Source organism: Syngnathoides biaculeatus, chromosome 20 (genome assembly GCF_019802595.1).
Source record: "Syngnathoides biaculeatus isolate LvHL_M chromosome 20, ASM1980259v1, whole genome shotgun sequence".
In the NCBI taxonomy this organism is placed as follows: domain Eukaryota; kingdom Metazoa; phylum Chordata; class Actinopteri; order Syngnathiformes; family Syngnathidae; genus Syngnathoides; species Syngnathoides biaculeatus.
The window spans coordinates 634,048-685,982 of record NC_084659.1 but is presented as its reverse complement, the minus strand read 5'-3'; the positions used below and the strand labels follow the sequence as shown (position 1 = coordinate 685,982).

The 51,935-nt window shown below is 43.8% G+C and overlaps 1 protein-coding gene and 3 non-coding genes across 6 annotated transcripts; 1 reads left to right on the top strand and 3 right to left on the bottom strand.

Moving 5' to 3' along the window:
- Positions 1–15,566: 15,566 nt before the first annotated feature.
- LOC133494005 (U1 spliceosomal RNA) lies at positions 15,567–15,730 on the bottom strand. Its single transcript, XR_009793235.1, has one exon. It is a non-coding gene; the product is annotated as a U1 spliceosomal RNA (small nuclear RNA).
- A 2,771-nt stretch (positions 15,731–18,501) lies between these two features.
- LOC133494020 (U5 spliceosomal RNA) lies at positions 18,502–18,613 on the bottom strand. Its single transcript, XR_009793249.1, has one exon. It is a non-coding gene; the product is annotated as a U5 spliceosomal RNA (small nuclear RNA).
- A 1,132-nt stretch (positions 18,614–19,745) lies between these two features.
- Positions 19,746–19,906, bottom strand: LOC133494006 (U1 spliceosomal RNA). Its single transcript, XR_009793236.1, has one exon. It is a non-coding gene; the product is annotated as a U1 spliceosomal RNA (small nuclear RNA).
- Positions 19,907–24,286: 4,380 nt separating this feature from the next.
- Positions 24,287–47,520, top strand: LOC133493827 (gastrula zinc finger protein XlCGF8.2DB-like). 3 transcript variants are annotated; one of them, XR_009793161.1, is made up of 5 exons: positions 24,305–24,786; positions 25,904–25,986; positions 36,845–37,006; positions 37,922–37,968; positions 44,177–47,520. XR_009793161.1 is itself a non-coding variant. In XM_061807725.1 (4 exons), exons 3-4 carry the CDS (start codon positions 36,874–36,876, stop codon positions 45,121–45,123), a joined length of 1,080 nt encoding a protein of 359 aa, XP_061663709.1. In that variant the 5' UTR covers positions 24,287–24,786; positions 25,904–25,990; positions 36,845–36,873; the 3' UTR covers positions 45,124–47,520. The 3 variants fall into 3 exon arrangements, 2 of the variants coding, with proteins under 2 accessions (XP_061663709.1, XP_061663708.1); XM_061807725.1 differs by lacking the exon at positions 37,922–37,968 and having other exon boundaries at positions 24,287–24,786; positions 25,904–25,990; XM_061807724.1 differs by lacking the exon at positions 37,922–37,968 and having other exon boundaries at positions 24,292–24,786.
- Positions 47,521–51,935: the final 4,415 nt, after the last annotated feature.

The following is a 51,935-nucleotide window of genomic DNA, read 5'->3' as shown; positions in this document are numbered from 1 at the left end:
CCCACATGCCAAGTTTGCATGTTTTCTTTCTCTCTTTCTTGGTCCTCTTGCACCTGAGAGAGTCTGGCTGCAAACCTCACCTCTTAGGGCCCCCACCTCACATCTCAAGTCCCATCCTGCAGACCTCAACCGCCACCGTCAGGTTGGCAAAGAAATAAATTAATTTTCTGTATTATTTCTCCTTCCACAGAAACCATATTAAAACCAAAAAAATATTCTTCTCCCCCATCTATTTCCAATTTCAACCATTTTTGAAAAAGCTCCAGCGAGCCACTAGGGCAGCGCTAAAAAAGCTCAAGAAACGTGGGTTGCCCCCTCCTGGTCTTGTGGAATGATATGAGTGTCAACAGTCACCTACTGTGGCTCGTTGGTCTTGGGGTATGATTCTCGCTTAGGGTGCAAGTGGGCTCTGGTGCAAATCCCAGACAAGCCCCCATAAAACATTGAAAATTTAGAAGGTGATAATAAATGAAGGTATATGGAAAAATGAGAGACGCTTGGCATAGAGGACCCATATTTAATGCCGGAGTTGATGTTTTAAGAAATTGGACTGTTAATTCGCTTCCGCTTGTCTTGGACAACTGGATCTACACATGTATCGGGTGAGTAAGTCATTGAGACTGACACAGAAAAGTTTGAAAGCGTATGAAAGTCTGGACGCATACAAATACTTCGTTGCTGGATCTGTTCTCAATCAAGAATAAATCCCACATAGTGATGGATCCTTTCAGATTTTTATCAGTACAAATACCAATATTTAAACTCGTATTCATTTACTATGATTGGAAAAAAAATGAGGGCAGGGATTCCTCTGCTCCGTACACGGAAGCATATATGTTGCCACATGTTAATGTCCGTAAACCTCTCTGTGATAGACATTTTTTTTAAAATACGCATTGTTCTCAAATGAGTCAATTTGGGATGATAAATACTTCTTGATAATTTAAGGTTGAGAAGAATAATTCCAACCTGAAATGAATTGATTGTGACACAGGCATGTGTATTTCATTGGGCTCCATCCATCCTGTTTAATTGCCATTGATCTTTTCTCGTCTTTTCAGCTGGTATTCCATAGAATGATATTTTTGAAGAACTGTCTCATCTATTGTGACAACCAACAGCACAACAGGTTTCGAGCAATTTGAAAAATCTGCTCCGATTCAACGACTGCCACGCCGCAGAGAAGCTAGGTTTGACCGGCAATATGGCGCCGTGCAAACTGTTATGTCATGTGCACAAGCTCTATTCAAAAAGCCTCCTGTGGGCTTCTTCTTTTCCTATCAGCTTGTCCCGTTAGGGGTTGCCACAGCACGTCATCTTTTTTCATCCAAGCCCATCTCATGCATCTTCTTTAACACCCACTCTCCTCATGTCCTCCCTCACAACATCCATCAACCTTTTCTTTAGTCTTCCTCTCGCACTTTTGCCTGGCAGCTCCATCCTCAGCACCTTTCTACCAATATACTCGCTTTCTCATCTCTGAACATGTCCAAACCATCGAAGTCTGCTCTCTCTAACCTTGTCTCCAAAACATCCAACTTTGGCTGTCCCTCTAATGAGCTCATCTCGAATCCTGTCCAACCTGTTCACTCCAAGCGAGAACCTTAGCATCTTCATTTCTGCTACCTCCAGTTTTATAAACTTTGCCCTTCATCCTAGCGGAGACTCTTCTGTCCCATACAACACCAGACACCTTGCGCCAACTGTTCCACCCCACTTGGACCTGTTTCTACACTTCTTTACCACACTTTCCATTGCTCGGTATTGTTGACCCCAAGTATTTGAAGTCATCTACCTTTGCTATCTCTTCTCCCTGGGGCTTCACTCCTCCTCCTCCGCCCCTCACATTCATGCACATATATTCTGTTTTACTTCGGCTAATCTTCATTATTTCTCCTTTCTAGTGTGTGACTCCATCTTTCTAATTTTTCCTCCGCCTGCTCCCTGCTTTCACTGCAGATCACAATATCATCTGCGAACATCATGGTCCAAGGGGATTCCAGTCTAACCTCATCTGCCAGGCTATCCATTTAAACCGCAAACAGGAAGGGGCTCAGCGCGGAACCCTGATGCAGTCCCGCCTCCACCTTAAATTCTTCTGACACACTAATGATACACCTCACCGCTGTTCTGCTGCCCTCATACATGTCCTGTACATAACATAACATATTTCTCCGCCACACCAGACCTGTGCACAGTTCCTCTCTTGGTACTCTGTCACAGGCTTTCTCTAGGTCTACAAAGACACAATGTAGCTCCTTCTGACCTTCTCTGTACCTTTCCATGAGCATCCTTAAGGCAAATAGTGCATCTGTAGTACTCTTACTTGGCATGAAACCATGTTGCTCACAGATACTTACTTCTGTCCTTAGTCTAGCCTCCACTACTCTTTCCCAAAACTTCATTGTGTGGCTCATCATCTTTATTCCACTATAGTTTCCACAGCTCTGAACATTGCCTTTGTTCTTAAAAATGTCAACTACCACACTTCTCTGCCATTCTTCTAGCATCTTCTCTCCTGCTATTCTTCTCTTAAATAAGTTGGTCAAAAGCTCCACAGCCACCTCACCAAATTGCTTCCATGCCACCACTGGTATGTCATCAGGACCAACTGCCTTTCCATTTTTCATTCTGTTCATTGCATTTCTAACTTCCCCTTAGTAATCATTGCAACTTCCTGGTCATTCACGCTTGCCTCTTTAACTCTACCATCACTCCCATTCCCTTCATTCATTAACTTCTAAAAGTACTCTTTCCATCTATTTAGCACACTACTGGCACCAGTCAAAATATTTCCATGGCTATCCTTAATCGCCTTAACTTGCTGCACATCCTTCCCATCTTTATCACTCAGTCTGGCCAACCTGTAGAGATCCTTTTCTCCAACCTGGTATACATGTCGTCATATGCCTCTTTTTTAGACTTCGCCACCTCTACCTTTGTCTTATGACACATCTCAATGTATTCCTTACCCCTCTCCTCAGTCCTCTCCGTGTCCCACTTCTTCTTCGCTAATCTCTTTCCTTGGATGACTTCCTGTATTTTGGGGTTCCACCACCAAGTCTCCTTTTCCCCTTTCATACCAGAAGTCACCCCAAGTACTCTCCTGCCTGCCTCTTTGAGTACCTTGGCAGTAGTATTCCAGTATTCCAGGAGCTCTTCTTGCCCATCTAGAGCCTGTCTCACCTCTTTCTGGAAGGCTGCATGGCATTCTTCCTTCCTCAACTTCCACCACCTGATTCTCTGCTCTACCTTTTGTCTTCTTAATCTTTCTACCCGCTACCAGTCATCCTACACACCATCATCCTATGCTGTCGAGCTACACGCTCTCCCACTACAACCTTACAATCGGTAACCTCCTTCAGATTGCATCGTCTGCACAAAATATAATACACCTGCGTGCTCCTACCTCTGCTCTTGTAGGTCACAATATGTTCCTCCCTCTTCTGGAAATAAGTGTTCACTACAGCCATCTCCATCCTTTTTGCAAAGTCCACCACCATCTGACCCACAAAGTTCCTTTGCTGAATGCCGTACTTACCCTTTACTTCTTCATCACCCCTGTTTCCTGCGCCAACTTGTCCATTGAAATCTGCACTAATCACATCTCTCTCTCTCTCTGGGATGCTCAGAACTACTTCGTCAGGTTCCTTCCATAATTTCTCTTTCAACTCGAGGTCACATTCTACCTGTGGTGCATAGCCGCTAATCACATTATACAGAACACTATTTAAAATTTCAACCTCATCAGTCAATCTGATACCCTTTGCACCTCCAAGACATTCTTAGCCAGCACTTCCTTTAAAATAACCCCTCCTCCATTTCTCTTCCCATCTACTCGGTGGTAAAGAATTTAAACCCTTCTCCTAAACTTCTAGCCTTACTCTCTTTCCACTTGCTCTCTGGGATGCACAATACATCAACCTTTCTCCTAATCATCATGTCAACTAACTCCTGAGCTTTTTCCTGTCATAGTCCCAACATTCAAAGTCTCTACACACAGTTGTAGGGACTGTGCATGCCTCTTCTTCTTCTGCTGACTAAGCCTACAGAATGCACAGGAATTGTGCACCCCTTCGGGCTGCAGAAAGACAAAAACAAGCAATCAAACAAAGCACAAAGCACATAAGATACACAATTCACACACTACCTAGTCTATGTTTAGGTTTAGATAAAAGGTAGTTAGATAAAAACAATCATATATACAACGTCAACACATAAAACGCACAATTTACATACTACTTAATCTATGTTAAAGTCAGATAAAAGACATCAAATAAACACAGTCAGCACATAAGGTACACACATCACATATTACCTGTGTGAAAATATCATGGATGTGACAATTCAAAGGATATGTGTATGTAAGGGATTAGGTAAGGTTGTTAGTGCGCTAGGCTAAACTTGGGCAGAGCAGCTACTACACGAACAATACGGCCCATATTTTGGAACTAATGTAAGACTTTTTAAATTTCCTATAAGTCCTCACAACCCTAGTTGTACCCGTTGTTTTGGTCATACACGTTATGAAGTTAATCATGTTCGATGCTTCTTTAACAGCACTACTCGTTATTAGCCAGCTAAACTAAGGTTGTCTGAGGCTCTTGGCATGTTTAAATTGGTATGAGTACGTAAGTAAGTAAGCACTAAGTACTCACGGTCCTTGTTGTAAATGAAACATAGGTTTTGCAGGTCGTGTAAGTACTCACTATTTAATGTTTACCTCCTCAGCAAATATTTGATTACATACATTGCTTGATGTTCCCGAGCTAGGCTACGCTAGGCACGAACGCATACGGCTCCAATTTGGGTACCGAAATTATACAGATGATGATATGAATCCACGGAAGTCGTCACCAGGGGCGTTCCCGGTCGAGTACTCACAACATTCGGTCCAAATTCAGCTGGATTTAGTCATTGAGTTATTGTCGTGCAGGTCGGAGCCTCTTCGATTTGTTGTCATCAGTTTTGAAACCGGAAGGCAAGTCAAAAAGCAAATTTTTAAAATAGCGCTGGTCCCAAAATACACAAAGTTACGCATGCCTTGTTTCCCAAAAATTTTATGTCCATATGAAATGATTGATTGAACTAGACTGCAAAGAAGCCTTGACTTTTTGTGTGAAACAAAAGGGGGAAGCTGACCAAACCCTTCTCAGCGATTGGAAATTTGGGGAAAAGGGTTTTTCTGGGACTTGAAAACCGGACTTCTCAAGGTCACAGGGAATTGAGAAACATACCACAAGAACAAGGCCTGCAGAAATAAAAACACAATCGCTTGTCAAACTGGCCACTGTGTGACGATGGCAAAGGATTCCTGGCTGTTGACATTTCTAAAGAGAGTTTGTCGGGAATTTCAACCCCGGGACATCTTTCAGTGCTGCTCTCCTTGAGAAGTGTTCCCCAAAAACAACAAGCAACACAGAAGAGCTGATGACTTCATAAATCATCAGCAACAATGAAGAACATAACCACATAACTCAATGATCATTTGGCTGCCACCCGAAACAAGAATGAACCCTTGACTTGTTATACAGGCCACCTTAAAAAAGACAGCAAGGTAAAACATTACAAAATGCTGAGCCAACACAGATGGCTTAGTAGGGGTCATCCAGGAGTTGAACCCGGGACGTTTCAAACCCGAAGCGAGAATCATACCGCCAGACCAACAAGCCACATGTAGTGCTGTGTGCGTCCAGCCACTCCCATCTCCGAAAAGCTTCACGGCTCGAGAGGGCCAGGTCATCTCCTCTGTCACGCACAAAACACTGCAGATCCCGCTCTTCATCTCCGGGAATCACCGTGAAACCATATCAGTCTTTGTCCCCTGAGGTTCTTGGTATTCCTTGGCTTCAAATTACAAGACCACAATAGATGGAACTGATTTAACTATCAATGGATGGAGTCCTCCCAGTCATTCCCACTGCCGTCTTTCTGCTGCTCCAAAGACGCTCCACCTGTAGCTCACCCCCCCAAACCACCAGAAGACATCTCTCAAGTTCCACAAGAATATATTGACCTCTCACCAATATTCAGGAAGGATCGAGCAATCGCTCTCATGAGTACGCTCACTGCAGAGTATGTTTTTTCCTCTTGGAAACTAATTACTCATTGTAATAGTACTAGTACAAGTACAAGTACATCATGACTCAGTTCACTGAAGTTTCTCCTCTTCAGGACATAAAGGAGGGTTGATGCCATTTTCCAAAGTTGACACATTCCACAAGCTTCGATAATGGTCCATCTCAATAATTATAATGATGCCAAAGGTTTTATTTCAATTCAAAAAGGTAAACTCAAAGAAATGCACTGCGCACAATTTTTTTTTTATACATGTATAGTTTTGATGATTATAGCTTACAGCAAATTACAACTCCAAATGCACCACCTCTAGAAACAAAAATGTAACCTCAACCAGGGACTTTTCTACCCCAAGATCTACTTTTCAAGCATAAAGCATCTCACCATCAACCGGGTAGGGTAGTGGGGTGGCACGTCTTTTTTTTTTTTTACAATGACCAATGATGAAATAGAATGACCAAGGCTCAAAGGTCTACCCACTACAAAAATGCAAAACATATTTATTTATATATTTCTTTGTATATTGAGGATTCTTTATCTGTAAAAGTATGTTTCTGTGCCTTGTATAACTGTATGAGCCAAGATTACACAACATAATTAACTAAAAACATTTTTTCTAACTATCTGAGTTCATGTGGTGGCATGGTGGATCAGCCGGTGAAGTGTTGGCCTCACAGTTCTGAGGTCATCCCTGTGAACATTCTAAAGTAGATATTGTGGTGAGAAATACATATAACATTATTCACTTCAATGTCTATACGGAAAAAAAAGTGAGCTGGCGAAAGCATCATCCATGCACAAAGTTGCGCAATTGAGTGTCCCTCGACATCCAAGTGGTCGCCATATTAGTCGCGTCCTCTGTCCTTGACATTATCGTCACTTCCGCCGTTGAAAACGCGCAGTGCCTGCTACTACGGAAGCCGAACAACAGAGATATTCGCATTTTTCCGACGCCCCTTCTGACACCGAACCTCTTTTCGAAAAGGACAACACCACACAACCGAGTGAAGTTACCGGGGCAATATTACACTGTTGTTTCGAGCCCTCAGGGCAATATTACACTATTGTTTCGAGCCATATTCAGATGATATCCGATCACGGCCAAACCGCATCCCGTCCGATCCACTCCCGCGGCGGAGATGAACCATCGCGGCTCATCGCAGCCGACCGGTGTGGCTTATGACAGAGCCAAGCGGTGCTGCTTTAGGGGGGTGCTCACAGACGAGCCGGGGCGCTTTATGCGCGCACGCGACTGAGTAATGCATTCTCGGCTGGGTTCTTCAGAGCCCCCCCAACAACCCCCCCCTCCCCCCCGTCGCAAAGCCTGTCGCGCAGCCTTCGCAGAAGCTGTGACCGCCGAACGCGCCTCAGCCGAAGTGGCTGAGTCCTGTGGTGGCATATAAGGAGGAGGTGGAGCCTAGCTATGTTGCTTTTAGGGGTATGTTCAAAGTCGCCGCAGTACTCAATGAACACTATCGAGATATTGTTGGCTGGGCGACGTGCACATCGACACGTTTCATACGCGGATCTTTTGTTACGTTATGAGAGAGACTGATTACGGGGTCCCCCCCAAACTATTAATTTTTTTAGTAGCTGTATGTGCACATCAACACATTTTATACACAGATCTTTTGCTACGTTATGAGAGAGACCGATTACGTGGTCTGCCCCAAACTATTTTTTTTTTTTTTTGTTTGGAGCTGTAGACACACCTACCTGTTATTTGGAACCCACGAAGCTCTCGTCCTTTGCACCCGTGCAATCCCTTTTTCACAACGAACAAATTCTTTCAAATTTATGAAGGAGAAATTCATTCTCCCGAGTGTTGAAGCAATTTCCAGCAATGCAATGAGCCGGCATTTTGGCTAACACGAAGGAACAACGAGCTACCTTCCCGGAGGTAAAACTAATGGAAACAAACGAGTCCACTAGGGGGGGCCTCTGTCTTGTATGTCACTTCCTGCATCTTTTCGAAAACAAATCCCTCAAGAGGATTTTCATGGCGTGAGCTACAAAAAGCCATATATGTCAAAATCCTGTTTTGTGGTGAAAAAACGCATGGGACTCTGTCTTGTATTTCACTTCCTGCATCTTTTCGAAAACAAATCCCTCAAGAGGATTTTCATGGCGTGAGCTACAAAAAGCCATATATGTCAAAATCCTGTTTTGTGGTGAAAAAACGCATGGGACCATATTGGCTGTGTGTTTTTCATTAATAATATACTAAAAACCTTCCGTTTGACGACACTTGACCTTTAAGTCCCTCCTATTCAGGGCACTATTGAGGGTTGATGCCATTTTCCACAAGCTTCCATCATGGTGCGTCTCAATAAATGATAATGATGTCAAAAGTTGCATTTCAATTCAAAAAGTCAAACTCATCGAGATGCACCATTTTTTTGATACATGTGTAATTTTGATGATTATAGCTTACAGCAAATTACAGGAGCGTATTACTGCTACACCAAAAAAAAAAAAAAAAAAAAAGGTCACGGATGTGAAACAATAATTATGTGAAATGATCCACAGTATTATGTGAATCACTCAGATCGTCCCAAGGTGGCATAGAGAAAGACAGGTAGAAGTGGACTCTCATTGAATGTTGCACAAAACATGGATTTGGTGAGCTTTTTACGGGGTCGTAGTGTACCTGAAGATTGTTTCTTACGCATGGAGCAAGAACATGTAAGTTTATTCTTGGCATCATATAGTTTTGTGCTCTTTTATGCTAGCTCACAAACATATGTTAACAAAAGTAAGACCAGGGAAACTCCGGATGCTAGCTAGCAACACATGTTAACACAAGACCAGGGAATATCCGGTGAGAAATTATTTGCATGATGTTTGCAAATTCATGCCGTATTAGGAATCCTCGAGTCCAGGGCATGGTTTCCCAACTGGTGGGCGGGCCAAGAACCAAAAGTGGGTAAACTCGCAGTGAGCTCCAATGAATGGAGTCCGCAAGTTTACAACAGTGCCTAACGACGCTCAATGAATTAGTTTGCATACAAATACACTAGATCGTGACGTGGCACAATAACACTGCTGTTTTTTGTTTGATTTTTATGACCAGAAGTATTGTTAGTCAAAATATGTACTGTAATTACTTTATTACTGGGTGTGAGTGATTAAAGTTACATCGCCGTACTTGTACAGTACAGTAAGATATTTTAACGCGCATCCCAGGTTGGGAAAACATTACAAATGCGTCAGAAACGCACTGACTGTATTGCGGTAATGGAATTGTATTGAGTTTTTTTTTTTTTTTAACTGATCAGAGGCGTATACTGGCAAACTTATTTGAAACAGCGTCTTGGGAATGTGAATATCATCACACTATGAAAGAAATATTTGAAAAATGTAACGTGTAATCGGTGGCTATTTTTGTAAAAGTAGGATTCCAGACTACAACATGAGGGAAATGTGGGTCCCTGGGTAAAAATGGAGGACCACTTACAGGTCAGTTGTGGGAGGGGAATCAATTCAGGATCACACCCAGCAGATGTGTGACAGTAATGTGTAAATCAAAGAGTCATATTATTGTATAATATCAACATATAATGTATGTAGTCTACATCTATCTACATATAATGATATACTAACAGATTGCTGTTACTCCTCTGTTGAGTAAAGAAAAACAAATTAGATGATAAATTAAAATACAAATGATATACCGCAAAATATAAAAATAGTATAGCAATGTGAGCATGTCAAAATAATCAAATTGTGACTCTAGTATCATCACAGAATTGTATCATCGGGCAACTGCTTATCCTCCCTCCAGATGTCCCCCAGTATTTAATTTAACTTGTAACATTTTCAGATTGCAACAAAACAATCCCAAAAACATTCACTGCTTAAAAAGCTAAAGAAAAAGTTGGGTGTTGGGAATGAGGATAATGAAAGTGACCATGAGGAGACTCTAATTGGAAAGTGTAAAAGAACCTACAAGAAAAACAGCAAATGGACTGAAAAGGCAATCAGGAAAGTTGAGTTGGGGTGGATTCATCAGGGTAAACAAATAAGGAGACGCAAGGGAGGGGGAACAAGGACACTTGATGTGTCCAAAGAGTCCAAAAAAGCTGGCATATTACAGTATGCCAAATACATTTTCTTTCCAAATGGAAAGAATAGATTTGGAAGATGTGAAGCATTTAGTTGTGACATATTGGACTATCAAGAGGAAGCTGTACTTAATGATGATATCACAATTGGAGACTTTTATAAATTGCTGAAATTGGGAGTGGTAAGATTTTATCTCTGCACTCATAAAATGATGGACTCTGTTGGCGAAAGCTCCGATTCAAACAACCTATAAGTGAGAGACCCACATGAAGATGATCTTAAACCATTGTCACCCAGTCAGATAATTAGAAGGCGTTAAGATCCAGATGCAACTTCTGAGACATCACAAGTGTTGATTGGGCCTTTCCTCGGAGAACCTCTGGCAAGCCAGCTGGATGATACTTTGATACATCATCCCATCTAGCATTTTGAAGTAGATGAGCTGGCCATCCCATCAGTCACTGTTATCGCATTAAGTACAGCAACATTCAACATTCTAGACACAGGTGATCAAGCAAGTGATTCTATAGCTACATTCGATCTTCAATGAATATTCACCATAAAACGTCACAGAGTCCATATTGTGGAGGAGATGATTAACCAGTTTAAGGATGTAGCACTGCTCAAACACCAATTGAAGTACACCTACATTGATGAAAAAGGAGCTGATGCAGATGGTGTTTCAAGGGATGTCTATGCTGTATTTTGGACAGAGTTTATGAACCACACAGCAGAGGGGGAGAACGTTAGAGTTTCATCACTGTCTCGGAGATGGCAGGAAGAAGAGTGGAAATCCATTGGCCGAATTCTGCTGAAAGGATATGGAGACCATGGATAATTCCCTTGTCCCATTGCCCCTGTTTTCATGGTGGCACTTATTTTTGGTAAGAATAATGTGTCAGATGATAAGCTCTTTGAAAGTTTCCTCCTGTACATGAATCAGTCAGATAGAGATCTGACAACCACTGCCTTAATAGATATGGTTAAGAGGTGTAGTCACCGACTTTGTAATAGTGACGACAGGTATCCTGAAAGGCTAGTTGGTGGAGTTCAATTTATACCCTTTCCAAAACGTGTACGAAAAATGTCTTCAATGGATCAAACTTTGTGGAAGACCGCATGATCAACTGAATCCATCAACCGGAACAGATATGTTTGCGCGAAGGTAAGCCCTATAGATTTGATTTTCAATACATGTCTCATATAAATGAATTAGCAGTTCTTCGCTTGCATAACATAGCTAAGTGAATGATTGACACACTTGATCTGTGTTGAGCGATATTTTGCGATGATCTCACTGCACAAACGTGTCCCTTTGTTCGGGCCTAATGAGCTAAGCTAAACCGGACTAGCAGTCCTAAAAGCCTTCTACGTGCACCGAGACACCAAGACTAAAGGAAGGATCTTTGAGGACACTAAAGTAGTGATTGTCGTACTCGGTTGGGACTTACGTAGGTTCGGCACTAATTCAAGAATAATTATTGAGGGGAGCGCGTGACGTTACACAAAGAAAACGAGAGAAACAACTCGTAAATCAAGCCTCGCCTTCTTTTTTTTCATACGGCGGTTCACAAACGGCTATACAGATACACATACAGACTCTGCACACAAGTGTGATATGTAACACGAAAATAGGAATCTGTCAATGACTAATTCGTCTTTGGCTTATATTAAGATCTATTAACGTACGGTTAATTGTTTTCCACAAATGTATAATATGCAAAATATAACAAATGCACTCACCCTGCTTGACATGTACAGTGAGCTTCAGATATCCTTGTAGGACTCAACTGCAGATGCAATATATGTGGCTTCTCGGTCTTCCTCTGACTCCGGAAAGATCTCGCGCTAATATCAATGGTTTCTCCGTCGATATGCATGGACATACCATTGAAATACCCCTCGCTGAAATACTTGAAGCCCTGCTGTCTGATCTTCAACGATATTTCACTGTTAGCTAAGAATGCGAGTGAGAAATCAGCCGGTAAATCAGACAGTTTCGCTCTATTCTTTTCTTGCTGCGCCGCCCTTTTTGCTGATTGTTTGTCTGACGTAGGGGCACGTGGCGTGACGTCACTTCAGGAGGCATGGTTAAGTGCCCTGTATGGAGGGGTCAATTCTCTTTACATCTTATCCTCACTCGGGTCACAGCTCTGTTGATGCCCATCGAAGCTAACTTCAGGTGAGAGGTAGAGTACACCCCAAACTGGTTGCCATCCAATCACAGCCTGTGGTATCATTATAAATATATATAATTGACAATTGGGTGCCCATTCTCAATAAGTACAAGTCTTGTAAACATGATCTCAACAACACAGTGGCACATTTTTAAATACCTTGATATGTTGGATTTCTGTTCATCCTTCATTTTCATATAATACACTTTAATACACCTGTGGCTCCAATCAGATAAATTCCTTACAGCAAATAAATCTCTCTGTGAAACCTCTCAGCCTTTCAATCCAGAGCTATTATAATTTCAGAAAAAATTATTTGTCCATCTGTGCGTTACTATTGGCTCGCGACCAGTTTAGTGTGTAACCCACCTCTTGCTCAGTCAGCTGGGATAGGCTGCAGCAGGCATGGGACCCTGGTGAGCGTAACCCCTACAGAAAATGGATGGATAGAGGATTTGTCAGACATCCAATAATTGAAAATGTGTGAACGTGAATTCATTTGGGATCATACCATCATCATACCACAACAATAAAGTGGACAGTGTACAACTGAAAAATAAATGTCACCATTTGATATACTGTAGCGGACAAAATCATTCTTAACATAGTCCTTCTTCCCAGACAAACAGGAACCAAACAGGGCGCTGGTCTTTGTGTTTTATTTCTTCTTGGTGGATCAGTAGGCTCAGACTTCTGGGAGTCGAAGACCTCTTGTGTTTATGAGAAGGGTGCATGGGGTAGCACTGTATAATTGCCATGCTGGATTAATTGTTGATTTTAGGGGCCTGGTAGATGTAGCAGCATTTTTGTGAAGCTGAAGTGAGAGAGAGAACAGAGGACTAAGGAAACGAGGTAAAAATGAACAGGAAAAAAAACAATTGTTGCGATTAACATAAAAATATTCATTTATACGTTTTTAAGTATGTCTGCTCTCAGGAAAAGATACAGCACAATGGCCTCATCCGATGTGGTGGGCGAGTGTAAGAAATTTTCTGTCATTATAAGGCAGCACAAGTTGAATCCAGTCTCATCACAAGGATATGGTCTTCTCTTTTGGCTTATCTTAACTTATCTTGCCCTCCAAAGAGATGAGGGATAGTGTACAACAACATTGGACGCCCACTTGGAGCTATTGCATTTCTGATGTTGCGGATAATGTGGGTATTCCACAAATGAGCAATTTGCTGCAGTTCTTCCTGCAGAAGAAAAAAAATACATTACCAGTGAAAACAACAAATAATAAATGCTTTCTATTCTGAATCAATGTGATACATGATACTGTTAACTGTACTGTCGTTTTGATAGTGAAGGAGGCAGGAGTGTCGAGAAGGCAAGGAAGACAGGAAGGAGAGATTGACTGACTTACATTTAAAAATAGAGCATTTAATGTAAAAGAAAAAAAAGTAACTTTTTTTTGGTGTCACCACAGCGTGCCATCTCAGATGAATGCACATATATGTTTGGCACAATTTTTACACCGGATGTACTTCCTGACACAAGCCTTCTGAGGGAGTGGAGCACCCAGTGGGATACGAACCCAAAACCCCTGGTTTACCAAATCAGTGCTCTAACCACTGAGCTATGGGGCCTCCTTAATGTAAAAGAAAAAAATATGGTCTAATGAGCCAGAGGATACAAAACAGCTCAAAAGAAAGACAAACAGAATTGGAAGGTAAAAATGAGCTAAAGGACAGAACAGGGAATGTACCTACCCAATCTACATGATTATTTACATTTTTCAAAAGGGAAAGAGGATATAAAAAGAGCAGGCAGAGTGAGAGAGAGAGAGAGGAGAGAGAGAGAGAGAGAGAGAGAGAGAGAGAGAGAGAGAGAGAGAAAGAGAGAGAGAGAGAGAGAAACATGGAGCAACTAGATAGATGGATAATTATTTAACTTATTTATGTCATGCCTCCCTCAATGACGTTCAGGCAAGTAAACAATACAAGTTGTTTGTGCAGGAAGTTTCCCAAAAAACGGTCATTGTCTTTGAGTTCCTGATGACGGTTCATCCAGAATAGGGCATGATGCTTTCACAAAAAGGCCCACCAGCTTTCGATCCTCTGATTGTGATTACTCGACCCAGAAATGACGCAGTTCCCAACGTGGCGGTCCATATCCCTACTCCAGTGTAGGAATCGCTGCATTTCTGCCATTGTGACGTTTTCTGTCCCCAAATTTGTGCGAATTTTGGCAGGTGTCCCCATCCTTTTCTCAACTTCAGATATAAAATAACCAGCAATGATTCTGGGGTTGCTGTTTGTTGAATAGATATGGAGGCAAACAATGAGCCTTGAATAGCCATCATTGGCTCCATTGATGCAAAGACCATAAGGCTTTAGTTTCTCGTACGAGTCGACATGCAACAAAAAATTGGGTCCGGGGTTGACGTACGTACGTCGGGTCAAGTGATTTCTCCACCTTTGCGCAACACCTCGGGGGTCTAAAACCTTAAGCAGATGTCTCACGGTGCTCTGGGTCACAACATATCCGGCTTGGATGCAGTGGAGATGATGTAGTTTGCATCTGTGGAGCCTTCCATGGCCCTCCAGTTCATCGATTAGAAATAACGCAACCTCCAGTGGGTTGCACTGATTAATCCTCCTGAACAGTCCCATGCATTTTAAATGACATCTGAGAGTATGCATACTTAGTTAATCAAACATTTTAAATAAGCCAAACTATCCATCCTGCAGAAACTCCGTTTCGAAGCAATCACTTCCGGTTCAGGTCCCTGGCAGAGCCAATTCGGAGAAGCCCAATGAACGTGCATCTTCTTTTTCGATCTTACGTCATTTTTTAGTAAAGATGGAGTGTTATTGAAGATCTGGGTAGATATATAGGAGTGTATATGTTTGATATTTAACGCTAAAAGGTCTCTACCCACCCGAACCGGAAGTCTTTTGGGGTAACGTTTCACATAATTCTGTGAAACATTTCACAGAATTATGTGAGGTGTTTCACAGAATTATGTGAAATGTTACTATGTGATATTTACACATAATTATGTGAAACGCGACCTTTTTTTTTTTTGGTGTAGCAGTAATACGCTTCCGTAAGGCGGTACTTGAATGGTTTTGTGAAATTTTAAAGGGCGAAGAAAGCTTTTAGACGAACTGAATCAGACAATTCAGTGTACTCAAAAGAACTGACCGAGCGATAAGTGAGAACTTTGAATAAATTCACATGCAAACTGCGTTCACAAATTGCTGTAAGTATGGTTAGTCAACATTATTTTTCGCCAATGATCAGGGGAAAGCACAAACGCAGTCCCCCACTATCAGAATTTATGCAATCGAGATTCTGACATTTGGGGTATTCGCAGGGGTCACCTCAACCGGAGAGCAAAGGCAGAGTCTCACCCTAGGTGAACCACCTTCATGATCAGGGTATCTTCCCTGCCTGATAAGTATGTCCTGTACCGGCAAGAGCACGCGACCCATACAGGCGCAAGCTGTGTCAAGCGACGGTGTCATCATGAGGACGTGAACAACCGCAATCACGATGGGTGAGCATGAACGGACATGAGAGTAAAAGATACTCTTTGCAAATACATGACGAAATATGCTTTCTATATGAACATTTCAGTTTGAATTGAGGCAGTAAATGGAGACCCACAATCCATTGTGGCATCAGGAGACGTGAATTGAGCTCGTGCACGTGACGTCAGTGTTTGCACGGTGCCCTATTGCCGGTCAAACCCGGCTGCTCTGCACTGCGGGAGCCGTTGAACCAGAGCAGATTTTTCAAATTGCCCGAGACATGTTGTGTTGTTTGTTGGCACAACAGACGACACAGATATTCAAAGAGATCATTCTATGGAATACCAGCTGAAAAGACCAGAAAAGATTGATGGATTTCAGTAATTAAACATGATGGATGGTGCCCAACCAAAATACATACACGCCTGTGTAGCGATCGCTTCATTTCAGGGAGGAATTATTCTCCTCAATCTCAAATTATATTGAGTTGTCCAAGACAAGCGGAAGCGGATTAACAGTCCAATTTCTGACCAGCGAAAACATCGACTTTGGCATTAAATACGGGTCCTCTATGCCAAGTGTCTCTAATATTTCCACATACCTTTGTTGATTATCAACTTCTACATGTTGAAGGGTATCAGACAAAACTGTGAGCGTCGTGCTATAAGACGAATTTTCGTGTCGTCTCCAACCGACTTAGCGTTGAAGAATGGTTTGTTTGACTGCCTGTGACATGATTTGACAAGGAAGGTCCACAAGCTCTATACTTAAACGAGCCGGCATTCTGACTAACACGAAGGAACAAAGAGCAACCTTCCAACAGGTAAAACGTGGACAAACACACGAGCCTGCCTGAGTGCCCTGCTGCTGTTAACGTCACCTGCTTCTTCTCAAAAACAAATCCCTCGAGAGGATTTTCATGGTGAGAGTTACAAAAGCCATATACGTCAAAATCCTGTTTTGTGGTGAAAAAAAAAAGGATGGGTCCATTCCGGCTGCCTTTTTTCCCATTAATAACATACTAAAAATCATGCATTTCATGACCGGGGAGCTTTAAGAAAAGGAAGAGTTGTTTCTCTATGCTCAGAAAAAGGTAATTTAATAAATAAGGATTGAGGGAGGGTAAATGTTCAAGTAAAATAAAAATACATTTTGCAAAAAGAAACTATGTGTTAAATCTCTACTCACTCACAACTGAGACAGAACGTTCCCAAAGAAAAGCTCTTTGAGCAGGGCCACATTGTAGTTCCAGTTTCCCTCAGATGGCCGTTCTGACTGGGAAACCATAAAAATCTCATCTTATTTACACATGAAATTTATGAAGTAGTTTTAGAATCGGAAATCAAGGGTAATGGATTTTTCAACTTCTGTTGACGTTTGGTAACAGAAAGATGTTTCCAATATCTCAAAGCTATCCTTTATTATTTGACAATTTGAAATTTTGGTCCAGGTTTGAACACGCATCATGGAAGTTGACTCACATGATTTGCCTTCGCGGGCCACATAAAATTATGTGGTGGGCCAGATCTGGGCCCTGGCCCTTAAGTTGGACACCTGTGTCTTGGAAAGTTGCAAGAGCTGGTGAGAAATCATGTACTGGTCAGATTGTCCCTTCTTGAGCTGCCTAATCCTCCTGCGTCATACACAGATACATATGAGACTAAGCCAGGGGTCGGCAACCTGCGGTTCCGGAGCTGCATGCGGCTCTTTCATCCTTATGTTGCGGCTCTCGTGTCTTGGGAAAATAAATTACAAGTGTCTGATTGAAGTGTATGCTATTTGTCTCAAAAACGTGTATCATGTCTTCTTATGAAGTCAAAGTTTTTAACTTCTTTCTTCAACCCTTGTGCAATTTCGGTGATCACCAGGTGCCTTCTTTAGAGACGTTTGATAGCATATTTGACCGTCAGTGGGCAGATTTGACGCGCGGAAAGTCCAGCGACACCAAAACTGCACGATATCTTAAAGAATTTTATTTGTATGTGTTCCTTTGTATGGTTGACCCCTGTGCTCTTAAAGGGGTACACACATAATTACAGATCATACATTACATCCATTTTCTTAGCCGCTTATCCTCATGAGGGTCACAAGAGTCCTGGAGTCTATCCCAGCTGTCTTCTGATACTAAAGCTTCCTCCCACATTCCCATAAACATACATGATTGCTTCATTGAAGACTAAATTGTCTGTAGGTGTTAGCATGAATGCTTCTACTCATGTAGAACTCATTTAGAAAGCAACTGAATTCAAGGAATACCTTAAACTGCTTTTTATGGATTAAACATGTTAAAGTACAACTGCTTCATAGATGTGGGTTTGAATATCAGCTCTGACCTTCCTGAGTGGAGCATGCATGGGTTTTCTTCACATATTCTAGCTTCCTCTGATGCAGTTCGGGGTGTACCCCACCACTTGCCCAAGGATGGCTGGGATAGGCTCCAGCTCTCCCCTGACCCTTGTGAGCATATTCGGCTCTTTGAAGCCTAAATAGTCACAGTACAGGATTTTGAAATGTGTTTTTAATTTAAAACAAATGTTTCATCTTACTCTAAGATATTCTAAAACTGTAACTGGCTACCTTTACCCACAAATATGTCTATTAAATGCACACTCAGAACTGAACTTTCACCAATGTGACTTCACTTGTTTCTTTCAATGAGGTTTTAGCGATGTTGGATATTAACATTTCACAGAAATAAGATTACCCCGCATTCACAGAGGATCAAAAATTGAGATAGACCCTTGTTATTGCACCCCACGGAAATCTTTAGTAAAAGGTGAAAGATTTATACAATATGAAGAGAAACAAGAGTAAACTACCATTGATGGCCTGAAGCGGGTTATTTGACTACCCCGCATACACTTTTGAAAACGGTATTCAACTCAAAAGTGGCACTATTTCATAATAGTTCAACTGATAATCCATCAACTACAGTTAATGCAGTCCAACGGTCTCTTCTTTAAACGCAAAAGGACAATCTAAAGGAGGAAAGAGGCTCAGGCTTTTCGTTCTTTATCTAGTTTGTCAAGCGGTTTTGCCACAAAGGCTTGTAGGGATAAGGCGCATGAGCTCAGAGCCAATCAATGCAGTTATATCTGCCTGCATTGTGCAGCCTCTCCGTGCCAGTTGGGCTCGATGTGACAATAAAGCATAGTCTATGTTGCACTTGAATGATTTTGTGAAATTTTAAATGGTGAAGAAAGCTTTTGGACATACTGAATTAGACAACTCAGTGTACTCAAAAGAATTGACCGACGCGATAAGTGCTAACTTTAAAGCCCGGGTGTCATCCCTATAAACATTCTAAAATAGATGTTGTAATGAAAAATACATATAACATTTTTCACTTCAATGTCTATACGAAAAAATAAATGTGAGGTATGTATGTTCAAAGCCGCCGCAGTACTTGTTGAGCCAGGGCGCATTACTGCCTCCCTGTTATTTGGAACCCATGAAGCTCTCGTCCTCTGCACCTGTGCAATCCATTTTTCACAACGAGCCGGGTCTCTTTCAAACTTATGAAGGGTAATTCCATTCTCCCAAGTGTTCAAGCAATGTCCAGCAATGCAATGAGACGGCATTTTGGCTAACATGAAGGAACAACGAGCTACCTTCCCGAAGGTAAAACTAATGGAAACAAACGAGTCCACTTGAGGGTGCTTCGGTCCTTTTCATCACTTCCTGCTTCTTCTCGAAAACAAATCCCTCGAGAGGATTTTCATGGCGGGAGTTACAAAAAGCTGTATATGTCAAAATCATGTTTTGTAGTGAAAAAACACATGGGACCATATTGGCTGTGGGTTTTTCAAAAATTCATAAAATATCAAAAATCATCCATTTCATGACACTTGACCTTTAGGTAAACTCACATGTAAAATGTGTTTACAAACTGCTCAAAAAATTGTTAGCAGCATTCAATTAGTCAACATTATTTTTCACCAATGACCACGGGAAAGCACGAACGCAGCCCCCCATTACCAGAAATTATGCATTTGAGACTCCCACACACCGGGAATTCGCAGGAGTCAACACAACCGGAGTACAGTGGCTGAGTGTTACCCTGGGGGAACCACCATGATCATGGTATCGCCCCTGCCAGGTAAGTATGAATTGTGCCAGCAAGAGTACGCAAGCCATACACGCACACGCTATGTCAAGCGACGGTGATCGATCAGTGAGACTCAAACGTCTAACATGGCCAAGACCAAAGAGCTGTCCAAAGACACCAGAGACAAAATTGTACAACTCCATAAGGCTGGAAAGGGCTCCGGAAAATTGCCAAGCAGCTTGGGGAAAAAAGGTCCACTGTTGTCACTCATTACAAAATGGAAGAAGCTAAACATGACGGTCAATCTCAATTGGAGTTGAACCCCACCAAGATACCACCTCGTTGGGTCTCAATGATCCTTAGAAAGATGAGGAATCAGCCCAGGACTACACGACAGGGCTTGGACAGTGCCCTGGAAAGATCTGGGACCACTGTTTCCAAGGTGACCGTTGTTAATACATTAAGACGTCATTTGTTTGAAATCATGCATGGCACGCAAGGTTCCCCTGCTTAAACCAGCACATGTCAAGGCCTGTCTTAAGTTTGCCAATGACCATTTGGATGATACAGAGGAGTCATGGGAGAAAGTTTTGTGTGAGCTGAAACTCTGTGTTTCTCAGCGACAGACCAGAAACCTGTCTGATCTAGAGAAGATCTGTGTGGAGGAGTGGGCCTAAATCCCTCCTGCAGTGGGTGCAAACTTGGTGAATAAATACAGGAAATGTTTGACCTCAGTAATTGCAAACGAAGGCTACTGTACCAAATATTAACATTGTTTTGTTTGGGTGTTCAAATACTTATTTGCAGCTGTATCACACAAATAAATAATTAAAAACTCATTCATTCTGATTTCTGGATTTTTCTTTTTCGATTATCTCTCTCACAGTGGACATGCACCTACGAAGAAAATTCCAGACCCTCCCATGATTTCTCAGTGGGAGAATTTGCAATATAGCTTGGTGTTCAATTACTTATTTTCTTCACTGTATATAGTAATAGTTTTCAGTGGCTCCGCTGGTAGAGCATTGGTCTCAGAGTTCTGAGGTCTGGGTTCAATCCCAGACTTGCCTGTTTCCTTTCACCACACCCACTGTGACTCAATTTATTTCTTAAAACAAATTTTCAGTGATAATGGCAATCAACACTCCACAGCACTAAAATAGCTCGAGTTTTCACAAGCATCAAAAAAAATTATATAGACTCTTGTTTTTCCTCCCCACAGAAATCTCTATGCGATTTGATAAGAAACAAGAGTGAGCTACCCTAAACACGCTGAAACGGGGTATTTGACTGCCCCGCATACACTTTTAACAAATGGTATTCAACTCAAAAGTGCCACTATTTAAGAATAGTTCAACTAATAATCCAGCAACTATAGTGAAGGAATTCCAATGGTCTTTTCTTTAAACGCGAAAGGACAATTTAAAGGTGGAAAGAGGCCCAGGCTTCTTGTTCTTTATCTAGTTTGTGAAGTGGTTTTGCCGCAAAGGATTGTAGGGATAAGCGCATGAGGTCGGAGCCAACCAACGCAGTTATATCTGCCTGCATTGTGCAGCCTCTCCGTGCCAGTTGGGCTCGATGTGACAATAAAGCATAGTCTACGTTGCACTTGAATGATTTTGTGATCTGCCTGCATTGAATGCAGCCCTATTGCAGGGCAGACCATGTAATCTGAAGATTACTAACTGTAAAGTAGTGGGAGGGGAGAGTGTAGCTTGACAGCATAGATGGTGGTGTGTAAGATGACTCTGGTGGTGGGTAGGAAGATTAAGAAGACAAAAGTATAGCAGAGAACCGTGTGATGGAAGCTGAGAAAGGAAGAATATTGTGTGGCCTTTCGGAAAGAGTTGAGACAGGCTCTCGATGGACAGCAGAAGCTCCCGGAAGACTGGACTACGACAGCCAAAGTAATCAGAGAGACAGGCAGGAGAGTACTTGGTGTGTCTTCTAGTAGGAAAGGGGAGAAGGAGACTTGGTGGTGGAACCCCAAAATACAAGGAGTCATACAAGGAAAGAGATTAGCGAAGAAGAAGTGGGATACTGAGAGGACTGAGGAGAGGCGAAAGGAGTACATCGAGATGCGACGTAGGGCAAAGGTAGAGGTGGCAAAGGCTAAACATGAGGCATATGAAGACATGTACACTAGGTTGGACACGAAAGAAGGAGAAAAGGATATCTACAGGTTGGCCAGACAGAGGGATAGAGATGTGAAGGATGTGCAGCAGGTAAGGGTGATTAAGGATAGAGATGGAAATGTGTTGACTGGTGGCGGTAGTGTGCTAAATAGATGGAAAGAATACTTTGAGAAGTTGATGAATGAAGAAAATGAGAGAGAAGGAAGAGTTGAAGAGGCAAGTGTGAAGGACCAGGAAGTGGCAATGATTAACAAGGGGGAAGTCAGAAAGGCACTCCAAAGGATGAAAAATGGGAAGGCAGTTGGTCCTGATGACATACCGGTAGAGGTATGGAAGCAATTTGGAGAGATGGCTGTGGAGTTTTTGACCAACTTATTCAACAGAATACTAGCGGGCGAAAAGATGCCTGAAGAATGGAGGAAAAGTGTTCTAGTTCCCATTTTTAAAAACAAAGGGGATGTTCAGAGTTGTGGGAACGATCGAGGAATAAAGTTGATGAGCCACACAATGAAGTTATGGGAAAGAGTAGTGGAGGCTAGACTCAGGACAGAAGTAAGTATCTGCGAGCAACAGTATGGTTTCATGCCTAGGAAGAGTACCACAGATGCATTATTTGCCTTGAGGATGCTAGTGGAAAAGTACAGAGAAGGTCAGAAGGAGCTACATTGTGTCTTTGTGGATCTAGAGAAGGCCTATGACAGAGTACCAAGAGAGGAACTGTGGTACTGCATGCTTAAGTCTGGTGTGGCAGAGAAGTATGTTAAAATAGTACAGGACATGTATGATGGCAGCAGAACAATGGTGAGGTGTGCCTTAGGTGTGACAGAGGAATTTAAGGTGGAGGTGGGACTGCATCAGGGATCAGCTCTGAGCCCCTTCCTGTTTGCAGTGGTAATGGATAGGCTGACAGATGAGGTTAGACTGGAATCCCCTTGGACCATGATGTTCGCAGATGATATTGTGATATGCAGTGAAAGCAGAGAGCATGCAGAGGAACAATTAGAAATATGGATACATGCACTGGAAAGGAGAGGAATGAAGATTAGCCGAAGTAAAAACGAATATATGTGCGTGAATGAGAAAGGTGGAGGGGGAAGAGTGAGGCTCCAGGGAGAAGAGATAGCGAGTGTGGAGGACTTCAAATATTTCAGGACAACAATCCAGAGCAATGGTGAGTGTGGTAAGGAAGTGAAGAAACAGGTCCAAGCAGGTTGGAACAGCTGACGGAAGGTGTCTGGTGTGTTATGTGACAGAAGAGTCTCTGCTTGGATGAAGGGCAAAGTTAACAAAACATGATGTACGGATTAGAGACGGTGGCACTGAAGAAACAACAGGAAGCAGAACTGGAGGTAGCAGAAATGAAGATGTTGAGGTTCTCGCTCAGAGTGAGCAGGTTGGATATGATTAGAAATGAGCTCATTAGAGGGACAGCCAAAGTTGGATGTTTTGGAGACAAGATTCGAGAGAGCAGACTTCGATGGTTTGGGCATGTTCAGAGGCGAGAGAGTGAGTATATTGGTGGAAGGGTGCTGAGGATGGAGCTGCCATGCAAAAGAGCGAGAGGAAGACCAAAGAGAAGGTTTATCGATGTGGTGAGGGAAGACATGAGGGCAGTTGGGGCTAGAGAGGAAGATGCAGGAGATAGGCTAAGATGGAAAAAGATGACACGCTGTGGTGACCCCTAACGGGACAAGCCGAAAGGAAAAGAAGATTGTGCAGCCTCTCCGTCCCAGTTGGGCTGAATGTAACAATAACGCATAGTCTACGTTATAGAACGGCGGATCGGTAACAACGAATGATTTTGCGATATTTTTCACGGTAGACCCTAACTTGAACGAGCGTTGCTGCGGAAACAAAGGGCACAAACCAGTATGCGAAGTCGAAAGCAGCAAAAACGTAAAATAAAAACAGGAATGCGCACAGACCCCTTTCAGGTGGTAATTCGGCTTCAACTTCCGGTCAGAGCACGACATTGGTTTGGGTACGTGAAAGTAAAATATAATAACTGCGAATTTAATTGGAATACGTTAGGCTTAGCTTTATTTGTGTCTATATGATTAATTCTTATTACGCTGTCAGCTGTCAAAACTGTGCAGGCGGTCGCAAAGAAGTAATTAAGAAGGCCGATGTATTTTTCAAACCTTCCTGAGAATACTGTAAATGTTTAGGTTATATTAATGTCTCTAGAGATCCTAAACATCACAAGTATGTTGACGTATTGCAAAGTTTTCCACAACAACGTGTATTGTTTACCATACTTTTTGCCCTGACCGGAAGTTTCAGCCTGTTGACGATGGGGGAACCAATGTTGGATGCAGTGCGCGGTCTAGTTTTTATTCCACGTCATTGGTCGAAAGCTTGTGGCTGCAGCAAGAACGGGTGCTGAGCCACGACCGACCCGTTTAAGGACAGTCTGGATTAGTCCCTGGTGGTCTTGTGGTTAGGGTACCTAGTGCTGTTCAACTTTGTTCCTCGATTGGGGAGCTTGTCGCTTTAAATAGTTTGGCCGTAAAGGATCATGGGTAATACAGCTTTCATTTCTCTCTTTGCGGGAGAAGAGACGATCGTTCTTCAGCAAGTCGTCCTGAATTTGGGCCGAATGTGAATCCCGACATCGGACTTCCCTGAGCAGTACATTAGTGGACTAAAACCTCATTCGTGTTGTCTTCGTGTCCGGTTGGAGTTGTCTCCTCCACGTTGAATCTTCTCGGCGTATTTTATCTCATCTTATCTTTGCTTATCTTGCTAACCAAGAGAGAGACGTTTTGTGATCAACACTTCGCTGAGCAGAGCTCAACATTGAGGTAAAGTCTGCTTCTTTCCGCCACAAAACTATAAATAATGAAACATGCTTCGTGAAAAAATGAATAAACAGGGATGACAAATTTCCGCCGATCGGCGGATTTCCGACTTTTTCCAGACCAAAATGACCCTTCTCGCGATAAGCGCAAATCCATTGAAACAATTTCAGGGAGGTATCGTGCGCCTGCCTCTCGGTGGTGGGCTCCGAGCTGCAAGTTCAGCTTAGTGCTAGCACAAGCACGACTATCATAAGCCGTTCGAATTTGCTCGGTAGTGTAAATATTTGCATTTTGCGACATAAACATTGAAAATTGTTTGGCGGCAGATTATTCGATTAGACAACAGAGTTATACAGTATAACGATCCAATCGTGTTAGTGTTTAATCGCGTTTCACCATTGCCATGTACATGTGTTCTCGGTTCTCAGAAATCGCCCTGTAACTTGTTAGTTAGCCAAGTAATGGCGCGTGGGACTTAAATAGCGCGAACTGAGCGACGGTGTGTTCAAAGTTTTACGACGGCGAAAGTGTTAGGAAAAAAGGATGAAGCTTGAGGGAGGGCAATTGACAAGGATGCTGGAATCAAAAACTGTTTCAGACGGGCATGGCTTGAAAAAGTGTAATCGTACAGATAGGACCGAAAACGGTATCAACATGTCTAACCGAACACCTACAAAAAGTGGACATTCCCGGCAAAGTGCTGTGCACTCTGTGTTCCGATAGGAGCAAAAAATATCCAGGAGGAAACTCTAATAACCGACAGACATTTTCAGCGTTTTTCCAAATTGGTCATTATCATCCCTGATAAAAAACAAAACAAAACACCAACCGCTCCATTCTAGCATCGTAATTTGTCTGAAATTATGAAATAATCCTTTAACAATTATATTCTGAATTGTCATGTAAGTCAATGTGAATGCTTCTTTGTTTCTATGGACCCTGCGATTGGCTGTCGACGAGTTCGAGGTTTGCCCCTTGTGTGGATACGCTGCTCATAAAATTATTATGGCTTTAATCTATATTCTGAATCTTTTTTTTTTTGAAGATTGCTTGTCATGTTTCAGTGTTCATTTGCTTTTCTCATCCCTCCACAATGAACGTCGTGTGAAAATGTGTGCAGGAGGAGTACGAGAAGGAATTTCGGGGCCCAAAACAAGAGGAGGAGCCACAACGTCAACTCTTGGACGCAGCTCCGAATACAGAGTTGGTTCGCTTGTTTTTCACTTGTTGCATGCATTATAAATATAAGGATATTGCTGTGTGGTTTTTTTTATTTGTTATTTGATGATACATTTAGAGATTATAGATTATAAAATGATACATATTGGATAACACTCTTTTCATCACCGAGTGCTTCACTTTCTTTTAATCTAATAAATACTTAACTTATTAATAAAATGAGAAATTGTGGGAGATACAGATTTTTTTTATCCACCCATCCGTTTTCTGACCCGCTTATCCTCACACGGGAGTGCTGGAGCCTATCCCAGCTATCATTGGGTGAGAGGCGGGTTACACCCTGAAATGGTTGCCAGCCGATCAGAGGGCACGAATAAACAACCATTCACTCTCACATCTACACGATGGGGCAATTTACAGTCCTCAATCAACCCACCCTTTGTGTTTTTGGGATGTGGGAGGAAATCAGAGTGCCTGTAAAAACCCACCTAGGCACAGAGAGAACATGCAAACTCCACACCAGATGTACTCGGCATTCGGCCACCGTGCTGCCCACTCCGGATCTTCTTTATTCCAAATTAGGAAGGCTGCAATAAAGGCTCAGCAATTCATCACTGCCATACTAAAACACATTTAATAAAATTTTATGAGTCACACACAATAAGAGACATTTGGTCGCCGGATTATTGCTTCCAGTAACACATACAAAATGGCAGCGTGAAATATATATTTTATAACAACTGTTAGTACCCGTAATTATTGGGTGCCTGTCATGGTCCTGCCGGTCCAGCCCTGGCTGCGCGGGTGCCTGTGCGGCCGTGCTGATTGGGAGGCGCACACCTGCGCCTCATCCTGGCTGATTGCCCCCGGTGTATATAGGACCATGGGGACGACTGGTCGGGCGCCAGATCGTTGCGGTTCATGCTCCGTTCCAGCACTCCCGCATCTCCGATCGTTTTCCCGTGTGTACCGACCTCCGCCTGTTCTCCGACTGACCCCGTAAGCCTGACTCCTTTGATATTCCTGCCTGCTTGGATCGATCTCCCATGTACCGACTCCTGCCTGCCCGCAGACCTGCTCTCCACGCCCGATGTCCTGACTACCGCTGCTGCACCTGACTGCCTTCCCGATCCCGACCATGGAATAATAAACGTTTTTCCCGAATTACGCCTGCGTCCCCCGACTCCTGCATTTGAGTCCTATCTCCGTCTCAATGGGTCGTGACAGAACGATCTGGCCAAAACAGGACCCAGCAGGAAAGACCCGGCGTCACCGGGACTGACGCAAGGTAGACCAACTGCCGGAGGACCACTTCTCTCCGATCCGGGTAGGCTCCATGACGTTCTCTGTTTCCGTGTCACATGCTCCGCTGTCATGCTATGAATACGTCCTGACCACGACCCGTCCGCCACCTCACATTCTTTTGGACTCAGATTTTTCGGACTACAAGGAGGACCGTGATTTATATGACCGGCTACCTGACTATGACTCAGATTATTTTGACTATGAATCTCTTCGCCCGATCTTTAACCCCAGTCAGTTTGTTTCACGTCCCTGCGTTTCCAGCCCGAGCGTTGTCACCCGGTAGGTCCGAGTCCTCCAATCCGTTTGAGGGAACTCGCTTGGCCATGTATCCGGGTCCTCTGCGTGGCGGCCAAAGGAGGCGTCCAGGCCCCCCCGTGTGCCTCCCGCTGCGCGGCAACAAAGACGTCGTCCTCGTCCACCCACTCCTCACCGGCAACAGTTAAACCAGCAAACCCGGAGGTGGTGGCGAAGCTTCCAGCCCAGAGGGAGGAGGGACCGCCAAATCACAAGGTGTTCTACCGCGAAATGCGAGATAGAGCGGCAGAGCACCGAACTGGCGGTCCTCATGGCCCAGGTCCGGCAAGGATTAGAGAACAGCTGAGCTACTGTGACGTTGCGACTGCTACTGACTCGCAGCAGTGGCTTCGGATCCGCTACCAAGCAAGGCTCATGTCGCCGTCGCAACAGATCTGCTGCCGAGACACGCCCACGTTGCAGTTTCAACGGCCTCGTTACTGACTTTTGCTCACCCGGCAGTGGCAACTGATCCACTACCAGGCCAAGCGCACGTTGCAGTGGGAACAGATCCGCCGCCACGCCCACGTCACAGTTTTGGCTGTTTCACTGCAGGCTCATGCGGCGGTGGCCACTGATTCGCTGCCGAGCAGAGCTCACGTGGCAGTGGAGACTGATCCGCCGCCGCCTCACGTTGCTGCCCAGGAGGTGGCGACGTCTCCGCAGCCGCTTCTCGTCCGTATCCAGGAGTACCGGTAGCGACCGGTCGGCGGCGCTCCACGCTCCTGCTTCATCGGCGACCGGTCTGTGGTCGCTCCCCCCGCTCCTGCTTCGACGGCGACTGGCACACCCACACGTTCCCGTCCAGGAGGTGGTGATGATGGCTCAGCCGCCGCCTCACATTCCCGTCCAGGAGGTGGCGATGGTTGCGCAGCGTCCTCACGTTGCTGCCCTGGAGTTGGTAATGCCGCCTCACGTTTCCGTCCGGGAGGTGGTGATGGCGCCGCCGCCTCACGTTCCCGTCCAGGAGGTGGTGATGGTGCCGCCGCCTCACGTTCCCGTCCAGGAGGGTGTTATGGCTCAGCCTCCGCCTCACGTTTCCGTCCAGGAGGAGGTGGCGATGGCGCTGCTGCCTTCTCACGTTGCTGTCCAAGAGATGGCGACGTCTCTGCAGCGGCTTCTCGTCCGTGTCCAGGAGGTGGCGACAGTTCCACAGCTGCCTCATGTTGCTGTCCAGGAGGTGGCGATGGCTCGGCCGCCGCCTCACGTTCCCGTCCAGGAGTACCGGCAACGACTGGCACGCGGTCATTCCACGCCCCTGTCTCAACGGCAACAGAGGATGGCGACAGCTCATTGGCATCCTCACGTTCCTATCCAGCAGACGGCGACGGAACCACAGTCGTCTTCGTTCCAGTCCCGGCGGCGACCGATCCACGGCCGTCCCACACCCCTGTCTCGACGACGGCAGGAGCTGGAAAGGCTTCGGGATGGCTGTGATGGTGGTGGTGGTGGTGGTGGTCATGGCTTTGGTCCTCTCTGTCATCCTCTTCGCTCCTGATGGCTCCCAGCCGCTTCATGACCCGGCCTCGTTGGTGACCAGTCCACAGCTGCCTCCTGGCCAAGCCTCGGCGGCGACCAATCCCTGGTCGTCTCGCAAACACACCGTGGGAGGTCCTCGTACGGAGCAGTTGCCTGCCTTGGTCTGGTTCCTGCTTTGCCCTTGGGTTCCTCACAGAGGTCGTCCACCCAAATCGCCCCGTGGGGATCCTGGTGCTTGGCGTCCGGGTCGTCCTCCTGACCTGTCCACCCGGACGCCTCGCGTTTGGTGGCCTGGATGGCTGGGGTTAACCCATGTTAATATTTGGTACAGTAGCCTTTGTTTGCAATCACAGAAGTCAAACGTTTCCTGTAGTTGTTCACTAGGTTTGCAAACACTGCAGGAGGGATTTTGGTCCACTCCTCCACACAGATCTTCTCTAGATCAGACAAGTTTCTGGGCTGTCGCTGAGAAACGGAGTTTCAGCTCCCTCCAAAGGTTTTCTGTTGGGTTTAGGTCTGGAGACTGGCTAGGCCACCCCAGAACATTGATATGCTTCTTACGGAGGCACTCCTTGGTTTTCCTGGCTGTGTGCTTCGGGTCATTGTCATGTTGAAAGACCCAGCCATGACCCATCTTCAATGCTCTGACTGAGGGAAAGAGGTTGTTCCCCAAAATCTCACAATACATGGTAGCAGTCATCCTCTCCTTAATACAGTGCAGTCGTCCTGTCCTATGTGCATAAAAACACCCCCAAAGGATGACGCTACCACCTCCATGCTTCACAGTAGGGATGGTGTTCTTGGGATGGAACTCATCATTCGACTTCCCGCAAACATGGTTAGTGGAATTATGAAAGTTCCATTTTGGTCTCATCTGACCACAAAACCTTCTCCCATGACTCCTCTGATTCATCCAAATGATCATTGACAAACTTCAGACGGGCCTTGACATGTGCTAATTTAAGCAGGGGAACATTCTGTATCATGCATGATTTCAAACCTTGACGTCTCAGTGTATTACCAACAGTCACCTTGGAAACGGTTGTCTCAGCTCTTTTCATGTCATTGACCAAGTACTGTCGTGTAGTCCTGGGCTGATTCCTCACCTTTCTCATGATCATTGAGACCCCACGAGGTGATATCTTCCATGGGGCTCCACTCTGATTGAGATTAACCATCATGTTTAGCTTCTTCCATTTTCTAATGATTGCGCCAACAATGGAACTTTTTTCACCAAGCTGCTTGGCAATTTGTCTGTAGCCCTTTCCAGCCATGTGGAGTTGTACAATTTTGTCTCTGGTGTCTTTGGACAGCTCTTTGGTCTTGGCAAGTTTACAAGTTTGAGTCTTACTGATTGTATGGGGTGGACAGGTGTCTTTATGCAGCTAACGACTTCACACAGGTGCATCTGATTCAGGATAATACGTACATTGGGAGTGGAGGTGGACTTTTCAAGGCAGACTAAGAGGTCTTAGAGGGTCAAAATTCTAGCTGATAGGTGTTCAAATACTTATTTGCAGCTGTATCACACAAATAAATCGCTAAAAAATCATGCATTGTGATTTCTGGATTTTTTTTATATTATCTTTCTCACAGTGGACATGCACCTACGAAGAAAATTTCAGACCCCTCCATGATTTCTAAGTAGGCAAACTAGCAATATAGCAGGGTGTTCAAATACTTACTTTCTTCACTGTATAATCATAGCACTTATATCCATGTCCCGTTTTGGGGTCCCGGTTTTTGAATTCTATAAATACTTCAAAACAGTCAATTATGCTGGTGGAGTTCGGGTGGGATTGTTTGCATACAGTTAGCATATTGCTTTGTAAGTAATCCTTCTCTGGCCACTTAATTAAAAAAAAAAAAAATCTGCCAATTTTGGATGTCCTTGATTTGGATCGTCTGAAATAGTTGAAGAGAGATGTTTGATCTTTGTGACACAAATAGATGCCATTTGGTGTTGTTACTTTACATGTTGTCAACACACAACAAGAGAAGGAAAACAACTACACGTCTGAAGCTTTAGAAGGTAACCCAGTCTAAAATTGCAGCTCTTGGGCACTTGAGGTCATCTTTTAAAATGCAGACTCCTTTCAGCTAGGATGTAAAATCTACGTGTTTTTTTTTTTTTTTTAATATAACGTTCATCCTGAACTTGCTGGTTTTCAACTTTCACTTCTATTTATCCATGGAAAGATTGTGACAGTTGATGTCTGCATTGTTTTCCTTTGTAAAAGTTTTAGCACAGTGTAGCATATTTGGGTTGGATGAAAACATAATTTATTGGGTAAATAAATTCGGCAAGTTGAACGCTTGTGTCTCACTTCCAGGTTAGCGTTAGTATCGAAAAAAGGGCAGCATGTTCCGTTTTCAGATGAGTTACATTCAGGAAAGAGGAAGGAAAAACCTTTTGTTAATCAGTCTGAAAAACTGCAAGGTTGCTACACTTCCATTTTCGCAAGTCACATGACCTACGTGTGCGGATGTGATGTGTCGTGCTGCAACAAAGGCTTGATTGCATGGGCCACCATTTATGCCCAGCACTCATTTCTCGGATTTATCCTCATCTGATGAAGAAATAGCAGTATCAGTTGATCGGGAAGATGGAGTAATACTTCCATACACAGCCGTGAGCAGCTCTGCCGCTTGGCCACTTGGTTGATCGGGAAGATGGAGGAATACTTCTATTCACAGCCGTGAGCAGCTCGGTTGATCTGGAAGGCGGAGGAATACCTCCATACACAGCCGTGAGCGGCTCAGCTTTTCGATTGATCGGGAAGACGGAGGAATACTTCCATACAGATGTGAACCTGGTGCTGTAAATTATGCCGCCAAGCAGCGGAGCCGTGAGCTTGCACCCTGGCCGAGTGAGCTCCTGGCTCGGTAGGAAGCGAGCTCACGGCTACGCTGCTCGACGGACGGAGCTCCCCGGCCAAGCAAGCTCACGGCTTCGGCGCTCTGTATGGAAGTATTCCTCCATCTTCCCAATCAACCGATACTGCTATTTCTTCATCAGATGAGGATAAATCAGAGAAATCACCGCTGGGCATAATGTAATTGAGCGTTTGGAACAGCACGTAACACGTCAGATACGCCCACATAGGTCATGTGACTCACGAAAATGGCAGCGCCCCTGAAAACTTCTCAAAACAACATTAAATGACAGATGATTTAGCATCACATTGTCAAGATAGAGTACATATTACATGACCCTATTGGATACATTATTATTGCAAACCACTGGATTTCCCCTTTAAATATTTCTGACGCAGGGGATCCTAGGTAATATATCTCACTTTTCTTTTTCTTCTTCTCACCCTGCGGTAGGAGATTTGATCAGCTTCAGTAAATCTTCCTGAACTTGGACCAAATGTTGCAAATCCTCGACGCAGGACGTCCCTGATCAGGACTTTAGTGGACTAAAACGTCATTTGTGGAATCATCGTGTCCGGTTGGAGTCTTTGAAGCTTCTCGGTTTATCTTAGTTTAACTTGCTAACATCGAGATGCGTTTATGATTACTACTTCGCAAAGCAGAAATCAAGCCTGAAGTAAAGTGTTCTTCTTTCCGCCGCCAACTAGTAAGGAGTGACACAACTGACTGACTTAAGTGTGCAGAAAAAATAAACACCAACAACTAAATTCTGTCGGCTTTCTCTGGGAGTTAAATAATTTTCTAAATTTTCTGAGTCTTTATTTGTCGTTATTATTATCGTAATCTGGATTCTGAATCTGTCGGCGTGGTGGTTGACTGGACTTCTGCAACACAGTTCTGAGGACTAGGGTACAAATACCTTCCCTGCCAGTGTAGAGTTTGCATGTTCTCTTCATGCCTGTGTTGTATTTTCTCTTAAAAACTAGGTTTAACATGGTCATATTTTTTGGTGGCGATGAGCAAGTAAAAAAAAAAAAAAAACCCCGACCCAATCACAAGATGAAGCAATTAGTCATTTTAAATGACCTGTTCATTTACTACATAGGCTTGTGGAAGAAATGCTTAAAATATAGATGTACAATAAATAAATATTTATCTATTTATGGGATCTATTTATCTTATCTATCGCAAACTGTCTCTTGTTGAGTAAAAGAAAAAAAATACTTTTACAATGCACAATTACATTTTACCGTTTCCTTTTGTTGATTTTGATGCTTTGGCGTTTCCACTAAGGCATTAAAAAAAAAAAAAAAGCTTTGTGGTTCCGATTGCCCTACGGACCATAAAAATTCCTGTCGAAATTACAATTTTTAGACCATGTAATGGGTTGTTTTCACGTGACATCACCCATTGGGCTGCCTCGAACGGCGGCCATTTTCGATCCCTGAGCTCCCGTTACTCATACATAGGTAAGGTGGACGACATTATTTTTCTAACTGCATTTATTGAAGACGCGATCGACAGCACATCAAGCCCAGACTGACTATTAGGCTACCTGGCATACACGCGTCATGGGACTCGGACTGCATAACAAAAGCGCAGTATTGTGCCCTTGATCTTTTACTCTGTGACAGAATTCACAAAGGAAGAGCACTTGCCTGTATACTAATATGGAAAACGAAAGGCGGTGGAATATTCTTTTTTTTTTTTTTTTTTTATCGAGGCAAACTCCATTTATTCCATTTTTTTCAAACAGTAAAGCCTTTATATTAGTTCACCACAATTAAAGCGAAATGTTTGTTTAAAATTTGATGACAATGGCACAAAGACAAAAGAATAAACAAATCCAGTATTTCACAAAATTTCAAATCTTTCAAGTGACTAACAAAAAAACGATCTTAACTGTAATGTTGGCCTTCTGAAAAGAGTATTGATTAAGCTTGTTAGCTTAGCTCAGAGACACATCAGCACGATGGAGGTTGAGACGGGGCAGCACAATAGCAGCGTTGGGGGATCATCCACAAAGCCAACTCTCCGTGAAGCACAGTGCCGCAGAACATCCAAAGTCTTTCGTCAGAAGTGACGATGTCCCTGCTTACGCGATTTCCCCGCTTACGCAGCCGGACTTGTGTACCGGATCGCGAGGCTTTGAAGAGCGTGCCAACGAACAACTCTGGAAAAAGCTTCAGCGAATTTGTGAGAGTTGTCGAAAAAAAGTCAGAAGAAGGCTTTGTGATGGTTAGCAAGTCCTCTCTTGTGTACTTGAGTCCCGAGACGCCCGTGAAACACAGAAACACAAACACAGAGTATTCCGTAGACTTCCACACTGGGTACGGGTTAGATAGAGAGGTTAAATGGCGGCCCAGTGGTTCAGCAAAAAATGTGACATCAGTGAAAACAACCCATAGGTCATGGGCCTCGCTCTCCGTGGCCAGACAGAGTTAAGTTGGGTGTTTTGACAGCAGCCACAGTGGGCAGCAGCGTGGCCGTGCCGCTTCCTCATGCACGCTGCTTATCCGGGTTGCATCCTGATTACGTTGTCTTTAAGCCTTGTTTTTCAAGCCACTTGTTGCCAGATCGTTGTGTGTACAGGGAGTCCTCAGTCTACGACCGAGATCCGTACTTAAACTAGTGACATAACCTGAATTTTGGCGTAAATCAAATTTCACCGTTCGTCAAAATTCATGATGACAGCTGAGATTGGTTGCAGCACTCCCGCGACCCTTATGAGGATAAGCAGCTTAGAAAATAGGCGGGTGGATGTTCTTCATATAAAAAAAAAAACTAACATACATGGAAAACAAGGTGCTGTACTTACCATTTCTCCGAGAGTTGGATGGCAAACATTGTAGAGAGGCTGTGTTTAGCTACTGCTAAGGAAGCATTTGCAGGTAGCCCTTGCTCGCGGTAAATTCCTCATCATCTTCGTTGCCTTTCTGCTCTTGCAAAGTTAGGAAAATACACCGTACCTTTTCCCTTAATGAAGATTTGGCTGATATTGAGCCTACGTTGATTCTGATCCTCTATCCGTAGTGTAAGTAAACTTTCCATCTCGGCAATGATCAAAAAATGTTGCTTCTTTTTTTTTTTTTTTTTTCACGAAAATAGTTGCTTCGTGATCACTATGTCATATATATATATATATATATATATATATATATATATATATATATATATATATATATATATATATATATATATATCACGACCCATTGGAACAGAGGTAGGACCCAAACGCAGGAGGACACAGGAGAAGCAGAGGTAATTCGGAAAAACGTTTATTATTCCAAGGTCGGGGATCGGGTAGGCAGTCAGGTGCACAAGCGGTAATCAGGACGTTGGGCGTAGAGGGCAGGCAGGAGTCGGTACACGGGAGAACGATTAAAGCAGGCAGACGTATCAAAGGAGTCAGGCTTACGGGGTCGGTCGGAGAACAGGCGAAGGTTGGTACACACGGGTTGCCGATCAGGGATACGAGAGTGCTGGAACAGGGCATGAACCTCAACGATCTGGCGGAGGACCAGTCATCACCGGGTCCTATAAGTTCCGGATGTAATCAGCCAAAACAAGGTGCAGGTGTGTGCCGACTAATTGGCTGGCCATGCCCAGCCTGGGCAGGTTGCCGTAACCCTTCAACATGCACTAAAATATGGGCTTTGTCATGTAGGGATTTGTGAGTTTGGACCGTAGACGTCTTCATGGATCGAGAAAGACATGACCAATGATTAGATGAGTGAATGGATTTATTACAAAGGAATGTGCAATACACCCATCCAGGTCTTATCTAGGTATCTGCCGCACACGAGACGAGTTTCTTCTGGCAGGATAGGCCAAAGAAGAAGACAAGAGCTGTCCGGTAACACAAGGTTTTTATATGTATGGGTCCATGGTAGAAGTGGCTGCCCCGAACCCCCCCACCCGCCAAATCTGGTCCTGGGCTGGGATAGTAACTTTTCGCTCCTTATCTGGTGGTGTTCGTCTCCACTGCAACGCCAGGGCTAGGAGGATATCATCAGCTGGTTTCTGCGCACAACGATCCAGGGCAACCGCAGCGCTGCACAACACATCCTTGTATGATTAGCAAATGGACAACACCTTATCTGTCGATTAAAACTAAAAAAGAAACATCTTTCTTCTTTTGGGCCATATTGTGTAAAAAGCTGGGCGAAAGAGGAAAATATACTCCCAGCGCATAAACACAGATAAGCAATATGCATAACCGAAGCAGAAAACATATGGTGCTCGGGATAAAATGGCAGACAAGACACGCATCGTAAATTCGAAATGTTGTTGGTCAAGACTCTTTCAACTCGAGGACTCCCTAGATATGCATGTGTTCACGAGCCTCGTCCCATGTCATAGCATTACTGGGCCATACCAAGTCACGTTACGTTTTGATGTTTTGCCATGCCCGATTTTTGACATTGTTTCATTATTTTTTGGACCAATCCTTTTTTCCTTGTGATTTTTGGACTGTCGCACCGTTGGACTGCCTTGCCTTTTACAACCACTGCCTGGCAAGAAACCTTTCTAAAATCCACGCTTACGTCTCAGCTTCCTGCATCTGAGTCCCACCCTCCGCCGAATTCGTGACAAAATCAAGTTGATCTATAATCTCTGCTAATATTACAGTGTTTGACAATGCGAGATGCGATCATGAATTTTGATCTCGTTATGCACGAGAGAGCGTGAATTAACGAGAACTGACAATAAAATGGTGGCACCATGTGCTGGAGACGGAGTAAAAATATTTTGTAAAAATAACAAAACAAAAAAAAAAAACCTTCCAACCATACGTTCTGAAATGTAGGAAATCGGAACCACATTTTTTGGGGGGGCCTAATGTACTGTTGAACATACAATGTCCAATTCTGAATCTTGATATAATTAAGATGTGATTTTCAGTTGGTTTTCTCATCCCTCTTAGGTAGTGCAGAAAGTTTTTTTGATCGTCGGATGAAAATGTGTGCAAGAACGATCGGAGAGTCCAAGAGAGAATTTTGCGAACCAAAAAAGGAGGAGGAGCCACAACGTCAACTACTAGATGCTTTGTTCAATCTGCAGCCTCGAATTGTGCTACGCAGAGCAGGTTGGGTCTCTTGTTCCATGCATTCTCATTTGAATGATATTCTCTAGGCCCCGTTTGATGATGCAAATTATGTAGCATTATTCACATCCCACCCCGCAACTGATTGGCGACCAGTTCAGGGTGGAGTTTGGCATTCTCCCAAAGTCAGGTGGGATAGGCTACGGCACTCCTGCAACCATTGTGAGGATAAGGTGCTTGGAAAATGGACATACATAGTGTGCCCTTGTCCATTTGAATTTTGATCTACCAAGATTTGTTTTTATTTTACCGTAGTTTCACAATCAGACATTCTCCCACAAATAAGGCACCCAATGATGCTCATAAGGCAGCAAGGAACACTTCTCAACTGTAAGCAGAAAAAAACCTAAATTGCACCCACATTACCCGTGTTGGCAGGTCATTACTGACGATGTTGTATGTATTCACGGTGTCACATCAAAATGAAAATGCACTTTAAACGCTATTTACATCCCCCCAGTATGCTTTGCGCCACTAATGAGGTCCTGAGTGCCGCAAAGCATTCTGGAGTGCCTTTAAGCTTCTTCTGCTTATCCATTCATCCATTTTCTTTGCCGCTTATCCTCACAAGAGTCACGGCGAGTGCTGGAGCCTATCCCATCTGTCAACAAGCAGTAGGCAGGGTACATCCCAAACTGTTTGCCAGCCAATCACAGGCCACATTGAGACAAACAGCCACACTTACAATCACACCTAGGAGCAATTTAGAGTGTCCAATTAATGTTGGATGTTTTTGGGATGTGGGAGGAAACTGGACTGCCCGGAGAAAACCCACGCAGGTATGAGGAGAACATGCAAACTCCACACAGGCGGGGCCGGTATCGTACCCTGGTCCTCAGAAATATGATGCCAAACCCTTACAGCTGTTTCACGGTGTCGCTTTTGTTCTGCTTACAGATGTAAAAACTAACTATTCCTCTCTGCATTGCGAGCACCATCACATGGTAGGTTACAAACATACTAAAACGTGCTAACCTACATGTGAACGGTGTAACCAGTGTGTTCAAGTGTACTTCATTAGACGCGTCACACAATAATTGTGCACATAAGGCCTGCTGTCCATTTTGAAAACAATTTAAGACTTCAAGTGATTAGTCTGAAATTTGAAATTGAGGGTGTAATGTATAATGTGATTAGTGGCTATGCCCCACAGGTAGGATGTGACCTAGAGTTGAAAGAGAAATTCTGGAAGGAACTAGATGAAGTAGTTCTGAGCATCCCAGACAGCGAGAGAGTTGGGATTGGTGCAGATTGGAATGGACATGGCTGTTGTGAACACTTTTTTCCAGAAGAGGAAGGAACATAGAGTGACCTACAAGAGCGGAGTTAGAAGCATGCAGGTGGATAATATTTTGTGCAGATGATGTAATCTGAAGGATGTTACTGACTGTAAGGTAATGGCAGGGGAGACTGGAAGCTGTGAAAGAAATAATGTTGTGCAACCTTTCGGAAAGAGGTGAGACAGGTTCTCGATGGACAGGAGGAGCTCCCGGAAGACTGGACAACGACAGCCAAGGTGATCAGAGAGACAGGCAGGAGAGAACTTTGTGTGTGTTCTGGTAAGAAACGGGAGAAGGAGGCTTGGTGGTGGAACCCCAAAATACAGGAAGTCATCAAAGGAAAGAGATTAGCGAAGAAGAATTGGGAGACTAAGAGGACTGAGGAGAGGTGAAAGGAGTAGACAAGAGGCAAATGAAGACATGTACACCAGGTCGGACACGAAAGGAGAAAAGGATGTCTTCAGGGGCTGGACAGAGGGATAGAGGTGGGAAGAATGTGCAGCAGGTAAGAGTGGTTATGAATAGAGATGGAAATTGTGGCAGTAGTGTGCTAAATAGATGGAAAGAATACTTTAAAATTTGATGAATAAAGAAAATGAGAAAAGGAAGAGTTGAAGAGGCAAGTGTGAAGGACCAGGAAGTGGCAATGATTAGTAAGGGGGAAGTCAGAACGGCACTACAAAGGATGAAAAATGGAAAGGCAGTTGGTCCTGATGACAAACCGGTGGAGGTATGGAACCAATTTGGAGAGATGGCTGTGGAGTTTTTGACCAACTTATTCAACAAAATGCTGGCGATGGCTGAAGAATGGAGGAAAAGTGTGCTCGTTCCCATTTTAAGAACAAAGGCGATTTGCAAAGCTGTGGGAACTATCGAGTAAGGAAGTTGATGAACCACACAATGAAGTTAAAGAGTCGCGGAGGCGAGTCTCAGGACAAAAGTAAGTATCTGCGAACAATTTTTTTAATTTTTTCATGCCTAGAAAAAGTACCACAGATGCATTATTTGCCTTGAGGATGCTCGCAGAAAAGTACAGAGAACGTCAGAAGGAGCTACATTGTATATTTGTGGATCTCGATAAATATGTTGGGATCGTACAAGACATGTATGACTGCAGCAAAACAATGGTGAGGTGTGCCGTAGGTGTGACAGAATAATTCAAGGTGGAAGTGGGACTGCATCAAGGATCAGCTCTGAGGCCCTTCCTCTTTGCTGTGGTAATGGATAGGCTGACAGATGAGGTTAGATTGGAATCCCCTTGGACCATGCTGTTCCCAGATGATATTGTAAGGATGTGAAGGAACAATTAGAAAGGTGGAGGCATGCACTGGAAAGGAGAGGAATGAGGAATGAAGGTTAGATGAAGTAAAACAGGATATATGTGCGTGAATGAGAGGGGTCAGGGGGGAAGAGTGAGGCTCCAGAGAGAAGAGATAGCGAAGGTGGATGACTTCAAATATTTAGGGACAACAATCCAGAGCAATGGTATGTGTGGTAAAGAAGTGAAGAAACAGGTCCAAGCAGGTTGGAACAGCTGTTGGAAGGTGTCTATTCTGTCAACGGACAGAAGAGTCTCCGCTATGTTGAAGGGCAAAGTTTATAAAACAGTGGTGGGGCCAGCCATGATGAGACAACAGAAAGCAGAACTGGAGGTGGCAGAAATGAAGATGTTGAGGTTCTCGCTTGGAGTGAGCAGGTTGGATAGGATTAGAAATGAGCAAATTAGAGGGACAGCCAAAGTTAGATGTTTTGGAGACAAATTTGGAGAGACCATACTTTGTTGGTTTGGACATGTCCAAAAGCAGGAGAGTGATTTTATTCAAGGAAGGGTGCTGAGGATGGAGCTGCCAGGCAAAAGAGCTAGAGGAAGACCAAAGAAAAGGTTGATAGATGTTGTGAGGGAAGGCATGAGTACAGTTGGTGTTAGAGAGGAATATGTAGGAGATTGGCTTAGATGAAAAAAGACACGCTGTGGCGACCCCTAACGGGACAAGCCAAAAGGAAAAAAAGATCCTCAAACTTTTCTTTTCCTCAATCACCCTCAGTACCGGGTCCTAATGCAGCCCTATGGGGGCACAAACCAGTGCGATCTGTAGGCCGGTCCCAAGCCCGGATAAATGCAGAGGGTTGCGTCAGGAAGGGCATCCGGCGTAAAAACTGTGCCAAACAAATATGAGCGTTCATCTAAAGAATCCCATACCGGATCGGTCGTGGCCCGGGTTAACAACGCCCGCCCCCGGCACTGCTAACCTGCAGGGCGTCGGTGGAAATTCAGCTACTGTGGGTCGAAGACAAAGAAGAGGAGGAAACCGGATCCATCGTCAGAAGAAAAAGAGGAATCCACAGAGCCTACAACTGAGTGTAGGGACTTTGAATGTTGGGACTATGACAGGAAAAGCTCAGGAGTTGGTTGACATGATGATTAGGAGAAAGGTTAATATTCTGTGCATCCAAGAGAGCAGGTAGAAAGGAAGTAAGGCTAGAAGTTTAGGAGCAGGGTTTAAATTATTCTACCACGGAGTAGATGGGAAGAGAAATGGAGTAGGGGTTATTTTAAAGGAAGAGCTGGCTAAGAATGTCTTGGAGGTTAAAAGAGTATCAGATCGAGTGATGAGACTAAAATTTGAAATTGAGGGTGTTATGTATAATGTGGTTAGCGGCTATGCCCCACAGGTAGGATGTGACCTAGAGTTGAAAGAGAAATTCTGGAAGGAACTAGATGAAGTAGTTCTGAGCATCCCAGACAGCAAGAGAGTTGTGATTGGTGCAGATTGTAACGGACATATTGGTAAAGGAAACAGGGCCAATGAAGAAGTGATGGCTAAGTACGGCATCCAGGAAAGGAACTTTGAGGGACAGATGGTGGTGGACTTTGCAAAAAGGATGGAGATGGCTGTAGTGAACACTTATTTCCAGAAGAGGGAAGAACATATAGTGACCTACAAGAGCGGAGGTAGAAGCACGCAGGTGGATTATATTTTGTGCAGACGATGTAATCTGAAGGAGGTTACTGACTGTAAAGTAGTGGTAGGGGAGAGTGTAGCTCGACAGCATAGGATGGTAGTGTGTAGGATGACTCTGTTGGTGGGTAGGAAGATTAAGAAGTCAAAGGTAGAGCAGAGAACCATGTGGTGGAAGCTGAGAAAGGAAGAATGTTGTGCGGCCTTTTGGAAAGAGGTAAGACAAGCTCTCGATGGAAAGCAGAAGCTCCCGGAAGACTGGACAACGACAGCCAAGGTAATCAGAGAGACAGGCAGGAGAGTACTTGGTGTGTCTTTTGGTATGAAAGGGGAGAAGGAGACTTGGTGGTGGAACCCCAAAATACAAGGAGTCATACAAGGAAAGAGATTAGCGAAGAAGAAGTGGGATACTGAGAGGACTGAGGAGAGGCGAAAGGAGTACATCGAGATGCGACGTAGGGCAAAGGTAGAGGTGGCAAAGGCTAAACATGAGGCATATGAAGACATGTACACTAGGTTGGACACGAAAGAAGGAGAAAAGGATATCTACAGGTTGGCCAGACAGAGGGATAGAGATGTGAAGGATGTGCAGCAGGTAAGGGTGATTAAGGATAGAGATGGAAATGTGTTGACTGGTGGCGGTAGTGTGCTAAATAGATGGAAAGAATACTTTGAGAAGTTGATGAATGAAGAAAATGAGAGAGAAGGAAGAGTTGAAGAGGCAAGTGTGAAGGACCAGGAAGTGGCAATGATTAACAAGGGGGAAGTCAGAAAGGCACTCCAAAGGATGAAAAATGGGAAGGCAGTTGGTCCTGATGACATACCGGTAGAGGTATGGAAGCAATTTGGAGAGATGGCTGTGGAGTTTTTGACCAACTTATTCAACAGAATACTAGCGGGCGAAAAGATGCCTGAAGAATGGAGGAAAAGTGTTCTAGTTCCCATTTTTAAAAACAAAGGGGATGTTCAGAGTTGTGGGAACGATCGAGGAATAAAGTTGATGAGCCACACAATGAAGTTATGGGAAAGAGTAGTGGAGGCTAGACTCAGGACAGAAGTAAGTATCTGCGAGCAACAGTATGGTTTCATGCCTAGGAAGAGAACCACAGATGCATTATTTGCCTTGAGGATGCTAGTGGAAAAGTACAGAGAAGGTCAGAAGGAGCTACATTGTGTCTTTGTGGATCTAGAGAAGGCCTATGACAGAGTACCAAGAGAGGAACTGTGGTACTGCATGCTTAAGTCTGGTGTGGCAGAGAAGTATGTTAAAATAGTACAGGACACGTATGATGGCAGCAGAACAATGGTGAGGTGTGCCTTAGGTGTGACAGAGGAATTTAAGGTGGAGGTGGGACTGCATCAGGGATCAGCTCTGAGCCCCTTCCTGTTTGCAGTGGTAATGGATAGGGCTGACAGATGAGGTTAGACTGGAATCCCCTTGGACCATGATGTTCGGAGATGATATTGTGATATGCAGTGAAAGCAGGGAGCATGCAGAGGAACAATTAGAAAGATGGAGACATGCACTGGAAAGGAGAGGAATGAAGATTAGCCGAAGTAAAACAGAATATATGTGCGTGAATGAGAAAAGCGGAGGGGGAAGAGTGAGGCTCCAGGGAGAAGAGATAGCGATGGTGGACGACTTCAAATATTTAGGGTCAACAATCCAGAGCAATGGTGAGTGTGGTAAGGAAGTGAAGAAACGGGTCCAAGCAGGTTGGAACAGCTGGCGAAAGGTATCTGGTGTGTTATGTGACAGAAGAGTCTCTGCTAGGATGAAGGGCAAAGTTTACAAAACAGTGGTGAGGGCCGCCATGATGTACGGATTAGAGACCGTGGCACTGAAGAAACAGGAAGCAGAACTGAAGGTGGCAGAAATGAAGATGCTGAGGTTCACGCTCGGAGGATAAGAAATGAGCTCATTAGAGGGACAGCCAAAGTTGGATGTTTTGGAGACAAGAGTCGAGAGAGCAGACTTCAATGGTTTGGACATGTTCAGAGGAGAGAGAGTGATTATATTGGCAGAAGAATGCTGAGGATGGAGCTGTCAGGCAAAAGAGCGAGAGGAAGACCAAAGAGAAGGTTTATGGATGTGGTGAGGGAAGACATGAGGGCAGTTGGGGTTAGAGAGGAAGATGCAGGAGATGGGCTAAGATGGCAAAAGATGACACGCTGTGGCGACCCCTAACGGGACAAGCCCAAAGGAAAAGAAGAAGAAGAAGACCCTCAGTTCCGGGTCCCTCCAAGGCTGTGTACTAAACCCTCTGCTATACTCTCTGTACACATATGACTGCATACCAACCCATCCCAGCACCTCCATCATCAAGTTTGCTGATGGCACTAATGTGATCGGGCTCAGAAGGAGATGAGTCTCCCTAAAGGGACGAATCAGTAAATTTTCAAAGTGGTGTTCTGCAAACAACCTGACACTGACCACCACAAAGATAAAGGAAATCATCCTGGACTTCCGGAATTGTGACGTCAACCCTGTCCCACTGTTCATCAATTGGGAGTATGTGGAGAGGGTCCACTCCTTCAAATTTCTGGGAGTCTACATCACGGACAAACTCACCTGGACTGTAAATACCTCTGGGGTGGTGCAAAGCTGTGCCCAGAAGATCACTGGCTCCTCTCTGCTCTCCTGAGTGGACATCACCAACTCCCACTATCATAGCAGAGCCACTAATATGGTAAAGAACTCTTCACATCCTGGTAATGACCTGTTGAACCTGTTGCCCTCTGGCAGGCGGTACAGGTCCCACAAAACACAGACAACCAGATTCAAGGTCAGCCTTTTTTTCCCCACAGCCATCAATTCCTTGAACTCAAACAATAACAGTACACTGTGCCTTGATGTTTTATTTATTGTCTTTTACCTAAGGTGTTCTTCAATGATTTCTTTTGTCTTGCAGACGTCGATGAAAATCTCTGTCCAGAGCAGCAGCAGTCATTATCCTGTAACATCAAAATAAAAGAGGAGGGTGAAGAACTTCAATACATCAAAGAGGAGGATCAAGAGTTCCCACACATCGAAGAAAACAAGCAGGAAATCATCCAGCTTCCATCCACTGGTGTCCATTTCAAGAGCAAAGATGCTCAACGGGGGATAAGACGAAGGGCGGAGCCTCCAACCAGGAACCGCGCAAGTCATGGAGACCACTGTGGAGGATCACAAACTGACGACGATGAAGATGAGCAGTCAGAAGTTGATATGACATGTGACGCTCCCAATAAATGCTGGCAATGTTCTCATTGTCGGAAAGCTTTTGCTTCTATGTGGAATTTCAAAAAACACATGAAAATACACATAGGAGAGAAGCCTTTTGCATGCTCAGTTTGTGGTCAACAATTCACTTGTAAGAAAAGCTTAAAAAACCACACAAGAATTCATACTGGTGAGAAACCTTTTCCGTGTTCAATTTGTGGCCAAAGATTTAGTCGGAAAGCAACCATAAAAAGCCACACAAGAACTCACACTGGTGAGAAACCTTTTTCGTGCTCAATTTGTGGCCAAAGATTTAGTATGAAGGGAACCTTAAAAAGACACACAAGAACTCACACTGGTGAGAAACCTTTTTCGTGCTCAATTTGTGGCCAAAGAACTACTCGGAAGGGAAACTTAGAAAGACACACAAGAAAACACACTGGTGAGAAACCTTTTTTGTGCTCAATTTGTGGCCAAAGATTTAGTTGGAAGGGAACCTTAAAAAGACACACAAGAACTCACACTGGTGATAAACCTTTTTCGTGCTCAATTTGTGGCCAAAGATTTACTCGGAAGGAAAACTTAGAAAGACACACAAGAAAACACACTGGTGCTCAGTCTGTGGCCAAAGAGTCCCTGACAAGAGTAGCTTAAAAAAAAATACACCCAAACACATACTGGTGAGAAGCCTTTTTCCTGCTCAGATTCCGCCCCAAGATTCTCTGACAAGAATTGCTTAAAAATACACATACGAACACACACTGGAGAGAAACCCTTTTTCTTCTCCGTTTGTGGTCAGAAATGTGCTAAAAATAGAAACTTAAAAAAACACAAACACACACTGGTGTGAAGCCTTTTCCCTGCTCAGATTGCGGCCAAATATTCTATGACAGGAGTACGCTAAAAACACACATTAGAACACACACTGGTGAGAAGCCTTTTTCCTGCTTTGTTTGTGGTCAAAGATTTACTCTGAAGTGACATTTAAAAAGACACAAAAACACACACTTGTGAGAATCAGTTTTCCTGCTCAGTTTGTGGCCAAAAATTATCTGACAAGAATTGCTTAAAAAGACAGATAAGAACACACACTGGAGAGAAACCTTTTTTTCTGCTCCGTTTGTGGTCAGAAATTTGCTAAGAATGGCAACTTAAAAAACATACAAGAACACACACTGGAGAGGAACTTTTTTTCTGCGCCGTTTGTGGTCAGAGATTCATTCATAAGGGAAACTTAAAAATACATGCAAGAACACACACTGGTGAGAAATCTTTTTCCTGCATAGACTGTGGTCAAAGATTCATTCATTGGAAGGACTCTTTAAAAATACACACAAGAACCCACACTGATGAGAAGGCTTTATCCTGCTCAGTTCGTTGGAAAAGATTTGTTGAGAAGGAAAACTTAAAAATTCACGCGAAAACGCACACTGGTAACAAACCTTTTTCCTGCTCAGTTTGTGATCAAACATTTTCTCCTAAGCATCAGGCTCAGATACACAAGTGTGCCGGTAGGAAAGCCATGATCAAGAAGCTGTTCATGTAAATGTGTGAATTCAAAGTAATTACAGTACTGTTGTTGTCTGACAATCAACATTCTTGTGTTATGTGTTACAACTTTTATTCTATCTTCGACAAAGGTCTTTTGTCCCCAAACAGCAAGTTGATCCGATTTGAGCTTATCTGATCCGTAAAAGCTAAAATATTGGCCAATATCCATAATTTTCTGAGCCGCTTATCCTCACAATCACACCTTGGAGCAATTTGGACTCTCAAATCAAAGCATGTTTTTGGTACGTGGGAGGAAACCTCTGTAGGCAAGGGGAGAATATGGAAAATCCACACAGGTATGGGCCGGATTTTAACCCTGGTACTCGGAACTGAGGCCAACACTCTACAGCTGTTCTACCGTGGAGCCCCTGCCTCACATATATCAAATAAATTTCCCCTCAAAAATGCTACTGAGACTCCATTTGAACTTGTGTTTTTCTACCTCTTTATTATCAATTTTTTGGCTGGTGCGACTTAAACTCCGAGCAACTTATCGTCAGGAAAATACAGTAATTAAAATATTAGGTGACTCATTATGAAGATGGGTTGAATAGAAACGTCTACATATATTTTAGTGATAATTGTTCACATTTGTGGGACATGAAATGGTGTTTCTTGAATTCATGCATGAGGCCTGTAAGCATGTGTTACTTCCCTGCCATTTTTTTTGGTGTCATTTTGATGCTCCGTAACCACCGGATGTGAATGATTGCTTCGCGTTGCGTTCTTTGCTTATGTTTGCTCGCGTGGCACATTTGGACACATTCATCGGCACTGTAAAGTCGGCAAGAGGCGGGGCTTCCTCTTTGCAAGGTGTCAACATTCCTTCCCGGACTTTTTCAGCTGTCCCAGCCTCGAGCGTTCAGGTGAAGGAGGTGAACTTGGGTATGCCCGCATCATCCGTGTCATTTTCTCGTCTAGCTGTGCAAACTGCATTGACTTCCGATGCAATCATGCCGCGTGGAACGCGCAACATGGGAACTTAGCATAATGATGCATCCATCTCTATCCAATCCATAAATTTGTCTATGCACAGTAAACCTGTGATTGAACATAATTTTGGGGCGCTAGCTGTTGTTCATCTGTTGCAACGATACATGACCAACTTGAACAAAGCCGTTTTTGGAAACTCAAGCAAGCTGTATTTTTTCTTTTTTTAATTTCCTGAAAAGTTGTCATTTTGAAGGTGAGGGGATTACATCTAACAGCTATGATGGATGAAATATGATTCATTACGGCCACTTCATAGGATGATACATTCCTTGTCCCGCACCTGCTTTGGTAGTGCTTTTTAATTTTTTTGTTCACAATGGGGCGTTCAAAAGGGAATTAGTTCTTTACCAATAGCTCCAAAGTGTATTAATTTTCTTTTGCATGCATGTATTTTGTCTAGTGTTTTATTTGTCAATATCAAAATTAGTGAATAATTGATTGTAACACCGGAAAAAAATTGGCTTTTGATGGTAACGTGTATATGGAATTCTTAATAAAATACACTTCAAACACTAAGGCTGACTGCATTTTGTTTGTAAATCAAATCCATTGTTCAATTGAAAAGAACTGGAATTCCTTTAATCTATTCAAAATGCACCCTCTAAAACCAAAATGCTGGCAACACAATGCAAGAATTTGCCCAAGCGACAAGGCCGAATGTCTAAACTGCTCAGCTAGGTCACTGCGGAGCAACTAATATTTATTAATTATTATTTTAAAATAATGTGAGTTAGTTCCCATTTTTAAGAACAAAGTGAATGTTCAGAGCTGTGGGAACTATAGAGGAATAAAGTTGATGAGCCACACAATGAAGTTATGGGAAAGAGTAGTGGAGGCTAGACTCAGGACAGAAGTATGTATCTGCGAGCAACAGTATGGTTTCATGCCTAGAAAGAGTACCACAGATGCATTATTTGCCTTGAGAATGCTAGTGAAAAAGTACAGAGAAGGTCCGAAGGAGCTACATTGTGTCTTTGTGGATCTAGAGAAAGCCTACGACAGAATACCAAGAGAGGAACTGTGGTACTGCATGCGTAAATCTGGTGTGGAAGAGCAGTATGTTAAAATAGTACAGGACATGTATGATGGCAGCAGAACAATGATAAGGTGTGCTTTCGGTGTGACAGAAGAAATGAAGGTGGAGGTGGGACTGCATCAGGAATCAGCTCTGAGCCCCTTCCTGTCTGCAGTGCTAATGGATAGGCTGACGGATGAGGTTAGACTGGAATCCCCTTGGACCATGATGTTCACAGATGATATTGTGATGTGCAGTGAAAGCAGGGAGCATGCAGAGGAACAATTAGAAAGATGGAGACATGCATTGGAAAGGAGAGGAATGAAGATTAGCTGAAGTAAAACAGAATATATGTGCGTGAATGAGAAAAGTGGAGGGGGAAGAGTGAGGCTCCAGGGAGAAGAGATAGCGAGTGTGGAGGACTTCAAATATTTCAGGACAACAATCCAGAGGAATGGTGAGTGTGGTAAGGAAGTGAAGAAACAGGTCCAAGCAGGTTGGAACAGCTGACGGAAAGTGTCTGGTGTGTTATGTGACATAAGAGTCTCTGCTAGGATAAAGGGCAAAGTTTACAAAACAGTGGTGAGGCCGGCCATGATGTACGGATTAGAGATGGTGGCACTGAAGAAACAACAGGAAGCAGAACTGGAGGTGGCAGAAATGAAGATGTTGAGGTTCTCACTCGGAGTGAGCAGGTTGGAAAGGATTACAAATGAGCTCATTAGAGGGACAGCCAAAGTTGGATGTTTTGGAGACAAGGTTAGAGAGAGCAGACTTCGATGGTTTGGACATGTCCAGAGGCGAGAGAGTGAGTATATTGGTGGAAGGGTGCTGAGGATGGAGCTGCCAGGCAAAAGAGTGAGAGGAAGACCAAAGAGAAGGTTTATGGATGTGGTGAAGGAAGACATGAGGGCAGTTGGGGTTAGAGAGGAAGATGCAGGAGATAGGCTATGATGGAAAAAGATGACACGCTGTGGTGACCCCTAACGGGACAAGCCCAAAGGAAAAGAAGAAGAAGATTGAAAAATAATGTGAGGTGTGTTCATTTGAGGTAATTCTTCAGTTTCCTGAGCATGATAAAGTCCTTGAAATCCTTCTTGAGAATGATTAGCCAACAAGGAATAATCTCAACACTTTTATTGTCATTGACTCAAACATTTAGCAATATTTAATACCGTTTACCATGGGAAACATTTGTCTGCTCACCTTTTGGTGATGAAGTGTCACTCATGTCATGGCGCTCTCATTTTTTTATGTTATAAAGTTAATATTGGGAGTCACTGATGGTGTCGTGGTACACACGCCTGCCTTTGGTGCAGGGAGTGTAAGATTGATTCCCGCTCTTTGATGGTGTCACTATCTGCCCTGCAACTGCCAACCAGTTTGGGTGTAGTCTGCCTTGACCCAAAGTTAGCTGTGATAGACTCCAGCTCTCTCCCCGTATAAATGGAGAGGGGATGCGTCGGGAAGGGGATCTGGCGTAAAAAAAAAAAAAACAATATGAGCCTTCATCTGAGATGACACGCTGTGGCGACCCCTTCAGGCTCCGTCACACCATGACGTTCTGGTCAACGTTCTCTGAACATTTCAATCGTTCTATTTTTCAGCGTTCTCAAATGAGGATGAAATCTAGTGTGTGATTAACGTGTCTAACGCATGACTAACATGTGTCTAACGCACAAGAAGCGTGTAACAGCGACCAAATAAGATACCCCTAAAAACCATTAGCATGTGCTAACGTGTCACTAGCATGGGACGAGTGATTTGGCAACGTTAGACGAGCGTGTGACTAACAGGTGAATAACGACAGAATAGCGTTTTCCTGGCGTGTAATTTTTACAGTGGAACGGGAACGAAAACGTTGGAAATTTCATAGTCACTTCAGTTGTTCTCGTGAGTTTGAACAGTCAGCATCATGCAGTCTAGATGAAAAAAAGGTGGGATGCAAACTTCAGCAACTAGCACTGCAAGTAAGAATGCAAAGCCTCTTTCACTAGCAATGTCTTTGGAGGAAAAAGAACACCAGGAGGAAGAACACGTCCGAGAAGTAACGCACCATGTGACACCCCCTAGAGACCCTAAACACCATGAAAATCCCAGTGATGACGGTCTAACGGTAAGAAACGATAAGTAACGCTAGAGTAACGACCGACTAACGATAGCCAAACGCTTGCAACGCTTGACGAACGTTAGTAAAACGTTCCACGAACATTCTTGAACGTTCTGCAGCATTTAAAATTAAACGTTGAACGCTGGTCTCGGTGAGAACTTTTGTCCATGTTCAAAACTTTTTTTCCGGACCGGCGTTCTCCGCCGATTCCCAGCGATCATTGACGTTCACAAGCTTTCAAACAACGCTTTTCTGGCGCTATCCCGGCGACCATGGGCGACTACAGTTTCCTCAAACGCTATAGAACGCTGACCAGAACGTCATGGTGTGACGGGGCCTTTACGGGACAAGCTGAAAGAAATACTGTATATACACACAAAATTAATATTGACACAGTAATAATTATAATGTGCAAATTAACAATATACTGAATTCTTTTTATCCTGTACTGCAACAAGTGTCATGCAGTCATCAAGAGCAGAGGTCCTTGGAAGAGAATCCCGAAAATCCCAACCGAGTCCAAGCAGGAAGGTGGTTGATAGCCAGCTTGGCCAACCAACCCTTGGACATCCATAGCCCAACCTGGAAGAATTTTTCCAAATGGTTGAATGACAAAAGAACTCCTTGTGAATGTGCTGTGGTTAATAGAATTTTTTTTCTGCCTGATATTACTTTTTCTTTTATACTTCAAGTCAATTTGAAACATGCTTGGATTGCTATGAAAACTTCGACAGAGGTCTTCTTAGATTATATAATCTATTTCTCCTTTCGTGATAAATGTGATTACTGTCATGGTCCTGCTGGTCCCAGCCCTGGCGTTGCAGGTCCCCTACACACCTGCGCCTCATCTGCGATAATGAACCCCAGTACTAATAGGACCCAGCGGACTTTGCCAGATCGTTGCCAATGATGTCTCGTTCTCGCACATTCTCTACTCTGCTCTCGACTCCCGATGTACCGACCCCTCCCTGTCTCCTGACCTACCCCTTAAGCCTGACATCATTATCACTGCTGGTCTTGAGGACTGCCTGCCTGGTTATCGACTCTGGACTAAATAAAGATATTTCACAAACTGCCTCCACGTTTCCCGAGTCATGCATTTGTGTCCAACTCTGCGTTCTGGTTATGACAATTACTTTTGATATCTTTTGTTGTCCCACATATTTTGCTTAATTTCTGGAATCAGGTTTCCCACGGGTTTTAGGGGGAAATGTGGTAAAACCTCTTGGGATCCATCCATCAATTTTCTTAGCCACTTGTCCTCACGAGGACGAGGGTCGCAAGAGTGCTGGAGCCTATCCCAGGGGTCAACGTGCAGGAGGCGGGGTACACTCTGAACTGGTTGCCAGCCAATCGCAGGGCACATCGAGACAAACAGCCGGACTCAGAATCACACCATTCAGAGTGTCCAGTTAATGTTGCATGTTTTTGGCATGTGGGAGAAAACCGGAGTGCCCGAAAAAACCCACACAGGCACACCGAGAGCATGCAAACTTCATACAGGTGGGTCTAGGATTGAACCCAGGACCTCAGAACTGTGAGGCCAATGCATTCCAGCTGATGCACAGTGCTGCTGCTCTTGGAATCCCTTGAATCAAATTTCTTTGTAAAGATGATAATGGAACATGTTGGCTATCAACTTTATATATTGTCAGACACAACACTTTCAATTACAGTATTACTGTATAAAAAAAACTGAGCAGTATGCAAGACAAAAAAACCCCAAGAGAAGAGGGTGACGTAAAAAAAAAAGAGCCGATGCAGTTTATGCACATCTTGACCTGTCAAACTGTGTGA

What these genes read in the sequence shown, in the direction of transcription:
- LOC133493827 (XM_061807725.1), top strand. Translation starts at nt 36,874, where the DNA reads ATGAAAATGTGTGCAAGAACGATCGGAGAGTCCAAGAGAGAATTTTGC. An exon ending in AATTGTGCTACGCAGAGCAG is followed by an intron (nt 37,007 to 44,176) that starts GTTGGGTCTCTT and finishes TTTGTCTTGCAG; the next exon opens with ACGTCGATGAAAATCTCTGT.